Consider the following 57,797-nt stretch of genomic DNA (forward strand, 5'->3'; position numbering starts at 1 on the left):
CGGAGGTGTGGCTGTGACACCCCTCTCGTTTTCTTCCATATCTCTCCCGGAGTTGCGCTTTCGCCGCTCGTTTTCACAGTTGCGCTTGCTTGACGCTTTAAACCCATCAATTACGCAAGCAAAATTTTGCCCATTCCATTTTTCTTTGAAAAACATACACTATACTTAGAAAAGTAGGAAAGAATTCTAACTACAGTTGTTGAAATCTTGTATTGTACTGCCGCTATTTTTACCCACTCCCTCCCCTTAGTGGTTTCCCGCAGGTTATCCCGTATCCCGAACGTTGGGCCATATCTGGCAAAAGTCTGGGTCAGAGTCACAATTTGTTAGCGGAGAAATAGTTGAATATGGAGGAGGACGCCAATCAACCTAAAAAAGGCATTTTGAGGAACAAGTCTGAAGATAAACACCAGTATGTATCGCTTTCAATAACAATTAACCTGTTGATATTTTTGTTACCGAAGGTATTTTTGTCTCCAAGTGATCTATGGCGCGTCAGTAGAATTCCTGACTTACAGCACGCGCGTCCTAAACCTTTACATTTAATTTAATACTAATGCTGTAGTTAACTTTACTACTTTTTCTTTTTCGGTGTTGTAAGGTAACAGTCATCTCCTTGAATGGAGTTTTGATAGGTTTAGATTTACTTGTACTGTTCACACTTTGCTCGAGACTGAAATGAACACAAAATTTGGAATGAACACAGCTGTGCAATGAAGAATATTCCTGTCAACCTGTAATTTAGGCGTGCGATCACAATATTGAACTCAAAACATCTTTTCTTCTGCTCTTCTGTAAGTCTTCTGAGAAATATTTTTTCCCTCACAATATTGCATATACCTTGTCGAATTCGATGCAAACTGCTGATTATCCTTGAACGAAATAGCATAGTTCGTGGTTCGCTTCTTTCGCTCGACTTACATGGGAATTCTGGTGTACTCATTTTGCGACGTTGGTTGATAATCGTGAACTAAGGTTTTACTCATTGCTTTGATTATGAAAAAAAAAACTTAGATCTCGACAGTAATTTTCGCTCGCATCCACCTGAAAGTGGAAAAAAAATGAGGTACAAATTTTTATTATTTGTAACAGGAGTCCCTGCATGCATTTAGGGAGCAGATGTGCAGAAATAAGCTCAAAAGGGTTTTTGAAATTTTAATTTATCACCCTGTTTGTGGTATAGGTGTTCCATCGACTCTAATTTTTTATTGCTTGGTGATTTGTTAAATCTACCTTGAAAAGGTGTAGATTAATGAATCTCAGCTGAAATTTTCGGTATTTCTAATGAAGCACTTTTGATATCTTAGTGTAAATTTTGAATTTTATTTTTTCGGTTTGGATCAGAAATCAAACAGAGATACAGCTGAGGGTGAAATACCTACTTTACACGGGCGCAGTGTTAAGATACAACAGAGCTTATAAAATTAGTTTGTATTGTTTGACTTAAGCCTGCCTCTTCTTAATTCTTTCTTATTTGCATGGAAATCTTGAATATGTAAATTGTAAATATACTCTCAAGTGGTGTCTGCAATGCATACTAAATTCGTAAGAGATAATTTTTTTCCTCTATCTTAGTCAGGGAATAAATTTTTAATTTCTCTGATAATGGTGAAGCTAATATGTGGCTTCAAGGCATGTAAACATATCAATTGTTTTGTTTTAGGTGTGACTTTATATACAACTTTTTTCCAATGAAGTGTTTTGATGGAAGTGAATTTATGTTAGAGATTTTCATTTTCTGATTAACATTTGATTACAATCTTTCACTATTTTTCAAATATTTTTGTATATGAAATTACCATAAACAGTTCTGGGAAATTTTTCTCTACTGAGTTCTTACTAAAAAAAAATTTACTACCCACATAAGGATAATAATTTAAATTTTAATCTTGGAATATGGAATTTTGAAATATTGTTTTCATGATAATTTCATCACAACTTGACTGGTGTGCTGAAGATCCTTTCCAATTTTCTTAGAAGTTCCATAACATTCTGTTCCCGTGAAATAGTGCCGCTTCCTGTAATTAATGCTAATAGTTAAAACAATGTTTTCCTGTGAGCAACACCTGTTATGTTCACAACTACATCCTGGGTGGCAAAATTTTTAGATTTGGAATTTTAAAAGAGGGTTATGGATTCCTCTGTGCAAAATTAAATTTATGAAAATGAGTAGTAAATACAGAGCGGATGTTATCCAAAGTTAATCCCTATTCATGCAAGAATTTAGTGATCATAATCTTGGATCACATTATGGAAAAGTGTACAATATGTTCTGTGTAGTTCAAATATTGTCAATCATGTTTCATGTGATATCTTTGAATAGTAGATCTGTTTGAAAAAGTGTGAGTAAGGGAAAATTGAATCATAGTTTGTATGTTTTTAAAGGTCAGCAGGTTCAAATTCAAGTTAAGTTCTGCTTATGAAAATTGTGGTGTCTAGACTGGGCCAACTTCAATATATTTTGGTTGGAAAATATGGTTTTTTTTGAAGATTGATCTTTACCTTCGGTTTTAGTGATTAGATTAGATGGGAATGTTGGAAACAGAAACTAAGATAAATCTTGGATTTCAACTATTTAATCAATGAGAGGAAGTAAAGATTCTTAAATAAAGAATTATTTCTCACTCTTCCATTTATTTCTTTCTAACCCTAAACTTTTTACCATTTATGTGAATAAGGACACTGATGTAATCTGTAGTAAACAAACTGAAAGTATATATTTGGATAATATGCAATTAATGACTGAACAGGAGTACAAGGTCTGAGGGTCATGACAAGAACTAAATAATATTTTTCCTTCTCCTTGACCAAACTCAGTCAGTAAGTATTTTTACCGTATGACTACTAAGTGTTGAAAATTTTGTTGTAACCTCAATAGGACACAGTTGACAGGTGCATGTGGTACAACCACAAAATAGATTTTACATAAAAATCTTTTACTTTTTCTTTTTTGGTCAGAACAAGAAACTCAAATTTCATTTTCTAATTTTGGTTTTCTTTTAGTGTTGGCAACAAAGCAGGGCCAAATGGCTTTTTCTGGATTGGCTTTTGTCAACCTGTTCATCCTTACATGTGTCTACCCTCACCAAAGTTTTTTCTATGGGATTGTGTATGGGGCGGGGGGAAGAAGGGGGAAGGGGGAGGGGAGGAGAAGAGGGAAGAAGGGGGAGAAGAGGGAAGGAGGGGGGAGAAGAGGGAAGGAGGGGGTGGGTTGTGTTTTTGTGATAAAACCTCTCAAACAGGTTTCATAGCATAGAGGGCACATGGCACATAGCACATAGCCAGTCTGTCTCAGTAGAATTACAGCAGTTAAAATATAGAGAATTAATTTTGAACAATTTCAAATGCTCTTAATTTCAGCTCAGGTATTCATTGGGATGAAATGAATATTTTGATGACACATCATCCCCCAGATAAAGACTATGGCCATATGAAGATCAATGAACCTCCGACGCCATACAGTAAATGGAAAGATCCAGGTGATGATGAAGGTGAAGGGACAGCAGATCCCTTTTCTGACGATGAAGCTGATCCACAAAAGTTAGATCCAGAAAACTTACATGACAGGTAAGTGATGCAGTTAAGGGTTTTAACCCCCAGAAGTGATGAACTTGTAACTTCCCCTTGCAATTCCAATATGTTATCTTGCCAACAAGTAGGGAGAGTAAAAAAACTTATTGTATCAGTAAGAGGGCATTATGCTGTTATAACTCTTAAGTCCCCTGTCTGATTTACAAGGAACTGTTTGGCAGTCAGTAGGGAGAAATTCAAATTGGATCTTGCAACTCAAAGACAGGGTTCTCAAAAGATTTTTAAGTAGGAGGTGATCACTGATAAAGTAGGAGGCCTCTTTACCATGTTTCACCGTGAATGCCTGGACTCAAGTAAAATGGTGTTCATCGATCGAATCCAGAAACATAGGCAAGTTTCCCGGTTTTGTTTAGATCACAGTCATGCAAGAAACGGAAGAGAAATTTGGAAACAACTCAAGCAAACTTGCAGAACAAAACAAAGAAAAGAAAAGTGACTTAAACACAAAGTAAGCAGCTATAAATCCCAAAGTAAGCGGCTATAAATCCCAAAGTAAGCAGCGATCAATCACCAGGTGCCACCTTCCATTGAGAACCCTGAAAGGGTTAAGAGTTTTGACCCATGGTTAACAGATGGTGCTGTAGTGTGATTATCCTCTCATGTGTGTGTGATTGCATAGTCCTGAAAAGGACTCTTAGGGAGAAAATTAACTGAATTTTCTGCAATGTGACTAGCACTCCAAAATGTTACAGTCTTGATTGCCATTGCTGATAGACAAAAAATCTTGATGACAAAATGTGTTGTGGTGATAATCTTGCACCCTATAATCAGCAGTCATATAGCAAGCTGCAATTTTTTTTTCTTTAATTTGTTGTTTATGGTCTTAAGATAAATTGGGATAAACATTTGCATGAGAAATTGAGCTTGGAATGAACTGCCTGAGCTAACCACAGATTGGGTAGCTCAGGTTGTAGAGTGTTGGACTGTGTGTGGGAGGTTGACAGTTCAAACCCTTGACCGCAACATTCAGGGTCTTGAAATAACTGAGAAGAACCGGTTGTCTTTGCTATGACATCCGCAAATGCTCGGAAATCGTAGTCTTCTTAGATAAGGATGATAAACCACAGGCCCTGTCTCCTGCATCTTCTCTGTGCTGGTTAGCAAGGGACATAAAGAACCAACACACTTCTTGCAAAGAGTAGAGAAGGTAGCTCCCATTGTTGTGGTCTGGCCTTCTTTCCAAAATGGGGGCACCTACAAAATCTCCTTCTAAAAATTGTAAAATGCTTATTATCAGTCAGGCCAAGTGTTGTAAATTTCAGTAGGGCATGATTATGGATAATACCTCATATCAGTGCTACATTATCATCCGCCCTGGTGAGTAGTAAAAATTAGGCTGTTGTTCCAAGAAAGTCTGTTTTTAGTTGAGACTGTAAATGTGGAAGAGTGTTTAGTGTTTGACAGTGTTGTAACATATACTTCATTGACCAGGATCAAAGATGCTCCAAAGAGAGGCTCCTGGGATGAAAATGCAGACGATGATGATGATGATGATGATGATGATATTGACGAGGATTTATCAGAAAGTCAGAAAGGTGAGAAACATACTCAGTTTGATTGTCATATCTCTCAGTTACTATAAATATGCCCTGTGAGCAGTTAATTTAGCATGTTGTGTTCTACTGCACTGACAGCATGCTAAAATCTGACTCCGGTTTTGTTGGCTAAGTTTCCTGTTTCATCCTCAGTAAGTGAATGGAATTTTAAATCTTTCATTTTCTTTACAATTTGTGTGTGAGTTTGCTGAAGACTGATTTATGATTTCAAACTACCCCACTTTGTTTTGAGCATGTATCAGGTATTTAAGGCTGCTGCATGGGACTATAAATCATTTCTTAAGTCTTTCAGTCATTTAGTAGACTTGTCCTACGTATTTGCTAACCTCATATTTTTGCTTGGAATTGTGACTTATGGCCTCTTGTTTTTTCCCATATGATTTATCACCTGGGCTCTGAGGCCTTAAGTTGAATACAGTCTCAGGCTTCTGTGTGCAGGCTATAAATTGTAAGGGCAAATATTTGGGCTGTAACTTTAAGTGTAGACCTCAAACTTGGTTTGTAAGAGGTACATGATAAGTAATAATTTGTTTGTTTCCCTTATCTCTAGAACATAAAAAAGCATTTAAAGACAAGAGAAGGGTACACTACAACGAATATTCTAAAGTTAAACTTGCAAGGAAACTTATAGAGCAAGAGTTAAAAGATCTAGAAGATGACAATGATGGTTCATTAGACTCAGCAAAGGAAGGATCAAGTTCAACAGATGCTTGTGCAGCTGATACTCAGGTGGTCTATTGAGCTTTTAACCATTTAGTCCTTAATCAAACTTTTACACCCCATGATCAGTATCCACATTCTCCATACCCTTCTCAATACATTTTCTTTGGTACTGAGAAGTAGAATTTGTTGAACAATCAAAGTTTTTTAGCTTGGTGATCATTTCCTTCACTATCATGTTTTTAATGAATGGTTCAGCAGTATTACTGTAAGGAGAAATTAGATACTGGTCACTCTTAGGGTTTAAACGGTTAACAGTGAGCAGCCACTAAATTCTCCTTGCATCATCACCACTGAATCAAACATTAACCCTTTCACTCACAAGATCTCTTTTATTAGTAATTATTTTTACTGTCTGTCATACAATTCCTATTTTGTTTGCTTATTTTCCTGCTTGCCTTTGGAGTAAGCAGTAAAGTTGACATAGGTTTTTGGAGATTCATGAGATATTAAGTCACCAGAATTTATGCAGTCTCCATGGCAGCTCATTTGACATCTTGAAAAGGGTAACATTCTGGAATGTAAACCTTGATCAGGGCATGAACTTCAATGGATGTGGTTCTAATTATTTACTTTTTTATTAGTCTAATTGTAAGTCAATAAAACAATGATATGTACCTTAGCTTATTCTACCTGCAGTTTTGGAATGTTACTATTTTTCTCTTTTTCTTGTTTTTCAATCTCCTTGACCTGTTTTTACTTTTCCTTTTTTCCAGATGGATGAGACATAGGACCATATTGATTGTTGCTCAAGTCTAAATGACGTAGTCTTGTAATATTGTACAACTAGCAAGAAAATGTTGACAGATTGTAACTGTAAACTGTACAGATAGGAAACAGCAGCAAGAATAAGATTATATGAAAAAAAATATTTGATTGTAGGTATATCTAGCTTAATTTACAGAACAACAGAAGATTCCATGTTTACGAGTGTCTTGGCAGAAATAAAGAAAAATAAGGAAAAACTTGAGACAAGAATAATTTGTAAGTGTTTGATGCACATTCTACCTTTGATACAAAGTTATAAATTATTGTCCATATAGTAAAAATCTTTTTAGTGGCCTGCACAGGAGGTGCGCTTTTTAACTGGTGTTAGAGGTAAACTTATCCTTGCTTGAGCCAGAAGTCATGTCACTGATACAGAAGTCATAGATATGGCTGTTTTTCTCTGTTTAACCTTTTAACTCTCAAGATCTGATTTAGAATTCTCCCATTTAGCTGCAACACATTTCCTTGTGACTTAGTTACAAGAATTAGGTGTTAGATCAAGATAACTGCTTCTATCCCGTAACTTAGTATTTTCATCACATAGCTGTGTACTGGATAATGTATAGATATTGTATAGGGAGAAGTTACATGTTAATCACTACTTCTGGGCATTTAAGGGTTAACATTTTACATGCATTCTCACCAGGCAACAGCTTTGTTAGCTGATTATTCTTAAGATTTACAAAGGGAAATATTTTAATCCTAATTTATTGTGATTCCCTCAAATACAAAACTAAGTTAAATTTTCAGATTAACAGTGCAAAGTTCTGTTAATCCTTATGTTCCCAAGATCTCAAAGTTTCTTTTTGTGACAAACATCACGCACTCCTTTAAAAGTCAATCTTTAGAATTTAATGTACTAACAGGAAATTTTATTGTGCACAAAAATTAGAGTTTTTTTCAGAATTATAGATTATAAATGAACTTTTTTTACTTTAGATTTAGAGTGGTTGATTTAACACTTCAACTCTAGCTTTGATTATCATTTTCTTATCTTTTTGTGGAAAATGTATTTCTCAAGATGCTTCTTTGCACCTATGGGAGTGTGAATAACTGAAATGATAAACACAAGCTAACAAAGTTACTTAAAACAATGGAATAGTCCCAAGTTTTTTTTTATTATTGTGACCACCTCCATTTTCTTCGATAAATTCCACAAATTTTTTCAATGCACTTTGTGCTGTGAGGCAGAACGACAGTGATGGTATTAAATAGGCAGTATATTTACTCCATAAACACCTAGCTCCAGTTGTTGGATAACGCTATCCAATGGATAAATTCCCTTCTTCCTCAAAAAAAAATAACAGGTGAACAAAAGAAAATTAAGTTACTACGTAATGCAAGATCTTTGTGCAAGTTGCAGTATAAAGCTCTGAGACTTCCAGATTGACTACAAAAATAGCACTTAAACCTTCTTTGCACTGAACATCAAATTCAATGTCCACATAGATTAGATGTTAAACAAGATAATTCATAATGGCTCAGTTTTCCGAGATGCATGTGTAAATTGGGTCTTCCTCAAATCAATCAGTTTACATGACCTTTATCCTCAAGTTGACAAAAGTAAACTTTGAGATAACAAATCTCTCCAAAATTTCACTGCCCTCCCTCATAGTGTGATAATTTGTTATTATAAAAGTACAATGCCACAAAATAAACATCTAATCCTCCAGTAGCTATAGAATTTGTAAGATATGACCATGAAACAGCTCAATATTGCCACTATGGACTAAAACCACCTAGTGGAATTATCCATCATAATTTCTTTGCTTACAAGAATTGATTCACTTCCCTCCCTCCTGGTATAATAATTTGTTATTACAAAAGTATAATGCCACAAAATAAATATGAAGTCCTCCAGTAGCTAGAGAATTTGTAAGATATGACCGTGAAATAGCCCAATATTGCCACTACCAACTAAAACCTCTTAGTGGAATTATTCATCATAATTTCTTTGCTTACAAGAATTGATTCTAAATTGTTATATGATAATCTTAATCAGACACATGATTCTCACTTATGATGGAGGACAGATACATAGATGATGTCACCATCAACAACATTTTACTGTTTTATCGTGTTGCTGTACGTCTGTATAGTAATAGATTGCAGAAAACATCAAAATACACTAAGAACATTATATTCTCTATACTGTTCTCTATACATTTCCTAAGGTGCTGACAAGGATAGTTAGCTTAATGATTAAAGTTCTCCCCTAACTTGTGCGCTATGCATATAATGTAAAAGTTCAGGTTGTCATTTATTCAGTTTTGCTGCAAATTGATATTAAATATTTTATTGTTGGTAATGGGAGAAAATTAAGACTCAATACCTGCCAAATCTCAAAAGAAAGTGTTCCAATTGATAACTTTTAAAAGTTAACCTCACACATTAAATTTGATTCATTGTTTGTCAGTCTAATGACATGCAAATTGATGAGAATCTTGTCACACATTGCATACTGCTCAATTAAATTACACCTTTCTTTTTTCCAACTTCAATAAAAGCTTCAACACAACGATCAATCTCCTCTGTGCTGTGTGCAGCAGAGATCTGAACCCGAATCCTTGCTTGACCTAGGTATAATATAAATTTAGAACAAAAATGTTATTAATAAACAATAAAAGTTGAAACCAGCCTGACCTTAGTCATTTTTTGGGTTGTTTTAAATACATGAAGTGAGCCCACGAGGACAAGCAAGGAAGGTGACAGTTCCTGTGGAGTTTTGACCCAAAAAAATCCTTCTTCTGCCTGACTTGTTTTAACTTTTTATTTTGCCCCCATCCTGGACCATGATTCAGAACAGGCTAAGATCAAATTGTTTTGGTCCTTCAGGCCAAGGGAAGTCACGGAAAGGAAATAATTATTAGACACCATCCACACCCCACTCAGTTCTCAGTCCACTGAATAAGTAGGGGTCCACTCCAGCTTCCATATACTGTGCAGGCTAACTCAAATGATAAAAATTAATAATTTGGTTCAAACTTTGCACTTAATAGTAGCTTAAAGCAAACTATTTAATAAATTAAAAATAAAAAACATTTGATAGATGATTATTAATTCAGGTGAGATTACAACACTAATTTTGTCAGGAACGGCAGTCCTATTGGACAGTGAGGTAGAAAATTTTGCAACATTCAACTTCAGGCTGCCTTACCTTTGGGAACAACAGGAAATGTAAAACCTATCACATAGATACCACGATCTATAAAAATAAAAAAACAAACAGTAAGTTTAATCCAGGTTATTCATTTTATCAATATTTTAATTTACCAATAATTAATACCTGCTACAGATGGAACATTAGGTTAGGCAATCTGTGGAGACAAAAAATACACACCTAACATTTCATCAGCAAACTCTACAGCCAGCCGTGCATCTCCCAACATGACAGGAGTTATTGGATGACCATCCCCCTGTGACAGGTAGATAAAACATCATGGTCACTACATTTTGTCTATATTTACTGGTAATGACCGTCTGTCTGCTTAACAGCATATGATTCTGTGGAGAATTTTGACAATGATCATTCCTGAAAATAAAGGGGCTTATAACCACGAATTACACTCTGGAAACTTATTAACCCAAAAAAATTATCCTTGTCATCACCTTGGGAAGTGTACAGAGAACAGTATGGAGAATATGCAAACTGATGTTAGGGTGTAAACAGCTGGCCTGGAAATGTGTAAATTTGTAAACAAAGAGAGTCCATTTTTACTCTGAACTACCCAGATTAGAAGTCAAAATCTCTCCAGCCAAATATGTATCTAAATGAAATCAAAGTTAATGTACTAGAATCAAGCACATACCAACTGATGAAGAGCATACTTACAATTATGTGAAACCCCGCTGCTGTCATTTTCTTTCGGAATAACTTAGTGTTTTCAGCCACTTTTTTGATCAAGTCAGATCCATTCATTAACAGATCAAACACCTGGAAATAGTATTTATTTACTACTCAGTGATATATCATAATTTACTTTAAAATGTCAATAGGAATTGTGTTGGTCTGTCATACAGTAGCCCTTGGTGTTTCAACAATATAAAACTTCCACTTAATTTACACCACAACTTTTAATACTATAATTATACACAATTTCAAAAATTTACAAACACAAAAATATTATGAGACCTACGGCCATAAAACATGGCATCACTGATAACTACTATACCACTAAAAGACAGGAAGGGACTGCACCACATGCTAATGAGTTCTTAAGGAAAACAAATTCAATCACAGAAAAAGAAAAAAAAGGGGGGGGTGAAAGCTCACCTTACTGGCCCCACCCACAACTGGAGGGGGCAGAGTGTTGGAGAACAGATAAGGACGGGACTTCTGACGAAGCAAATCAATAAGTTGTTTTGGTCCTGTTGTATAGCCACCTTAAAATTAAATAGAATGTTAATAATAATTTTTGATTTAAATACCCTTCATCTGGACATGTAAAAGTAAGCAAATCTTGTGCACTGAGTCCTGATGATGCACTCGCCCTGTAAAGGGTGGATTGTGCTATTCAACAGATAAACCATTATCCAACATACAAGTATGCACTGCATGGATAGAGATTTATCCAATGGATATACGGTTATTCACTCTATCAACATCTGGGGCCTGGAGCAGGGTAAAATGCAACTGACTATGGTGTGAATGATTTTTCATCTGATTAATTGGTGGGAATTTCCTTGACAAATCAGAGAAGATGAGTAAAGAACTCAATGCAATCTTGGATAAATCTCAACAGGCAATCAAAAACAGCTCTAAACATCTTGCATGGTTGTGTGATCCCTCTCACTCAATTCCATGACTGATATCACTGGCCTGTTTGCCTTAATATGGAAGTCATATATAGCAACAGGATTCCCAATGTGCTTTGAAGAAACCATCTCCAAAGCTTAAAAGGCACAAGCAACAAATGAAGAAGAAATGCAAAATAGGGCATTTGGGGGAAAACAAATTAAGCAGTCTTTAATCCCAAAGTAGGCAGCCAGGTACTACATTCAACTGAGAATGAAAACTCAAAATACACACCTGCTCCTCCACCCAAAGCTTTCCCAAGAGTTGAGTTAATGATATCCACACGTCCCATACAGTTTAGATATTCCTCTGTTCCCCTAGAAAATTAAGATCCAGCAACATAAAAATTACAATGAGAAGTGAACTAGAACTTATTATCTATGGATGAATCAGGACAAATATTCAGAAAAGGCAAAAGCAAAGAGTAGTAAATCAATCTGAAGACAACATAAGCAGTTCTCAAGAGAAGAAATGATCCCTACAGGTGAGCTACAATTTAACCCTTTACACCCTAACATCAGTATGCAAATTCTCTATACTGTTCTCTATACATTTCCTGAGCTGCTCACAAGGAGAATTAGCTTAACAATCCAGAGCTTCTGTAGTTGTTGATCATTTCCATCATTCTCATGACCCTAATGTGTGATTCAGGGGAGATATTGTAAGGAGAAATTAGATACTAGTCACTCTTAGGAGTTAAAGGGTTAAAAAATTGCTGAAAAACCCAATTTTTTTCCAAATTAATAATAACATTGAAAGTAACACTTTTACCTCCCTGTGTCTCCAAGGAATCCTGTAGCATGACACTCATCAATGAATGTAAGTGCACCATACTTTTCTGCTAAGTCACACAGTTCACTATTAAAAGAAAACCCATGTAATTTTTGTACGTGAACATTGAATGATGCCTGTGGATTAAATTTTGAAGATGGCCCAGTGTAAATTGAATTTTCAATTTTTGTGGAACTTGGAGTATGAATGTTTTGTTTCAACAAGAAAAATTACTGCAAGAGGTCCAAAAATAATATATAAGTATATAAAAAACAGATTGAAGAGATTTCATGTAACTAGTTCTAACAATATTTGGTCATGAAGAATAGCTCACATTTGGTTGCAGTTATTTCAAATTTAGCTTCAAAGACATCTCTGTAGAGGAGTCAAAATTAATCATCCAATCAAAGTAAATTTATATTCATTGACCATACATACTTAAGAGGTGCAACTTTTCCATCCATACTGAAAACACCATCAGTAACTATTAACTTCATACGTGCTCCCTCTGCCTCATTCAGCTTTTCTTCAAGGTCTGACAAGGAATTTACAAATCATTAGTACTATATGAGTAATAGTGTTACAGGAATTAATTAATAAATACAAATACCTGATAGACATGAAATTTAAGTACCTGCTAGGATAAGAAATTATAAAATATAGAAATATAAGAAGAAGAACAACAAAAGTAAATGTATGGAATTGTATTTTCTTGCAGTTAATAAAATTTACGAAAACTTTTACAAGCAAAATTTATAAATAATCTAAATAATAACTGAATTAATACAACTAGGAATACCTTATAAAAAACAAAACCACAAATAAACACATATTTTCCCACCAATTCCACAATCAGACAAATAACACCAAATCCCACCTTTCATGTCTTTATTTTTGTATCTGAATTTCTTGGCCTTGGATAGTCGTATTCCATCAATGATAGATGCATGATTCAACTCATCACTTAATATTGCATCATCTGGAGTCATAAGAGCCTCAAACAAGCCAGCATTTGCATCAAAACAACAAGCATATAGAATTGTATCTTCCCGTTCATGGAATCTTGATATCTTTTCCTCCAGTTCTTTGTGAAGATCCTGTGTCCCCAAAACCAAAGTTGGTCTTTACATAAGAATTATTAAATTTAATAATGCAATGAGGGTCAAATCCATCATAACAGTTTTAAAAAAAGCTCACAACCAATTGAAAACACTAATGGGGATTTATAAGCAGTCAAAACCTTGAGTGAGAGGGGTACAGATATGGTGAAAGTCTCAGACTTCCTGCACCCTCATATTCCATTTCCTACACCTTTGACTCCTGTCTTAAGTCTTTAATTTCCAGTGATACACTGAAGATCAATAAATTTTTGCTTTCATGCATTTTCCTTCTCCTTCCACTTTCATACTCTTTCTTGTACCATTCCCTCTCACCTCTTGTGACCCTCTCATCCCTGACCCTTCCACACCCTCTCACCCCCTTGACCCCGTCTCCCTTGGGTTGAAATCAAATTATAGGTTTCTCTCTATATTTTAACAACAGACCTCACCATATTAACACCCTGTGAAATAACCTGAAGAGTTTGAGATTTTTTCTATGGAGCCTCAATGTTACAGCAGACCCAGCCATTCTGTTCTTGTTGAATTTCAAAACATCCACTGTAGATTAATATGCTGAGGGATTTTTGTGATCACAACATTTCAATCTTTCAGTGTGGCTTTTGACTCTGTCACTTACAATTCAGTCAATTTGAAGTTCAATTGTTTCCATATTTAAAACATATCACTATTAAGACTTCTCGCTTCAAGTTACTTTATCAAACTGACATAACAATTAAATTACTTATCAAAAATATAACAAAATTCTTGAATGTGATTGGTTATCACCAGCCTGATTTGAGCACTAACAGGACAGTGTACATGTCTCTCTTGTAATTGAACAGTGTAACAGGACAGTTAAAGAGACAGTTAACACATCATGCCTATGTAAGTGGACAGAACATGTCATGTGCACAAGCTGTTTTCTCTCATTTCCTCCCGTTAACTGTTTTTTTTTTTAATTTTATGAAAAAGTTTAACCAACGTCTAGTTTTTTTCTCAAAATTTGTCATAGTTTGATTAATTAGTAACAGGACTTTGTGTCATCCAATTCTGTCTGTAATTATATTTATCCAAAAAAAATTGGACTCCTGCAATGCAGTCATCTGATCTTGTAAATCACTTGTATGATTACAGACCAAACTGGACTCCACTTGGTCTTATTACCATTATAAATACTGCATCCATATGTTAACCATTTGTTCACCTGTGTACCACATATAAACCTGACTGAACTGAGTCCATTGCCATACTTGTCTAAGGCATCTTTAGCTGCTTGTATAACTTCTGGATGAGACTAGAAAAAGGAGATATAAATGAAGAATTAAATTGTGCAAGATTCTGTAGCCACAAGAAATTTACGCATAGACAGTACAAAACAATGTTCCTCTCTATAAAATCTAGTCAATTTTTCTCTTACCAGGGTTCATCCCTTTATTTCACTAACACAAAAAAAATAAGTTTATCCTGGATATTTGTGAACTGATAGGAGTACTGAAAAAGTCCCTCCTACTTTTTCCATCAAAATCAATGTTTGGACTTAAGGGGAGCATTGCATTATATCCAACAGATTGGAGACTACCTATTTTGGTGACAGTAACATTGGATCATCCTGAACACTAAAAGTAAGAGGGGAAGGCATCCCAGGGTATAAAAAGTTTTGTTACTGTAACAGAATCAAGTTGGACTTGCAAAAACAAAGCTTTTTAACCCCAGAACTTTATACGTCACCAAGTTCATATGGACAGTTCAACAATTAATTCCCAGAGACACCCAGAACCCTGTTTTTTTCATCAACAATCTGTGCAAATCTTAGGTATAACTCACTGACAGTCCCAGATAGTTATTTGCACAAAAGTTGAGCAGCTTTTCAGTTTGTCCATGTACTGCAATTTCTGGGGCTTGTTTGGTTGTTATGACCCTTTCGTCTTTCCATGTGCCTGCTTGGTGGATGTCACTGAGCTGCGAGTCTAAGATTCCACGAAGAGCAAGCTGTGCTGCACTTGAATATTGGACAGAAATTTGTAGTCTTGGGCAGCCTGAGCTGTGAAATGTTTTGATACCTAGAAATTGGGTGGCAAAAACACACTCATTTTATTATACACTTCTTTATCACAATGGTGTCAAAAGACAAGAAGGTACATAGAAGTCCTGTGGTGACCCATAAGGCAATTTTTCATTAGACAAGGTATGATTTTTGTGTTTTCCTCAGTCCTTTAATCAAGCTACAGGGCGCTTATCTGATGTTCATGATAAGACAAGGGACACTCCAAACCATAGCCAGATATAATAGTTTCTTGCAATACAGTATTGATATATAAACAACAACATAAACCATGTATTAATGTACTTGGTGAAGCCTAGGGTTTTAACAAGAGCACAGACAAATTGAAACAATCATGATATGAATATGTTTGGCTGCACAAGAGTAATAAACCACCAACAATACTTCATATGCACCTTAGGGGGGGGGGGGAGGGAGAATGCGTATTCAAAATGTTTGGTTAAGATTTCATACTTTGTTGTACACACAGTTCTTGGATAAAGAAAACAATGATGAAAAACAAGAGATTGCCTTAAGGAATCCAGGGCTCGCACAGTAAAAATCCTAAGCTTCAGCTAACAAGGCAAGGGGATAAGGGAATGCTTAGCATTTTTAAAAAAATTATGGGGCTTAAGTCTCCCCCCAGCCCCTCTGCGTGGTCACTAGGGTCAGATTACAATAGTACGGGGGTTACATGTATATGGAAATATTTCCAAATTTGGGCAATAGGAGGGGCACATGATTGAAGAGCAAGGCTATTTATGGGATCTATGGTATAACTTTCACGTTCCACTTGCAGAGTTGTTTGAAAAGTGTAGTAAACTAAGTTGTGCACCAATAGGAACACAGCTAATTAGAGCTTAGATCACAACTTATTTTTGTTTTATTTAAGGCCTATAAGGGGAGTACCCATAAAGAATGCTTATGGCATGCAACCACTCGGGGCAAGTGACATTTGTTTACGTGCCTCCGCTAACACCCCCCTCACACCCCCAAGAGCTTGGTTTCTCAAAAATAAGATTTTGTGAAAAGAAAACAACACAGTAATAAATTACGTATATCCTACAGAAGGGTCACACGACCAGATGCCCTCATCATCAACAGTGAAGGTACCAGAGTAAAAACTACCAGGTTCTAAATTCGAATTTCTCAATCGATAATTTGGAGAGATGCTGATTACTCACCTGGTGGGAAGATCGATCGAAGCGATATCCTTATTGCTGCCATTATTTACAAGTATATTCGAAACTTAACTTTAAGTAATTAATCAAATAATGATCACAATACCCGCGAAAATTATCGTGAGTGAATCGCAACACTGAAAGCCTCGTTTTGGTGCCTAAGTAAGCCAGCGGTTCATCACATAAAACTATGATTTTCCGTAAATAAGCGACACGTCTGTTAATCAGTGTAAAGAGAAATTTCGTCTTTTACAATCTCTAATCTGCCGTTTTTACCGCTATGAGACGAGCCCATGGTAAAATAATTATTTCTTTATAACAATATGTCTCAATTATATGTTGATGTTCACTTTCTGGCTAACTGAAAAGTTATTTTTCATTTTTTGATCTGTTTTTTGGTTTCATGTAGTTCCTTCAGATTATCACGGAAATATGGCGCAGAGAACTGATCATGAAATGCTGGAAGAAGAGAACGATAAAATGGTCGATCATCTCTCAAGCAAAGTTCAAGCACTGAAATCGGTACTGTGTGATTATCTCTTTATATCAATGCGATTGGTACATTGGAGAAGTAATGACTGTATTGTAAGGTCTAGCTTAATAACTATTTATATTTCTTGTTAAAAAGATTAAATTTGGAACCCCGATGAAAAGAGTTTTTAATTCTTTTGGTTGCAATATTGAGAAAAGTAATATTCATTCATTTATTTAATTATTCATGTATCCAGTTATTTATCCTTAACTTTTTACTTCCATGCTATTAGTTTAACCCTTCAACCCATCTAATTTCTCCTTACAACTTCACCCCTACATCAAATATGAAGGCCATGAGAATAAAGGAAATGATCATCAATTTAAGAAGCTTTTGATTATTTAACAAATTCTCCCTGTTAGCACCTTAGGATATGTATAGGGAATGGTTTTAAGATTATGCATACTGATGTTAGGGTTTTGAGGAGTTAATTTAACTTCTGCATCATGGTAATCTTGAGTTTTGTAAGGGAGGTAGTACAACTGGTCCCCATCTTATCTTTGATGTTATTTTTTTTTTCTTGTAGCTTACAATAGACATTGGAAATGAAGTGAAATATCAGAATAAAATGCTGAAAGAAATGGTTAGTTTTGTAGTCCTTTTGCCTTTTTTGATTACCGTAAACACTGAGGTATAAGCTGCACTTGCAGATAGGCCACAATCCTTTTTTTTTGCAAATATTATGAGAATAATGGTGCAACTTATAAGCTGGTGTTAACAGTATTTGTGTTTAATTATGACTACAGCTTTCACATGCAGCTTTTTACTGGTAATCTGTGTTTGGCAGAAAAGCTTGTTAATCAGTATACAAAGGTCCTTGGTTTACAAACTTTTCCTGTGATCCTTAAACATCCTTCATAGGTTACTATACTTAAGTGTTCTCCCTTATTTTTAGCATGACAGGTAAAAGAAATTTTCAAACTGGCTGGGCAATCTATTTACCCCTTGGATTTTAGGTGGTCATGAGAGAGACTATGGGCTTTGCTGACCATATTCTCTCTTATGACTGGTTAACTACCACTTACCACCTGATAAGGAGAACTCTGTGCTTATAAATTATAGAAAGGGCAGTCTAATTCTTAGATAAAATACAGCTATGAGTAGTCCTGATGTTTTAGAAATGTTAAAAAAAGATTTTAAAAGATTTCCCATTTCTTGGTTTTGCTTTTAAGGATACAGATTTTGACTCTGGAGGCTCACTCTTATCATCAACCATGAACAGGTTAACAGCACTGACAAAAAAAGGTCACCACAGAGTCATGCTCTATCTGATTTTATTTTGCCTTCTTGTTTTCTTTGTAACCTGGTATATTATCAAAAGAAGATGAATGCTAATGAATATGTATATTAGAGTTCAAATTGTAAATAAAATGTCTATTCTTTTACATGGAGTGTGGGTACTTTTTTCAGAGTACTTTGAACTGGTGTTTCTGTTGAACTGTTTTGTTTAAGCCTTTCACTCCCAAGATCTCATTAGTAATTCTCCTTACTATCTGCAATACAATTCTTCTAAGGTTAGTTCGCAGAATTTTGCATTGGAGGAACTAACTATCCCCAAATTGCTATTTTTCTTTATTCTCATCACTTGTCTGCTTGATATTGTGTAGATATTTTAAGGAAAAATGATGCCATGGTCAGTCATGGTTGTTAAAGGGTTAAGGTCTTGTCTAAAACATTCACCCCCAAGAGCCCTTCAATTCTTCCTTGGGCATTGCTTGCTTAGGGACAAGAATTTAATGAGCAGTATGACAGTGGAACTTTTTTTCACCAGTTTATGATATCTGTGTTGAAAAGCATGGCATCAACCACCCAGGTAAACAATTTTTCATAATCACAATCTGATCAAAAAAAGGAATTGTTATGGAAATCGCTGTATCTATTCATTCATTTATTTGTTTGTTTATTTGCATTATGTATACCATTGAGGTACATAAAACATTACAGTACTAATTACTAAATTATCACTTAAAGAAAACAAAAAGGGATGAAGATGAAATAAAGAAAACTAGGTAAATGAATTGAAGCAAAAGGTAACTAAGAAAAAAGAGGAAAAAAACATAGGGATACAAAATAAAGATGACAACAAAGAGAAAGTCGTTAGTGAAAGTTTTGTGAGATCATTGTATTTATTTGCTAGAGCTATTTCTGAAATGAAGGTAATTGATGAGATTTATGATTTTTCCTTACCTTTTCTCTCTACATGGCAGCTCTCAGAAAATTTCTTGTTCATATAATTTATTCACATGAGAGACTTATTAGTGAAATTTCCAATGTTTTGATGATTGTATTAATTGCCTCTGTAAGAAAAAACTTATAAAATGAATTGGGTATAGTTATTTGCACGTCCTAATCGTGTTCCCAACAATCATCAGTCCTGTTCCATTCCAGCATTTCCCATTGCTCATTTGGCGGGAAGAGCGTGAGCGAAAAAGCGCGCGAACGAGCAAGATGGCCGCGTAATGTCAACTTTTGTTACTACGTAAATTTTTTGCAATTCAGTTCCCTCTTTTCTCCAGAAATCTCCTAAGAGTGGAAAGAAAACTGAACTTATACATTGGATTTTCTTCCCTCTGATGTAGTTTGATAAGCATGATGGCGTTCTTTTCACGTAGAAGACCAGATACCAGCCAGAAATTAGGTCAACATGCGAATGAAACATCGACATGGTGAGGTGTCGATTGGTTTTTATTTCTTTTCAGCTCAAGCTTTCTAATCTTTATTCTACTCTTGATTTTACATACAACATTTAAAACTAGCCCTAACTATTTCTCATCCCCAAGTTGATATGACAGTAAGCTATAGAAGTTTTCAAAATCTTTTTCTTGTGTATAAAATAATATGACAGTGAGCTATAGCAGTTTTCAAAATCTTGATGTGTTGTATAGTACGTTATTATACAAACCCAATTCTTACCAGGCTTATAGTTCCCGCTGTTTAATCTGTCTTTTCTTAATTGATTTTATATTCTTAAAAAATATCTCGGAAAAGAAAAGGGAGATACATTTCGGAAGTCATTTTGCCGCGTTTTGTGCTCTGATAGTGTAGACAGTGATGGAGTAGATAGTAAGACTGATAGTCCAAAAAAGGCAAGAAAAGTAGATAAGTGAGAAGAAAAGAATAATAAAGAGGCTGAAAAAGAAAGAAGAAAAAAACAATCACATGAAAAGGTTCTTATAAAGCACTTTGCTCTTATAGTTACTGAGCTTTGGTGTCAAGTCTCATATCAAAAACAGTTCACTGTAGCGTCAATGTTATTCAACTCCTCATTTGCTGAATTACTGTTATTTCTGATTTTTCCATCCATTATAGTTGCTTTTCACTCTGTTCCATATGGTTACACACAATCAATCTGTACAAATTTATGAAGAGTTAAATTGGATTTTACAAACATGAGTTATTTTTTAACCTATTAACCCTTTACATCCTAACATCAGTATGCTTATTCTCCGTACTGTTCTTAATACAATTCCTAAGGGTCTGAAAAGGAGAATTTGTTTAACAGTCAAGAGTTCTTTGGTTGTTGATCATTTCCCTTATTCTCATGACCTTAATGTTTGATTGAAGGCTGATATTGCGAGGAGAAATTAGTTGCCAGTCACCCTTAGGGGTTAAAGGTTAAGTAATGTTTTATAAAAGTGTGATTGGCTTTTGAATTTTTTTTGATAGATGACAAGTGCACATCATATGAAAAAGCATTCCTCTTCTAAAGTTAGCCCAAGTTCAAGTGAGCACAAGCACTCAAGATCCAAACATGTCTGTGGTTCTAAAACAGAGGTTAGCACAAAAACTCAGTCAGCATCACATGCGCTATTTAATCAATGGCTGTTACATGTATATGATGTTCTGATGACTATATTTCTCCACTTGCTATTTTTTGTCTTAAAACGTATGTGTTTTTCTGAAAACCCTAGCATTCCAAGAGAAGGAAAGAGCAGTTAAATGACCCTAACATTGCCATTATTTCAAAGAACAGAATTACAGTAAGTAAATGCTTTGGAATGGTAGTAAAAAGAAACTGTTCCCTTGTCACAAACACATATATTTCTGGGATTATCAATCTTCACCAATAAATAGAATAGACAAAAAGTTTATCAGTTGTTTAATACCATTTGACATTTGGAGAAAGCCATGTAGTTTAGTATCAAGCATTTTAGTTTTGTAAAACCAGCAGAGGACTAATCACTAATATGGTACTTGTACAAAAATATGATTGCTGTCAAATGCATATGACAATTTTGAGCTGATAACTTAATATATGTTGTACAATCAAGATCTATGTACAATAAGATTTTTTTCCAAAGTCAAGCTAAACAGGGTCTTGTAATATGGGGGAGTTATAAACACTTCAGGCTAATAATATGTTTAAAATACTTGATTTTCTTTCCTTGCATCAAAAGTCTGCCATAAGGATGTATATAGCCAATTTATTGCAATAACAGTGTTCCAAATTATGCTAAACAAGATACCTTGCTTGTAAAATTGTTGCTGATCCTGCATGATTTTTAATTACTTTGACCATTATAATTCAATTGATCATGATAATTATTTCATTCAAGACCTTGTTTCTCTTTTCCTGGAAAAGGAAGCTTATAATTTTTTTAGTATCTAAATGTAAAATAAGAGAAAACAATATCTGAATCCATCAGGTTCATGTATATGAAAGTTTGCTTTATAAGTAATTTCATTTATAAATGACTATGTTTCATGTAAATTGTAGAGACAACTGGGTATATACAACAAGGCCAAAAGATCCAACACAATTTTGAGAGGTGAGAAAATAACAATTATAATATTGGTTTACAGCCTGTTAATGCAACTGCTTTGCATCACCCCTGGACCAATGGGAGTATTTCTATCAAGCATAAATCTCTCCTAATTTGTTTGTACCTTATTTGGTTTGGCAGAGAATCTCAAGCAAAAAATATGTAAAAAGGTAAGTGGTAAAGTAAACATTTATATAATAATAATAGTTACCAATGAGTTGAAAAGAAACTATTTATTTTTTCCAATGCTGACAGCTTGCTAAGGTGACTTATGTCCAAGAAAGCTCTCTGGAAAGTGTCTGTAGTTGCAAGCTTCATGTAAACAGTTGAAAAGTTTAGAGTGTAACTTACAGCCCTACTAGTGATGATATTGTCCAAATCAGCATATTTGACAGATGTTCTTTCACATTTCTTAGAAATTTGAAAATGTCAAGGCAAAAACTGCAGAAGATATGGCTAAAGTACTTGATTGTTCCTCCTTCAAAATATACTTATCTTGCAGTGGCAGTCTGCAAGAAGGCCAAGGTAAGTTTCCAGCTATTACACTCTATTTCCAAATGAAATTATTACATATGAGTTATGATCATGGGTACCGATAAATCACAACAATTTTTTTTCCAAAATAGATTCTCCAGTCCAGCACATTTCTGGAGAAAGAGACTCTCTGTAAGTTAATATTTCATTCTAAGTTGTGTTTTATTAATAATCTATGATAAATAATGATAACAAATGATAACAATGATAATACATAGTAATGATTATTTAAAAAAAGATCAAGGTGGACAATAAAATAGGCATCCTATTCCTTGCAGTGTGAATTCTTGCCAAACATTGACATATATTCACATTATTATAATAGTATTTTCTTTTTCATTTTTAGAATACAGAGCTCTGCTGGTAGCAGTAAAACTCAGAGGTATTAAATTTACCTTTTTATTACATAAGAATAAGTAATAAAGTGTCTTAAGAAATTTCCCTATCTGCCAGAGTGCTTGGCCTTTGGTTCAATCATGGTTTTTGGCAGAACATGTAACTGTTCATAGTTATTTCCACTTGGAGAGTTTTAAGACAAAGTTAGAGAACCCAGATGACTAGGATTCCTATTAAGAGGATCAGTGGCACTCTCTGTCCACTCTCTGTGGACATTTTTTTCCATCCTTGTATTTGATATGTGAATACCTTACTGATAGCTCTTGCAGTTCCACTGGTAGATACAGCAACCCTGACAAAAGTAGAATTACCCCAGTGCGAAGGATTACTCCTCGACAGATTACACCTCAAAGTGAATCTATGCTAGCATTTAAGGTGTGTCTGTTGTATGTTTTTTTCCTTTAATCAATATTGCACCATAGAAGGTTTGCTTATATACATGGTCTTGCTTCAAAAGTGGTAATTTGTAGGCCTAAATTACTAATAACTAATTATCAGTGCAAATGATATGAAATATATATCATTAATAATCAAGACAGTGAAATTATTTCTATCATGAGACAAAAACTGTTCTCACACCTCCTTTAGACACCACTACAAGAAATATCAGAACATTTAACTGAATCCTTGAGACCCTTGGAGACATTTCATGGAAGAAGTAAGAAAACATATTTTCTGAAGAATATAACTCTTGATATGAGAAGGTCACTAACGTGTCTATGTCTTACTGATCCATGCATGTATTTACAAGTCTAGTTGATCATATATTCTGATTGTGCAGGTGGGAGTAGTCAACTGCTACAGGGTTCTAATCATTTGTTGGTATACTTTTAAGCTATTACTGGAATGTTGGTCCCACCTTCTAAGAATTTACATGCCACAGTTTAAACAAAAGTCCTTACTATTTTAACCTTTGTAAAACAAAAACCTTAGTTTGTAAAACAAAAGCCTTTGTATGAATTGACAATTTTTTTTGTTTAGAATATAGTTTCCTATTTCCACTTTTTTTCCCCGTAGACTACTTGGTTGAAGTCCGGGAACAACTGAGAAAAATGATTAAACAAAGGTAAATAGATGCAGATTTTATTTTAAAGAAATAATCAACATGTTTGACCCAAAAAGTGTATTTGATCCAGCTTGCTATTTCCACTTACTGATGAAGATGAGAGAATTGTTATAATAATGATAACTAAGGATATTTTAGTCAAGATACCAGGACCAACCTTGAAAACATTACCACAGGAAATTTTCTAAGGAATACATTTTTCAAGTTCTGTTAATAGCCAAACACAAAGTACTGCAAACAATGTTGGAGTAACCTCTCAAGTCCAAAAGCGATGTCTTAAAAGAAAATCAAAAGGTATGTACAAATAACAACTTAGATTGTGTGATATTCAGCACCACAAAATAGCTATCTGCCCGGCATCACATTTCCTTTGTATTGGGAAACAGAGTCTATTGTATTTACCTTGTCTTATCTTAACCTCAGATGAAATTGCAGCTTCAACTGGGTACATAGGAAATGAAAGTACAGCTCAGGGTAATGAGAAACATCACTGTCATGACTGCCTGCTTCAAAATGAACAGCACAAGAATTTGGCTGCCATGGAGAGTCATTCACTGAAGACAAAAGCACAGCAAGTCAAAGTGACTCAAGTAGTTTCTGCCAATGCTCCAAGAGTTTATTCCTGTGCAGAAACAGTTCAACCAAAAGAATACCAGGTATTGAAAAGTTAGCAGTAAGGATTTGACATGATAATCTCCTTACATATATGTAAGAGCTCTGGAAGGATGGAAAGTTGAGAAATCATAAGAGTGAGGTAATTAATGGTGTATGAACTTTTTTGCCAACTATCATTTTGTTTGAAAAGTTATCACAAGGATCGACCAGTAGAGAACTTGTTTTTGGTAACTCTGGTGTAAACTTCCTATGCAGGATCCATGCCCTAGTGCTGTGGAGAAAGAGGCAAGACATAAGGAGGAAAAGGACCATAACTATTTGTATGTCAGTGATGTTCGCCGATGTTTGTTTGAACAAAGAAACTGTCAGTTTCCAACTACTGATACAAAAGTGTACGCTTCTTCAAACAACAGTTCCTCATTGGACATTCTAGACTTTCTTGATGGAGTTGAACAGGAATCAAATGTTGTGAACAGTCAACAACACAAAGGTTATGAGACCCCTAACCCACAACTTGTTTCTCCTCCAAAAAAGCCAAATCTAAAATCACCAACTCCTGAGAAGAGATTCTATCCCCACAAGCTGTACTAATTGGATAAATTTATTAAAATAATCATTGCAAGCACAGAGACAAGTGAGGAAGTACTTTAGGTTTTGTCCAGTTTCATCTGAAGGAAGATTGGATTTCATGATTTTACTGGATATCAAAAAGTTTCAGATTGGTCAGTATAATTGACACTCTAACAGTTTAATAGATTCTCTCCTCTTGGGAGAAGTATGGATGACCATAAAAGTGTGTTGTATCAGCAACCACAAGCAAAAAGAGATGCGAGGGATCATAATATTTTGTGGTTTCTTATAAATAAATGTAACTCCTGAAGTCATCAAATTGATGGAAAATGACATTATTTCAAAACTGACCTCTTAAGCTGTATTGTGTATATTGTGTCATTTAAAAGTTGTTTTAAAGACTATTTTTGTACATATTTACATGGTATTACTGGAAATTAAATACAATTTTAGTGACTCTTCAATGAGGCAATTGACAATCAAAACTTATTTGTTAGACCCCTAAATCACTGAGTACACAGAATACATTTAAATACATTTACGCCTAGAATTTTAATAGTGTTACAAAGATTTGGCAAATCAGAATGCGGCCAAATGCGGTATGGATGACCATGGAAGTGTGTTGTATCAGCAACCACAAGCAAAAGGAGATGTGAGGGACCATAATATTTTGTGGTTTCTTATAAATAAATGTAACTCCTGAAGTCATCAAATTGATGGAAAATGACATTATTTCAAAACTGACTTCTTAAGCTGTATTGTGTATATTGTGTCATTTAAAAGTTGTTTTAAAGACTTTTTTTGTACATATTTACATGGTATTACTGGAAATTAAATACAGTTTTAGTGACTCTTCATTGAGGCAATTAACAATCGAAACTTATTTGTTGGACCCCTAAATCACTGAGTACACAGAATACATTTAAATACATTTATGCCTAGAATTTTAATTGTGTTACAAAGATTTGGCAAATCAGGATGTGGCCCCTCCCAAAGAGATCTACTTTTTCCTAAAGCTAATGCCTTGGTTCTTTCATTATTTATTTTTAAACCAGAACATTCACCAAAAGTCTTCAGCATAACGAATAGGTTTGCTATCTTTGATAAAGCAGGTCATATCATTAGTGAAAAGGGAAAGTTTAACAGGTTCATCTCGTATTGTAATACCCTTAATGCCATCATCTTCTCTTATCTTTATAGCTGAGGTCTCCAAAGCTATCATAAACAGGTAGGGAGAGAGGGCCTCCCTCTCTTACTCCCCTACTTATCACAAAAGGTTGTTGTAAAATCATTGTTCATTACACAGCTAGAGGCGTTGTTATATGAGACCCGTATATCCACTGAATAAAAGAAGGATCAAAGTTAAATGCATGTTGTACTCTTAAAAGAAAATTTAAATTGAGGGAGTCAAAAGCTTTTTCAAAGTCTAGAGCTATGAGAATCCCAGGTAAATCTTTGTACCTAGCATATTCAATTGCAACATTAATCGTTCTGATGGCATCAAAAATTGTTCTCCCCTTTACAAACGCATTTTGATTAAAATGAATTACTTCAGGAAGTACCTTTTCCAAACGCTTTGCCAAAGTTTTAGACGCCAATTTAGCATCAACATTAACAAGAGATATTGGACACCAATTCTTCACCAACCTTTTGTTTTTTCCTTTCTTTTCAATTAAGGTGATAACAGCCTGTTTCTGTTTATTTATTAATGAGTGATAATTTTAACTCAAGCAGTAGTGACAAACTAAGGTATCAGTCAGATCTCAAAACATTAGATATTCTTAACATATTTAATAAAAGTTAACAATTATATGACTAAATTGTTACAATAATTGTATTTTTTGTAATAAAATCTGTACATATTGTTTAGAAACCATAGAGGAATAGAAATGGAAGATATCAAGCTCCCTCAACCACTTCCTTTTATTATTAATTAATTAATTAATTGTAATTAATTTATCACTAATTATATATCCATGATACATAACTTGAAAAAAGTTACTGTTTTGGATAATAATGTGACCTTTCTGTCAAACTGTCATTAAATTATGCTTTCACACACCTCTAGCATCACAAAGTTCCTCTTTTCTCTTAATAAGATAAAAAAAAAAAACTGGAAAACTTAAAGCCTCTTTAAATTAAACACCAACTTGCTTTAAGGTGCAATAATTCCATGATATATATACCCTAGAAAAGTTACTGTTAAGGGAAATTATGCAACATATCTGTCAAACTATTACGCTCTCACTCATGTCTAGCTTAGAAAAATCTTTCTTTTCTCTCAATAAGATAAAAAGAGTTGAGTGTCTTAATAAATATTTGGTATTTTCATGTTAATCAGTTTAAGTGGTACATTGTCTGTCAACAGTGATTTGTTGACTGTGGATATTTAGACTTAAGTTCCTTTTTAAATGTCCTAAAAAGATCTCTGTTACGGTTGTTTTCCTCATCCTTGGCAGAGTGAAATCCGTCTCTGGTTTTGAAACCATGATGAATAAGAAAAGCATTGTTGAGGACCACAAAGTCATAGCCAGCAGTGTGAGTCTCACAGACTTGACTGATCCTATTAAACCCATACTGAAAATAAATAATCCAAAAAAGTTAACGATAATTATTAAATAAAGAATAATACATGGGCATACATTCTCTTCAAATGTTTAACTTGATATCTCACAATTGAGTGCAAGTATCTTTCTTGTTTGCAGTTGTGTTGCTTTAGAAATTTGAAGATCAATTTTCCCTTTGACATCTTCAGGTGAAATATGATATACCTAAAAAGGTTAGGTTATTTTTCTCTGTTCTGAGGAAGTAGGAAGTAGGAAACTCTAATTGACAAATACCTCACTCAAGGTGGAAATACCACATTCTTTGGTTGGCTGGTTAGGTTTTATCCTAACTATAAAAATTGCAGATTCCCTGTTAGAAAGTTCATACCTGCTTGAATCTCTCATCATATAGAGGAACATGATTGGGTGCAATGTAAAAAGGTTCCCATGGATCCTTCCAATCAACAGAATAAGCTATCTGCAAATTGTCTGAAGAGATATAGCTAAAAATAGAGATGAGATGTTACTAATTATGACACTGAACACTCTATAATAACCATGAACAATTATTGTATGTCAAGAGTAAACATCATGTTTTGCATTTTTGTATCCATTCTGTTACCATGGTATGATAAATAGGCTATTACCAATGATTCCAAGAGTGCATGTTGGATATGAGATGATAGCCAACAAGGCTCATAGGACTGAGTTGGCTATCATCTCATTGTTATCCAACAAGTGCAAGAGGAATAATTGTTTATTAAAAATGTCCAGAAATATATACAAATCTTCCCAACTTTACTTTGTAAGTACAGATGGAATGTTACAATGGTTGACTTCGTCATCATGCTTGTGCATTGTACAGTCATGTATAATGGCTCATAACCCATGTTGCTAAGCCAATGAAAATTTTTGATTTGCATTATCCAATGATCCAGTATTTAATAATAAGGATATCATAGCATGTCACAGAAGATAAGTCACATTCTTTTCCTTTGCCACTATGATACATGAACTCTTGAAATATTTCAAGCTTTAATGTCTTGTAAAAAACATTTCAATTAAGTGTGATGAAAGTTACACATCACAAAAGATATATGTTTTGGTTTTGTTGCTTTCTTGGGAATTGTGTGGTCCAGGGTTCAGTTAAGTGTCCAAGGAATGGTGTAGAATTCTTGGGAGGAATGCATGTTATGCACCTTTCCTGCCATAAATTGTCAGACTAGCCTCCAATTCAAGGAGAGCAACAGTCTATTGATGCTATGGAGAATGGTATGAACTATATGGTGCTGTGAGCTGCTTGGACAGAGTGGTTGTTCACAACACAGTGAAACATCACCAAAATACTATAACCCTCTACACCCTAACACCAGTGTACATGTTCCCCACACTGCTCTTTATACATTTTCTTAAGAACTGACAATCCAAGCATCTTAGGTGGGCGATCATTTCCTTTATTCTCGTGATCTTAATGAATGATTCAGTAGTATTACTGTGGGGAGAAATAAGATGCTGATCACAAATTGGGATTTAACCCTTTCACTCCCAAGATCTCATCAGAGACTTTCCTTACTGTTTGTCACACAATTCTTATCAAGTTAGGTTGGGGAATTTGAAATTGAACCAACTAGTAATCCCTTAATTGATATTTCTCTCTACTATTATCACTGGTGTGCTTGGAGAAATTCTGGCTTGGTACACTCATGGGGGTGAAAGGGTTAAGACTTCATGTTTTCTGGGTCTGACGAAAAGATTCTTTAATGTGTTCCCCTGACTTACCTCTTCCATGCATCATAATCTAAATGCTTCTGGCACTTCCAACATGTTTGATAATAAAACGGCTGCACACTACCAGAATCCCACAAGCCTAATAACTCTTTCTTTGTCAGTGATGGTGAAAGCTTTTTAACACTTTCAAAAGCAGCTACCACAAACACCCTTTTAGCTGAAGAAGAGAAAACAAAATCATTACTGGGCAAAAAATGTTTTCTCCAATATAAATGCTCCACTTAGGAGCACCAGTTAAATGAAACAGGACTGATTTGTTTGCAAGGGGAAGAGTTTGTCTATGTAGTGTTATAGACTACAAAGGCATACCAAAAAGGCTTCAAACAAGAGCTATGATTTAAAACACACAAACTACAATTAATGCTGCTTTCCAGCTCTCTTCCACTAGTAAATTTCCTAATTATGTGCATTTGATCATATGCACATGTAAAATGTGCATTACAAATAATAAATATTACTATTATTATTTTATTAAATACTTGCTCTCAATGAGATACTGCTGACCAACTATACTACACTATTCTGACTCACTTCATGCTTAGAAAGCCGAGATAAATTCAAGCCTTTATGAGGCAATAAGTTTGTTTGCATTGGCTGGCTGTAAGGAGTTTTAAAATAATATTAATAATAACTTAGGAAAATATTCTTAATTCCCTACAATTTGTGGAATACTTCATAATTTATCATCTTTGTTGATGTGTTTTCACACTTTTCCTCTAATCTAAGCAGAATGCAAAGCATTCATTACAACTGAACCTAGTAAATGGCCAAGCTCACAAATGCACTCACTGAAGATCTGTGATAGAGCATTGGACAGTGTCAATGGCCTGAAGCGCAAGTCCTAGGATTTTTCTTTTTTACATTCTCATGACAAATAAATAACACCTTTTTTCAATACCTTTGTTCACCATAAGGTTTATATGTTGGGCGTATTCAAGGAAACTGGAATAAAGATCACCATTACACATCATGTCCACATCAACCACCAGTATATAGGCCTCTGGAGGTAAGATTGAGCGTCCAACATTTCTCAACAGATTGTTTGGATAGGGCACCTGTAAAAGATAATTAAAACAAAGCATTAAAGCACTAAGACCTGTTGTGGTTAAGACTAACTGATACACATATAAAAACACCCATGGACAGCATTTCAGCAGGAAAAACAAGTGTGGCTGAAAGGAAGTAATCTATAGCACAAAACAAAAATAATCCCTTGGACACAAAGATTCCATAGCAGGGGTGTATATGGCCCCATAGGCATAGGCCTTCAATTTTTTTTTTTTGTTCCTGCTTGACTTTTATAAGATGACTCTTGCAAAGGTTGAAACAAAACAACTGAACATTCTTTAGGACATACTTTCAAGTTCTTAAATAACAAAGAAGCAGCAAGAATAAATCTCCTCATGTTAAAAGCACTGGGTTAGCACACCTCTAGATCTATGGAAATGGCTACAGCAAGTCAAAAAGCTGGCTTAACACCCCTGCATAGTTTTTGTTGTTGGCAGTTTGTAGTTAAGGAAGTTTTGCATAAGTTTCTCACGCCTACAGCTGTATGCAGATAAAAAAGGGGGGCACTTATTAGAGAGGGGGCTTTAATGGAAGGAGGGCAGTAAATCCGATAAGATTTCTAAATAATTTGAAAAACTGTTAGCCCTCCCTAAAAAGTTAATCAACAAATCAAGGAACATTAAATATGTTATACTTTGACATTGGCATAATTCCTGCCATGTTCTCCTCCAATCACATTGCTCTTGAGTTTTGCTAAAAACTTGTTGCAGTTTCCTTGCTGACTCAGTGCTTGTTTCCAATGAGGGTGAAGTATATTTTCTGCAGGAGGATGTGACAATGGGTACACCAAATGTACTGTCACACGATCTCTGAATGCTTCATGACACTGATAGAGGCCAAGTAGAGAGGTAAATGATGTTACTGCATCATAGCCTGGTATAAATACAGCTGTTGAACAATAGAAAAAAATTGAGGTAAACGGTTGTTAAGTTTTTAGATCTCAACTACCGGGTGTGGTGTAATTGGTCAATTTCTCTGGCCCTGATGCATGACACACTAAATTTAAAGCTGATTTTGCTGCCACAATCTTGTTTACTACTCATTGTTTTTAACCTTTCATGGGCAAATGAAAGCTAAAATAACAAATTGTCTCATAGGGCTTGACTCTTTGAATGGGTGGTATGTTCCTGCTGACATATTTTTCATCTCACCAAGAGCATATTTTTCTCCCTCACAAACAGCTTTAGGTTGTTTTTACAAAGTTTAAAGTTGTAGTAGGAGTTGTAAAACTTTCAACATTTTTTTTAAAGTGAATGTAAAACTATCAACATGTATCAACCCAAAAACTTAACATTATAACACTGGCTGGGCAATCTAAATTGTGAACAATAACAAGCCCTTATTATTAACACCTCCCTGTTAGTATGAGGGCTATGCTTGCTCAATTTGACAGATCATCTTTCATTGTATGACCTGTTAAATCAAAAGTTTAGGAGAATTGAAATCTTCTCCCCTCTATTTGATCCCAGACTACAGGGACATAAATTAGTTATAAACCTTGTTTTCTTGGTACATACTGTATGTTAAAGAACTTCTGTTTTTTCCACCCCAATTTATGACCAGTATGCTTCACACTTGGGCCATAAATGCAAGCTAAAATAACCTGGTGTATAACTTACAGTATAGACCTTAAACTTGGTTAACATACAGTTACACACCTAATGATATTGGGCCTTTCCAGTGCTCAGTGAGTTCGAGTAGATAATGAAGGTGATTGGAAGTACAATGAGTTACTAATGTTACATCCAGTTCCTCTTTCAATACACGAGTCTTTGCCAAAAGAAAGTTAACATCTACTTTGTACTGGCCAGAGGAATCTGTTGGAAGTTGTTTGAAATCCAGCTGTTTTTCGAGAAGATTCTTTGATAAAAAATTGAGAAAGGAGGGGAGTCAACTGGGAAGCAACTGTTTACTTAAATCTGTACCTAAGAAGAATCTATACAGGGTGAGTTTCTTGTGCTGTGCTCTCTGGTGCATGATCATGTAACAGTAGCTGGCAATGATATTGTGTGAACAAAGTAGTTTATTGAATCTGTAATGAGCCACAGCACACTGAAACATTTCCCTGTTACCTCATACTATTCTAAACCAAAGTTGGGTAATTTAAAGAACAACTGCCTGAAAAAACTTGATGCTGACTGTCAGCCAACAGACAACCAACAGGTCACCTACAGGCCACTGGAATGGGGTTTAGGTAACCTTTCCAGAATGGCAGTCCAATTGCAAGACTGGAATTTCAGCAACTCTTGTCTTCTCTCTTAATTTGGCCAAAACCTTCAGCAAGTACATCTTTCCATACAATGTAGCATTTATGTGCACTGACATTTGAACGATAAAAGCAGTATTTTACAGGGCGTGAAATTAATTTTTTTTTCTGATAACCACTTGGCTCCTAAATTATTCAAAGTGGTAGCCAATTCAAAAAAGTTGGTCGCCATTTACAGACAAAACCTTTTTTTAATGCTGTCAACGTTCTGGATAGACCCTTCAAAATTAAATCAGGAAAAAGATCTTCAACATGCTACAGCGTAGACACTAAAATGGATGATATACTACGTTCAAGCTCACCTAAATCCAAGATGGCGTCTAGTTATCGATCAAGATGCATGTGCTGCGTTTTGGAAACAAACTTAATGAGGAAGTTTGCCGCGGATTTATCTCTGCTGATCTTTTAAATTCTCCATATCTCTAAGTAAGGATGTGATAAAGCATTCTAGTCGCCAATTTGGCGCCTAATTTTCAGGATTTGGTCGCCAAAGTGAAAATTTAGTCGCATTGGCGCCTGTAGTAGGCGTAATTTCACGCCCAGCAGTAATGTGATAATATTGTTACCATCAACTTAGTGACATATCACCAACCGTCAGCTGTCTTTTGGCCAACTGTCAGCCAACAGGTGAGCTTAAAACTGTCGGTCGACAGACAACTAACAGGATTTTTTAAGGAAGTTGTCGTAGTCGTAGTAGTTCGTAGTAGGTAATCTTTTATTATGCCATTTGTGTATCTTTCATCCACGTGCTGTGCGCACAACACGTATGTAGCTGTACGGTAATCTTCCCCTGAGTAACTTCAGTAATACTGCTTCAAAAAATTGCTCCCACTGTTTAAAAGTTGGGTTCAGAAGGGAACTAAAAGAAATGTTCTAACATACATGTCACCAAGAGATCCGAACTTCTCATCATCTGACCGCGATTTCCTTTCTAAAAAAAATACCATCAGTGATCAGCCCAACTGGCTTACCTTGAATCTAATGAGATATCCCTCCCCACTGACGTTGTTTAGCTTACTCAACAGGAAAACGTTAAAAGATACTAACAATATGACAAGAAAACCTAAAAACGAAATTAACCTAATTTTGTTGCACCGCATTAGCAATCATGAGCTCTCTGTACAGATGCAGCAAGGACTTGGCCACGATAGTTAACGGTATTGACAATGTGTCGCGTCGGCAAATTGATTTTGTGATTCAAAATGTTTTAAATGTTATTGTACCTCTAGGAGACAAAAATTGCCGCCATTTTGAAAATTTTACCACAATACACCGGGCACTTGCCGAGATACACCGCTGACAAGATATGTTACTTTGTAACGTGAGTAATAGATTGGCTGAATAGAATAAGTTAATTATCCTTTCACAGTTTTACCGCAAATTTCGACGAGAGAAATTGAAATTGTGATCTTGAATCTTCCCTTTACGAAAACAAATTATGTAGTATTTTTGAAGCATATTTCGCCTGAAGAAATTGTATAGTGGTACTCAGTCTACACGCGCCATACCGGAAATTCATTCATCGTTGAGTAGTTGACGGTCGTCCACGGTCTTTTGGAGTGGAACTCTCTAGAGAAGAAATATCTGCGGTGCTTATGAATTAGGGGCGGTCTAACGAACGACTTATCGACAAAGATATTCTGAATAGCTTTCGTGGGAGCTCTTTAATCCAGGTAAGAGAACAAGTCATTCTTATGTGAAAACTTCGATGTTGTCAACTCTGTGAAAGGAACGAAGCAAGGTGGTCTTGAGTTTCGCTCGTTATTTGTTGTCATAGCGCTGGAAAGTTCTTTAGACGTATTCAGAGTAAATTTGTATATCTGTCGAAAAGGCTGGCTTGTTCAAAATATGTCTTACGGGCCCTTTTTCAAAACCTCATCCTTCGAGAGGAAACGGTTTCCGCTGACTGCAATGTTACCGTAAATTTTAGAATTCTACTGGTACATTTGTCATTTTGACTGGGTTTTGCTTGTCTTTTGGTGATTGGAATGAACGTTTTATGATGTTAGATACCTTTTTTAACGAACAAAAATTACGCCAACTCTAAGGTTGAGTTGGCGTATTATTCTTGTTTCTCCATTTCTTCCTCGTGTACACCTGGCCAGCCAGCTAGTTAGCCACGGCGGATATTTATAGACATCGACCTGTTTATATCAGAAGAGATTAGTTTATTTCATTCTACAGTTGATATTGATCCACGAAAGAAACCACAGCAACAGTTCTGAGTACTTGGTGAGCGCAATTAGTACATAGAACCAATACGTAAATTTTATTCTGGGCTGATAATTTATCGCCGCGGAATGTAACCAAACATGTCAAATGATTGCGGCGTGATTTGTTTCGAATCTTCCTTTTTGTCCACGAACTAATGACGTTTTGTAAGCTAAAGAATTTCATCGTCACAATTGTTTCGGGTGATAATCCGATAATGTTATTTTTTTTCACGCAGATAAGTACTAGAGCAATTCGGAGTTAATTTTTCATGAAGTGAGCTATGTTTTGTGTACGATTACAAACCACCGTTCTTGATTACTGAGGTTTTAGTTTTCTTTGTAATCAAATCTTTTTGTGTGTATTTTTTTAACATGAACACACTTGGGGATCGTGTCTGATTACTTGCGATCGACATTAATTTGTCTTCCCGAATCACACTTTTCGCACGACAACTTTCTGTCCTTGTTTGAAGTTTGTTTTAATAAGAACAAGGTCGACCTCTCCGTCTGTGCGAATAGTTTTGTTTCAGGTTGTTTGCATTCTTTTCATTCGTGTAATAACCTATTTATAGTTTCTGCGTGTTGCAGGGACCACAAAGCCGTGTTGTTCAGTTACAAAAACACTACTAACGTCAATCGCATATTTGTGATCCATAAACAACCTTGTATCGTAAGTAAGAGGTTGTTTCGAAAATGGCAGCATTTCCATGGCAATTTTCCTTTGAAAAGATTAGGTTATGAACTGTATGCAAAGTCTTTTTGATTGTGCACTCAAACATTAATACTTTCGTACTACTCTTCAACCTCGCAGTAAAATTTAACCTCTACTTGTTAATTCTGATTGGATTGTACATTAGCAATGTGCATGATAAACAAATATTTAACATTTCAAATGTCTAGAAATTCTTTTATTTTGACTGGATCTAGCATTGCAATCAGTTGATGTTGATAATTGTTTTTTTTTTTTTAACAAATCTGTTCTCATTTGTCTTTGTCCTTTAACATCTCTAAATATGTAATGCAATTAAATACAATGACAGTAGAAAGAAGAGAAAATCACTGTTTTTTCTGCGTCTGTATTTTAAGGGCTGGTTATATGACTTTGTTGCTACTGTATACATTTGTAACTAGGCTCTCTAATTCACAACACAAACATGTAGAAGAAATATGTTAGGAATCAAAAATATTGATCTTTGGATCAAGGGCGCTTAACTGATAAAAGATATTGCACTCAAAGTTTATCCATGGTAACATTGCATACCATTAACAACAGTTTTTTAAATAAAGTTGCAGAGGAAAATGGCTAAATAGCAAAATAATCGCAACATCTTGGATAAACTTTTCACAAAGACTGTTGTGCACTAGTTAACATTATTAGCTTCAAGCCATATGATCGTTAACTCTACTGACTGATCATTCATGGTGGCCATGCAATTTGCTACTTGATATGTTTAATTTCTTAATGGCACTGTTGGTGGTGTGGAGCACTTTGCTCCAGAGCAGAATCTCTTTAGCTCTTTGACCTCTTAAGAGTGACCAGCATCTGATTTCTCCTCACAGTATCACCCCTTAATCTGACATACTTAAGTTACAAGAATAAAGGAAATGATTGCATACTAAAGAATTTCGTGATTTTCTTTAAGAAATTCTCCTCTTCTTTACCATAGGAAATGTATAGAGAACAGTATGGAGAATATACTTAATGATCTGGATATAATATAGAGGTTGCTGATTTATAAAATAGCTATGGCAATACCATTTAGGTACCTGAGAGTGTAAATAACATATTTTAGACTTTTTACCCTTCTGATATCAATGATTTGTTAAATATCGTCTCTTAGGTACAATAAGTGATCAATGAATGGTGATATTGGACGAAGAGGTGACTCCAGTCCCACTGACAGTGGAGTAGACACGCGTGAGTGGGAGGAAACACACAGAGGTGTGTATTATATTGAAAATTACAACTACTGAAGATTATTGTCTTTATTCTTGTCATAATACCATCATAATCAACGTCATCATGATAGTCAACAATCGTTTTATTCAAGAGCAACAACACTATTATCATCATTATTGTTATAAACAAAAACAACAACAGCAACATTATCATTATCTTCATCATTATTAATCATCATTGCACAAATTTTACCTTTACAAAAATAATTGATTTTAACCCTTAGCCACTTATGTCAAGATATAACAATTCTCCTCTCTAGCTGCAATGTAGCTATCCTTGTAACTTTTTATAAGATGAGATGATGCCTTATCAAGGTAACAATTCCTCTATACCTTTCTATGCCTTTACCTTTGCTGGTAGAGATCTTGCAACTTAAAAAAGGTGTTGTGGGATTTAGTGTGTTGAACGTGTTGCTAAACTTCAATAAGAATCATTGTTGAAATTTTTGAATAAGGTTAAGATTTTTCTACAAAGTTGTCTCATATCAATTTGTACATTGGAAACTTAAAGGTGTAGTTTAATTTCTTACAACTACTTAGGGTTGATACCTAGCAGTAAGAACTTGTGTTGAGAAGAATTTGACCAATTGAAAAGGCTTCCCTGCATAATAATCAGTTATATGTTTTTTTTTTTTAATCTAGAATAATTATTGAAAATAAGTAGCATGCTTGGCTTAGGATATTTGTCATGAGTGTTTCTTTTTGGGAATTAGAATTTCAAAGGAATGGGAAAATGTAAGAGCATAATTTCCTTGGAATGAAACAAAGTAGAGTAGAAAGGTCATAAAAAATGCTAGTCAAGGTTATTTCATGTATCATATGAACAGTTTACTGAGGAACATTGAAAAATGAACTTTGCAAATTATTAGGCATTAACAAATATGATGGAAAATTTTAGTAAATATTTGTGGACACCTGCTGTTGCCAAATGTATTGAGCAACTTTATAGTTATGGGAAAAAACCTTCCTTGCTCCAAAGGTAATTAATTTTTGCTTGTCACTTAAGTTTAAGTGGATAAGCACTGTTCTGAACTTTGGTTTTCTGGTATGTTCTGTCCATTTTAAGATATAATCTATGCATTGATTGCACTTTCCTTGCTGGATTCTTTGCAATTTTTCTTTTCATGCTTTGGAGAAAAGTGACAAAAAGCCTTTGTTTCTTATGACAATTAAACTACTGAAGCGATGAGTATTCTTTTAAGGAAAGTCAATTAAATCATGGTAGTCTATGTGGATGGAACTCACATGCAAAAGTTCTTTGGCTTTTGACCATAAGTATGGGGACATTTTTGTCCCAAACTTTTCTGCTAATCACTGCCAATTAGGTATATTTTGAAGTATTGAAATTACACCTTCTCTGTAGCTGTTTATAGGGTGTATTGTAGCTTTGAATTATATGGTTAAAGCTATCAGCATAATTGTGGTTGAGTTAAGTAAATTGTGGTCAGGTTTTTTCAAAGTTATTTTAATTTACTTATTGAAATTCTTTTTTTTTTTCCTTTTTCTCTCGAACAGGACCAAGGATGGTATGTTCACTTGTTTTTCTTGAAGTTGTAGTTACACCTAATTGCAATAACATTATCAGAGAAAAAATCAAATTTAAAATAAAGAAAGATTCATGTTAAGTAGGAATTTATTATGCTGAACTATTGGCTTGAAGTGACTCCCCTGCAGTGACACTTTCTTTTAAATTTCCATAACCTTAAATTCAATTTTTGCAAGTATGGCTGTTCACAACTGTATTCAACACCATTCTGCTCAGTGTGTTTTGCAAGATCTTTCTGTTTTTTTTTTCTGCTAGATTGGCATGCCCTATCTTGCAGAGATCCATATCAGTTTAAAAATTTAATTACATCCTTGATCAGACACCACAGATCAAAGCAAAATTACAAATGAATGCCGCCATAAAATAAATGTTGGACCCAGTGAGAAGGAAAGTGCTGCAATCAGTTAGAAGTATGCAGAATTTATTTTGGGACTTTTAGGAAAAATAGCAAGATGGTGCAGTGCTACTTAAAAATCAACAAAATTTCCAAATATTGTACACCTTCCAAACCAGACAAATACAACACTATCTCAGCCAAACATGGAATACATAATGAACTGAAATATGTTTTGTCTTAGTTGATATTCCTTAATGTCTATTCTACCATAATTGTCATCAGTGATTTGAAATGAATACTTTCCTTGTGTTGAAAGACCATTAAGTTAAGCATTCTATATTTTTTTTTAGTCATTAGAACCCTACAATTTTGGAAGTGACTCTTCCTGGTCAAATCTAAATGGGGTTGATGCAAAGAAAAAGTAAGTTATGGGCTTCCATTGATATTTGTAATCATTAATGTCTTAGATCTTCTTTCTAAAATCAATTACACAATTTGTAAAGGCTTTAACATGAACACAGCATCACTCAAGTGTAGTGATGAATTGACAGAAATTATGATTTCACTTCACAATCCTCCATAATTTTACAATAGCATATTCTCCCAGTTTCCTAATTCAAACCATTTTGAAGTCATTTAGCGGCTTTAGAGCTTCATTCCCAAGCTCTCTCCTTTCATTAAGCCCTCCAAAATTGGTGAGCATTAAGAAGCGGAACAAAAAGAGTTGAATGAGCCCAAACTCAGAGATGTCAAGCACAGATTCTTTCATCATTTGGACTTAAACCACCTAGCAATTGTGCAAGGCAGTGATAAGTTCTATGACTTTTTAGACTCAAGAAAGAAAACTCTCACAAAGCAAGAAAATCTGTCACATTTGATTTATCACCAATTCATCTGTAAGCCAAACTATTTGAGATTTAGTTACTTATTGTCAATTTGGAGAAATCATGATTTCTTGTTGTTAGGTAATCTGTCAGACAAAAAAACCTAAAAAACCTAAAATAAGTTCTGGCAAGTTTGATGGCTACTGATTTTCACCATGAACATGAACAGTGTTTATCTGGTTGCTAATATGTTCATGCAGCTCTAAATTTCCTGGAAGAAAACAGGGAAGTCTGAGTTGTAAAATCAAAACCAACAGAATCCCAAATGGCCTATCAGAACTTAAAAGATAATACATAAGCCTAGGGTTCTAAGAAGAATTTGTGTTATAATCAAGAGCTTCTAGTTGGTGATCATTTCCTGTATTCTCCTGACCTTAACGTGTGATTCAGGGGGGATAATGAGAGGAGAAATTAGATGCTAATTACTGGTAGGAGACAACGGTTTTTTGGTAAAACCAAATAAACCTCCTGATGAACATGATTGAACATGTGGCAAGTTTAAACTATTGGGAAATTAAGAAGAGTCCTATATGGGACACTCATGAAAATCTGAAAATGATTGTATATTATTTATAAATTTTACAAAAAAATCAACCATTTAATTGATATGGGGAGAATTATTTGACTCCAAAGCTGTTTATCTGTGCATTGCAATGAGGTGAATTTAAAAATTGTACTTGCCTGATTTCATTTATAGTGGTTCATACAAGGGAAAGCCTCAAACTTTAGTAAGTACTGAATTAATTCTGATGAAAGTGAGCTGGCTCTTGTAACACTTCAATGTCAACAGTCTTAAACACTTTTTCTAGAAAATTCAGTGATCCTTCATGTAGGGCAGAACTTAGCCCTGAAACAGGCTCAAACGATTTTGTTGTGGTTGTTTTCTTTTAGAACAATAATGTTGATCCAGGAAGATCTCCCAAGAACTCCCCTAAACTGGGATCACATGATGGTAAGTATTTACACATTTGTACAACTGGTGTCCTGAGAGTTGGACAGAACAGATCACTTACCTGCTACTTGTGAGAGGATATCATCTCAAATAGTAACTCACTACTTTCCAACGTGGAACTTCTGAAAAATCATTTGTATTGAAATATAATCATCTGCTTTCACCATCAGATCAAAAGAAGCCTGTTCAAGCTGCAAGTCAGTTTCTTGCAAGAACAAATTTCCTTCTGGAAGTATGTGCTTTTAGATCTCTCTTCTTTCTTCTTGTTTCTTCATTTCTCTCCCTTGTTCCTCATGTAGTATTAATATTTTTAAGGCAAAATCTGCATGGAGAGGTATTAAAAAAAATGAACTTGATAAGTGGGGACATTAAGTGTTGTAGACAATTGTAATTAGTTTTGAGTCAAGAGTGTTGATCTGTTGGTACATATGCTTCATTTAGAATTAGCTTAAGAGGGCCCAATGGGCTCCGAGCTTTATTTTTTTTTTCCTTTGGAGGAGGAGGGGGGGGGGGAGCTTTTTAAGGAAGGGAGTACAAGAAAAGGTAAGGTAAGAACTTTTTTAAAAGTCCAATCAGCAAGAAAATGATGAGAAGGCAATTTAGAAGGTCGGAGGCTATGAAGTTGGAAGTGTGTTTCATGTAGCAACTGCTAAATCAATCAACAGGCAGCTGTAAGTTATGTTTTCAAATACCTTACATCAAAGGAATAGAACTAAAAAATAGTACTTATCCTAAGGCACAATTTTTGGCACCCCATTCGATAAGTTTTAAGCATCATTTTTCTCAGAATGAGGGGAATTTTGCAAAGCTACCCTCTGGAATAAACTTAGAGTATAAGCTCTTACTAAATCTTTGTAAAGAATGGGGTGAGGTTGAAATGATCTTGGTTTTGTACTGCTGTTTGATAAATAAAACAATTCTGCATATTTTTCTGCAGCATCTTTCATCCTTCACCCTAAAGACAGCACAAGAAGCACAAGTTCCAGCAAAGGAGAGACTTAGGCAAACTAAGGTTTAGTTTACATCAAATTTTTGCCTTTAATATATGTACTGATTTTTACCTAGTTTCCAAGGAAGTTAAGAATCAAAGGAAATTTTCCTAAGAAAGAAAATATTAATGTCAGCTCTTAGCACTATTGGGAAAATTTAGAAATAAGAGTGACAAAATTCACAATTGACACATGTAAGTTGAATGATGACCAAGTTGTATTGGGAGTGAAAATTAAATTTTGTTAAGATTTTATGATTACTTAACGTTAACCCTTTACACACTTTAAACATCAGTATGGACATTTTGCATACTGTTCTCTATAGATTTCTTGAGGTATCCACAGGAAGAATTTGTTTTAAGTAGTCAGTAGCTTCTTTAGTTTGTGATCATTTCCTTTGTTTCTGTGACCTGAATTTTTCATTCAGGAATGGTACTTTAAGGAGAATTTAGATGGATCAGGAGTTGAAGGGTTCATTTTCTATCAGTACATGAGAAGGGCTCTATCAGGATGTTCAGGATCCTTTTTCTTGCAGGAATTGTTAGCAAAAGGGAACCAGTGGACAAAAGAGATGGAGATGAGATTGACAGACACTGATGTGGTGCTTTTAGATGGGGAGACACAGGTCAAGATGCAAATTACCATAACTTGTTTTGATATGTAATATATTAGAGATCGTTAAGATTTCTGTATTCAGCATTACTTCATTTCATTCGAGTGAACTTGAATAGAAGACAGATATTCTTTCAGTATTTGCTCATTTTTTTTTCCCCCTGAAGATTTAAACTGTACACATGCATTTCTCTGAGATGCATTGCATCCAGGATGCATTTAAAATAAAGAAATGTTCTGGAATGACTCAGGTGAAAATTCCATGAATTTGAGTTCCACATGTATTCCCCCTTGAAAAGTTTTTCCTTGTTGGCCATGAAGATACTGCAAGGTAGCACTTTGTTGTGGTACTGTGCCTAAGCATTTTCTTAATATGCCTTTCTAATTTTGACCATGTTAAACACATGGACAAAATAGATCATGTTGGATTTCATAAAACAAATAAAAGTTGCTGTCATTTCTTCTTGTGATACAGGAAGGGTTGTATAAGGAGGTGGAAGTGTACAACTTAGTTGGATATTGAACCTTGCTTGAGAGAATCTCTTTTGAAATGTTGTTTTTCTTCTTCTTTCACGCAGGATGTAGTAGAAGTGTTTTCATTGAACACTGTAGGCCATGTACATCATTTTAGCGATGACCCTGACCTAAACAGTGTGTTAGTATTTAACACTCTGCAAACAGAGAATAAGTTTGCTGCTATGCATCTGTTTCAGTCAGACAGGGTTCCGGTATGTAATTTGTAACTCACAATTCTGTACTAAAATTAATGGTAAAGTCTGTAATTGAATTATTGGACATCATCGGTCTAGATTGCACTTAAGTTCTCTGTAGCTCATTTTTTTTTTTTGCTTTTGAATAGGCTGCTGTTGTTGCAACTGAAATTATGAAAGCATCGAGCAGCAAAGCCGTAAGTAGTCTTTTTGCATTTATTTTTCAAATCGTTAAAAAGAGAGAGCGTATTTAACGTGTCTATTGAGGATAATTATAAGGAAAATCGACTTGACGATTTCTCTCCCTCGTAAATCTAGGCTACAGTTGGGAATCGTTTTTGGGTTTTTCTTGAGAGCCCTATAATTGCAGACAATGTTATTCTTAAAAAAAAAGGGTATTTCAAGTGAGTGAATAATAACTATCACGAGATGGCGAATGAATCAGATTTTTTAAATCTCTAAGATCACAAGTCACCATTCTTTTTTTGTTAAACTATTACATGTAATTAATTTAATTTCTTAGAAATAACAAGAATCATTTTTTTTTCGTAGGCAATGCCAAACAAATTTGCAGCAAAAGGAGGCGCCATACTACCCCCACCCCCTACACACCCAGCGCCCCCTCCCCCCACGGTAAAGATTTCTTCATTGTTCTATCAGTCAGAATCTTGTAAAAAATTATTTCGTGTTTTTGTCCGAAAAGATTATTTATAAATGAAGCAAAGCTAAGGCCTTTCCTTATTATTCACGGTTTTAGGGGGTTGACCAGGAGAGATTAGATTTGTATGGAAAGTCACTTGTGGCACAAACGATTGCAGCCTTCTCAGCCGTGTCTGATACCAGTCCGAAGAAAACTGGAAAACCACAAGTGTCATCAAGATACCAAGCGGGAGAAACATCCTCCGATGTTCCAGACGAAACACTGTCTGCGGAACTGTTGGAGGCGAGAACAAACAGAGATGTGGTAAGAGACAATGATTCATGTCAGTAGCTAAGAAACTGCTCACCTACCCCTCCCCTAACCCAACATTACCTAACTTTTTATCAGTTGGCTGTTGTTGGGTTAGGGGAGGGGTAGGTGCGTAGTTACTGAGATGGTGACATTGATCCCATTTCATCAAGGATAAAATGTTTGAAGGAGAATTATTTCAAAACTCGAGAAAGCATCTCAGAGTTAGTAATATTTAAAATTTGAAGCTTATCGTGTCTAAATCTCACTGAAACATTCGCTATTGCAAAACGGCCAACTTCCTGAGTGGCGAAATTGCTAATGTACCCGTACTTTCTTTTCAAAATTTCTAACTTTTAACATCGTGTGGCCGAGAGAATTTAAAATGTATTGGAATGAAAAGTTCAGAGACGGGTAGATATGTTCTATATTTCGATTATGTAATACCATTTGTAGCTTGATAGGAAAATGAAGAGCAAGAGCTAATGAGCAAAAAACGTAAACAAAGACTTCCTTACAGCCACAGGTTTGATGCCTTAGGAGATTTAAAACCCTCCCTCCTTTTTCCCCCTCTCCCCCTCTCCCCCTCTCCTCCCCCCCATCTCCCCCTCTCCCCCGCTCCCCCCTCTTCCCCCTCTTCCCCCTCTTCCCCCTCTTCCCCCTCTCCCCCTCTCCCCCTCTCCCCCTCTCCCCCTCTCCCCCCCTCTCCCCCCTCCCCCTCTCCCCTCTCCCCCTCTCCCCCCTCTCCCCCCTCCCCCTCTCCCCCTCTCCCCCTCTCCCCCCGTCCCCTCCTCTCCCTCCCTCCCCCGCTTACTGAGGTTGCAGATCAGTAAATAGATGTAACCTGGATGATATTGTGCTCTGTAAAAGAGCATGGGAAAAAAAATGTATTTTATAACGCTCGATCAGTAACTACGCAAAGTGGCAAGAGGCAAATCTCTCCAGTTTAGTTGCTAATTTCAGAAAAGAAAAGAGCCTAATATTAAATTTGCTTATTTTAATTCTAGCAAATCTTGAACCACTGTATAGATGATATCGAGAACTTAGTTATGAGAACAAAGAGATCGGCTGAGGCCTGGAAAAAGCTGCAGAAAAAGAAGGGAAAAGTTAAACGTAAGTTAGAATCTTAGATCAGTGCACCTCGATCTCAAATGTTATTCTTATGTCAGTGACATCTTTTTTACGAATACTTTTTGTCATTGTAATGCCAACAGAAAGTTCTTTGTCACTTGAAGCGCGCCCGCCGCCTGAGGCTGAATTCTTTGATGCATTTCAGAAATTAAAACATGCCTTGATCTTGTTGGTAAGTCGTCTTCAACATTATCTTAACTTGTTAGTTGTTTGTGTTCCTTTTAGTATAACGTGGACACCATGTCACGTTGCCTTGTTTGCGTGGCGTGACAAAGTTAGTTCTTGTGACTAAGCGGACCATGGATCGTCAGATCTTCGTTCTGACGAAGGTTTATTGCTCAAAACGTCAGCTTTAGAAACTCTCTACGGTGACTAATTTTCATTATCAACTCAGTTGATAAAATAAAATTATCTCGTAGTACCCCCACCAACGCAGCAACACACTTTCTTTAGAAACTTACCCCTCCCCCCTCCTTCATCATGAATGTTGTAGGCAATTGTAAATAAGTAATGAAAATACTCTTATATTAGATTGGTTTCCTACACTTCGCTTTGTGTCTGCTTTACGAAACTCGCATTACCATTTCAACCAATTAGATGTAAAGCTGAAACACAGTTGTGAATTTCATTGGCTCTCTTTTTACGGTTTCCTTTTTGCTGATTGGCCCTCGTGATTAGTCTGGCTTAGGTCATTCAATTCTCAATCAGAATGCGCCATAAAAATACTTTAATTTTCTCTTACACAGGGCAAGCTGAGGCAACACATTCACAATCCTAACGCAGCTGAATTGGTTCACTATTTATTTGTTCCCCTTTCGTTGTTGATTCGCTGTACAGGAGGGTAAGTAGTATCTTTCATTTTATTCGCTTAATTATCGCGCAGGCACTTGTGCTAGATAAACGGTCAACAAACACAGTAGGTTTTATTTTGATTTCGAAGATATCTACTCCGATGATCAATTTTTCCTTTGACATGATTTCTGTTGTAAGGCCCACTTTATCTTCCTAAATTCTCTCGTGGACAATTCCTCTCGTGCGGAGGTCGCCAGCTACTTATTTCAATTGGTATTCACCGTCTGACTCTCTTCTCTTCTGCCAGATAACGTGAATTGATCACGATATCTTGGTTTTCGGGATACAAATTGGTGTGATAGTTTATGATTATGAATTGTTTTTTTTTCCAGCCCCGAGAAGGCCAGAGCAGTTATTGTGCCTCTGCTTACAACTCAAACAATAGACTTGCTACAGAACTGTCTCTCCTCAAAGGAAACCGAATTATGGATGTCTCTAGGACCCAACTGGACGATGCCAAAGTATGTGAAGCTGTATTCCTAAGTAACGTCTTAAAATAAATAGAAATTAAGGAGGAACGTTGTGATGAAAACATTTTCGGTGATATCCTGTAGAGGAATTCCTATATAGAGCTGTTACTACCGTACTGTTGTAAGTGATTGCAAGTTGACCCAGATATCACTCGAGCAATGATTGGTCAAAAACCAGGAAAACTTGAAAATATTCGATTAATTGATTGAATGATTGGTTGGTTGACAGATTGGTTACGAGGAAGTAGCTTAGGGAACTACGGGGCACGTGACCCCTCCTCTCTGTTCGTTATGAACTAATAATGAATAGCAATTTTCGAGATGCGCACAGCCTTGAAAATGATTTAGCTTTCTTTATTTACAAGAAAGGTTTTGCATGTGGCCTCGTTTTGAAAGTGAGGGTATTTAGAACTTAGCAGTGGCCTTTTGCAGCACCAAAGGATCTTGCAATGCTCCTTTTCCCCCCTTTCCCCCCCCCCCCCCCCCACCATCCACAAAATAAACCCTATCCCTTCCCCTGTTGAAAAATCTTGCCTACGCCCCTGGGTAAGTGGATAGATTGATTTGTTTTTCCCATTTCCCTAATTTGTCAGGTCAAGCAAACAGTTCAAGGATCAGTTTATCGCCCCATACAATCCTGTGTTCAAGGACGGTTGGGTTCCACCTGAAGTGATCGCTGGTAAAGATGTGTCCAACCTTAGTGCCGCTATTGCTGCTAATGCTGCCGCTGTGGCCCAACTCAATGATGGATCCAGAAAGGTACGTCAAGTGATTGAAGAAACGTCTCAACGCAGAAACTTTTTATCATGATTTGTTACCATTTTGGTACCATTTTGTTGTTGAAACAAACTGTGCCTTTTACTGAGAGAGTCAAGATTCTGTCTTGTTATAAGGGATCTCTTAAAATTTCAGAGAGCTTATGGTGAATGCTTTGTTGCTTAATCATAGGGAAGTTAGTTCCCTTGATGGCTCCTCTGGAAAAGTGATTGCTTCGATTTCCCTTAGTCGGGTACTACTTTCTATGCCTATTGCACAGAAGATGGATGAAAATCATTTTTGCGGGGTGATTTGTTTTGTCTGTTTTTTTCTAGGGAGATGATTCTGCTGCAAACCTGGCCAATCCAGCGGTGCTATCAGCAGCAGCCAAGTTCAGAAGACTAGCAAGTATGAAAGAATCTTCAGAATCACCGCCATCAAGGTAAACAACTGTGACTGTTCCATTGATGTAACAGCGAACTCTGCTGAAACTGATAACGTGCGTTGATAGGAAAGTTTCTCTATTTTTTTACTTTAGTTCCCTATCGGCTCTTTAAAATTACTTTTGGCTGCTCTAACAACTTTGGTTTTCAAGTCACTCTTAAAGTGCTCCAAAAAAAATTGTCTTACTTTGTAAAGGCGAAACCTAAACACGATAGTCTGCTTGTTGGCTGATAATCAGCTTTTAATGAAACTCTTGTTATCTTTGTTGTAGTCCGCCCAAGAAAGGCCTGAGAAGAGTGCGCGTCCTTTACGATTTTCAAGCAAGAAACAGCAAAGAACTGACGGTTCGCCAGGGAGAAGAAGTTTCGGTAAGAATTGATTTTTTCCTCTTTGCATACATTTAATGGCGCCTAGGAGATTCTATGAAACACCTTGGAAAACTAGTGTACTCATTGAACAGACTGCTCCTAAGTTATGTCAACAATACCTACGCCCTACAAACGACTTGCTCACTTAAAAAACATAACCAACAAACGTAACACACCCAACAGAACGATCTAATTATAACAAAGGATAACTTGTGCAAGTCATTCTTTCCGTTAACGGGACGGGACACTTGTGCTGAGGTGACCCGTCCCGAGCCTTGTTAACTTCCTGCAGACTCGGAAACTTTGAAAAGCTGATCATCAGATCTAAAGTAACGTATCACAGCTTCACTTGCGTCGTATAGCCAATAATGTCGGCGCAAAACTGATCAATCGGTTTTCACAAACTAGACCTGAAACGTTTGAGTGACAGATAAACAACTCCTCCTTTATCTCTGATGATGACTTCCGCTCAGGTCGCCGAGGGAAAATAAGCCGTTCTCAAGGACGACAGTCCTTTTAAGAACTACCCTCCCTTGGATGATCACTAATCACGATCAAATGTCCAACGAGTTTTGATTGTCAAGTAAAATTGGAAAGTTTAACTGCTTTTAAGTAAAAAGAGTAGTAAGCCATGAATTGAAGCGGGATTTTAATGTTTGGGTTTGGTATAAATACAGGTTCTTCTTGATAGCCGCCAGTGGTGGTGCGTCAGAAACTCTGAGGGCTCCATAGGCTTTGTACCGAGTACAATTGTGGAAGAAACAGGTGAAGTATTTTATGTTGTGACCCCTCAGTGTCGAAGTGGTAGTGACCGAACGGGTAATAAATATGCGTTATTGACCAAGCGTGAGGTCAAGATGGTTGGATATTGGCCGAGTTCTTATTTGTCTATCTGACTATTTGAGAATTTTTTTTTTCTTTTTCGGTTTTTTTGAATACTGAAAAATTGCCTACGTTAAGTTCAGCTCAAGACCAGATACGTCACAAAGTATTGCATTATCAGTTACTTTACCTACAGTTTTCAAGGTCGAACGGGTACAATCCATCCTACGGGTTCTTCTTTCCTTTTCCTTTTCCTTCGTAAAATCCCCGTTTGATTTCACCATTCTCTCCCTTTCGCTTTCCCCGTGTGACCAATTCCAGCAATAGTTTGAACACTGGAATACTTGGCTGTAGTTCGCTTTTCTCTGTAATTAGCCTAGAAAACTCGCGCCTCCCTCTTAATACTAAATCAGTGAATACTTGCGCTTTAGTTTTGCTTCCCAGTCCTCCAACAACGGCTCCTCCACCCATACCAACAGCGCTGGTTACGTCATCGCAGACACTGGTAAGTAGCCTTTAAGTTACTTGGACCTGAGATACTTGGAAACACACACAAAATCATTCAATAAATGAAACCTTTTTTTTTTATCAGATCGGTAGACGCTAGGAAAAACCTGTTCTTCGTTCGCGTACTGACGATAAGAATTTTGTCTTTTTTTTTTGGACTTTTTAAGGTACAAAAACCTGAGACAGCAACTGGCACAGTGTCAGAGAGTCCAAAGATTCCTCATGTGGAGCTACGACCTGTGGGAATATCCAAGCAGAACAGGCCCGTATCTGCACCTCCCTCGCATCTGGTGATAAACCCACCCGTGCCCACAAGCCAACCCCCTTCCACCTCTCCCTCACCTTCCTCACCCCCTCCAACAGTAATCTTGAAGACGGTGAAAGAGAAAGAGAAAGAGAAAGGTTTGGGAAAAGTTTCTTGATGCCTTCCGTCTGATGGGAGAAATGTAATGGTGTGCGCGCCCTGGGAAATATAATAAACCCTGAAATTTTCCAATGTTTGCTTCGCAGTCCGTTTTAATGTTCTCTATTTCCGACCATCCTTGTTTCCTCTTAGTTCGCAGCCGACTCTTCGGCGTATATCTCTGTTCCCATTCTAATTTGTACCTTTCCTTAATTGAAGACATTTTTTGCTCAAAAATGATTTAAAATACGTAGCTTGCGACCAGGCTCTCGCTACACAGCGGTGCAAGCGTCGAAGCAACGAGGGATGAGCTGGCCCATTTCTCGCGGCTTTACCGCTTGTTCTGCCGCGCGGTGCCAATGAAAGCTCGCTCGTTATCTACTCGTTGCTTCCTATTGTATCATCTTACCTTTCAAACTGAAATTTTTACTTGGGTGGAGAATTGTGTCAAACACATGCATGTTTTGGTTTTCAGAAGCCACGCCTGTGGCTACAGACTTTACCAAGGCCATCCAAGCAAGAAATCTGAAAAAAGTTGACCCAGAAGAGGAAAAGAAAAGACGCGAACAGGCTCAACAGAACAGAAGTGAGTGTAAAGTTTTGTTTTCCTTTTAACCCTTGAACTCCTGCAGTGACCGAAAAAGTGAGTCTTGCATAACCCTTCACACTTTAACATCTGTATACATATCCTTCACACTACTCTCGGCATATCCTAAGTTACCGACCAGGAAAATTTGGTGACCAATCATGAGCTCCTTTAGTAGCAGTGATGATCAATTCCTTTATTCTCGTCAATTTGATGTTTGATACGGGGGAAATTAGATATTAGTCACTCTCAGGGGTTAAAAGCATAATGATGACATGATATTTCAAGATATATGTGACATGAAATGTATATCAGACAGTGAAAAGTGATACGTAGTTCTTGGGAGTGAAAGGGCTCTGAGCAAGTGTAGCAACACGAACACAAGAATCTTCCATAAGGAGGACACGCAGCTCGCACGTGCACGAGGTGTGACTTCTGCGTGGAGGTACGAATTGCGTGTGAGGCTCTATTGACTAGCCGCTGTACGCGGCCGGATGAGAGAAAAAGTCGGAAATCGAGCCTTATGTTGGGAACGAGGATCATAGGTTTGGTTCCTTTGTGTCCCGTGAGGCGATCTGGTTACTGATGAAATGTGAAAATGATATATTTTGACTCGTGGAATGTTAGTCGTTAAAGAAATTGAGCGTTAAAATAAATTAGGGGATGAAATTATTGTCCTGTTGTTTTCTACACAGTATTTTATGCAATGAAATTCTTTCTCAAGTGAGCAAAAACCGTTTTCTTCCTTCGACAGTGAGCTCAGCAGACATGTTAAACGATGAACTCAAGCGAAGAATGACTCACAGTCAGGGGGGACTCACACCAACAGCCCAACGGAAAGGTGAGGGGTTTTCTTTTTGCCATTGTTCATCTTATTTTTCGTTGTTCCTGTTCTGTCTTAGGGTAAAGTGTCGCGACATTACATTAGTTGTCCCTTCCCAGTCCTTCAGCCGTCCTACATTACACCGACCTGCTTTCTTTCGAGTGTTCTACTGGAAGTCTTTGTTTAGTTCACGTCTTAACCACCAACCCCTCCCCCTTGCCTCTCTCCTCCCCTAGAGGGAGAGGGTGGCGTGCATTTCGTAGTCCACCGCTTTAGTAGCTTAGAGGTAAACTACGTCGTTCAGAGATAATGATTCACTTGCAATATGTTTGGTAACATACTATTCAAACTGGATAGAGGATTGGTGATAAATTTCCTGGAGAAAGGCATTCATATAACGGAAACAAAGTTTTCGGGTGTCACTTGTGTTGTTCGGTTTTCCTTTTCTTCTATGAGTTCCTGCTCGGAATATTTTGTAGTTGGAGAGTCTTTTTAGATTGCTCTTCTTGAGCAGAACGCAGTGAAGCATCTCATTTTTATTGGCCCGCGTCTAAAAACATTAAATCAGCTTTCTCTTTTCCCCTTTTTCTTTCTTCCTCTTTCCCTTCCTTTTCCTTTCTTTTTTCCCCTTTCCTCTTTCCTCTCCCTTAAATAATTTATTTTTCCCATTCTACTGTGACAGACACACCGACCGTTAATCTGACGGCTGATTCAAACGCAAAGCAGGTCAAAGAATGGTTGAAAAGTAAAGGTTTTAGTGACAGGTTTGTTGCTGAAAATTAAAAGAATAGATATTTTAGAGGCATGCTCGTATCAAGCCACTTATAGAATGAAACTGCTGGGTACGGACATAGGTTCCTTTTTAATTTTTATTTTAGCGTTTATTCCCAGTATGATCCATGAAAGACCTGGGTGTGCTGTGGCATTGAAGAAATTTCTCCCGTCTACGAGATTACGTCACCCTTTCTTCACGACAATTTTGGACGATAGAAATCCTACATTACTAACATCTGAAAATAGTTCTCGACATTCAAAACGGAATCATTTTTTCAGAATCAGCGACATTTATGCATAATAATGAACAACCATGGCGGGCCATTCAAGCAATGATTGCTATGAATGGCGCTGCAATTAGAAAGAGAAGAGAAAATTTGAGGAAGTGTAGGCAACGTCTTGTTCAAGATGTATTACGAAACAAGAGGAGATAGATAGAAATGTTGCCCAATCTGCTGGTCTGATCATCACCACTGTGGGATGGCTTTAGTTCTAATCCAAGACTTCACGGTTTACAATAAGCCTGTTTAATTTGTGTTTTTGTGTGTGTGTTGTTGTTGTTGTCAGCTGTGTGGCGGCATTGTCTGGCAAGTCCGCTAAAGACATTGAATCTATGACAAAGGATCAGCTGAGACAAGCTTGTGGTGACGCAGATGGATCAAGGGTGTTTAGTCAGTTTTCAGTGCAGAAAGCCAATTGGAAGGTATTTTAAAGATTTTAATGGTAAAAGACGTTTTGCGGTTGGTTCAGACTTGTTTTTCAATTAAGTAAGCAAGTCAATTGCTGAATTGCTTTCCCTTTTTCCAACCTTGCAGGTAACAACTAAAGGTTCTGAATTGGCGGTAAGTGTCAGGGGAGCCTTTTGTAGTTATTTTTTTTTTCAACCAATATAAATGCCCCAAATACAACTTGAAGGTCCACAGAGTAAAACAAAAGAGAGACCTTCCTCTGGAGGTTCAACTGCCTTACAAAGCTGTAACAGAAAAATTCTTCCGTACGTGCGTGATAACATTTGAAAGTGAGATTGTTTTATCTGGAATTCTGCTTAGAAGAAACGGTGCAAACTGAAATTAGGATTCGTCTGCGTTGGTTCGCACTACGATAATTGATTCAACTCACTTTTCATTTTCAGTGTCTCCTTCCTGACGTCTCTTGTGTTCGTGTTTCCTCTTGCTACTTGTATCTTTCATTCCTTTCAGCTTTGAGCTGCTCTTGTTCAAAACGCGATCTTTTCCCTAACCAAGCCTTTTTTTGCTTTTGGGCAGTTTATTATGCAAAAACGAAAGGAACGATCAGAAGAAAAAGAGGTACCAGAGAATGATGGCGAGCTCCGCGTTATCGTTGCCGGTGCCAAGGCAGCGGCAGCCAAAGAGGAGACCGAGATCAGGCAAAGAACGTCCAGCACTGGACAGAAATCAAAGAAACCAGGTGCCCCTCCACCGAAACCTCGACCTAAGAGCTTTGCAGAGCCTGAAGTTAAGCCGCGTAAAAATAGCCAGACGGACCAGAGTTCACCGCAAGAGATGTCCTTTGACACTGAGTTTATCCCACCCCCACCAGTGCTAGATGCCGAAGATCAGCCGACAAATGACGAAGAAGGTCCGAGGGTAAGTGACCGTTGTTTTGGATTCAGTGCGGGTGACTTTTTTCCTTTCTTGGTTTGTTTTGAATTTGTTCTGTTTTTATTTGTGTGCTATATTTTATTCTTCTTCGGGTAATGAATATCTGAGTAAGTTTCAATTATAGCGACCTTTGCTTTAACTCTTTGTCTTTTGTAACGACTTTTTTTTTACAGGAGAGAAAGATTTCCGTCGAAGATGTCAAAAGTATTATGCAAGAACAGAAGAAACAGCAGGAACTTTTGTTGGTAGGTTACTGAGATTGCTAGCTTTTTAAAACCAAATATTGTGCATTTGGAAGAAGCAGTGGCTGTGATGTGTCTGTGGCCGTTAATCAAAAACAGCCATCGCGTAACCTGGATGCTTAAGGCACAGCCGTTACAGCCAAACCAACATTGTTTGTAAATGTATTGTTTTAAAAGATCTTTCCTCATGCATGAAATATTTCAGCGCCTTTCAATAGAATGTGAACTGTTCAGCTCTGAATATATCGTGGCAAAACGTGCCTTACGCAATAGTTGTTCATAACGTGGACCTCTCATTAAACTAGACTAATATTTCGGACTTCAAAAGAACATGATTAGCCCCTGTTTGTCAAAGGCGTAGGAATGAAAGTGTCTTGCCTTTAAATTAACCACTTTGGCCAAAATGGAGAGAGGGAGAGTGGGGAGAGATATTTGAGGGTTTTGAAGTGAGGTTGAGTAGAAATCGCCCTTCTAGACATGGCGTTGATGATTTTATTTTGTTCGGAGCAAGAAGTTTGCAAAATTTTCTTTTTATTAAAGGAGTTAACCGTTGTGTCTCTCTCCTCACCAGGAACACGACAAAACGCTTTTCCTGCTGGAGCAGCTTCAGAGACAAAAATTCGAGCTGGAACAACAGAAAAGGGAGTTTGAAGAACAACAGCAGAAGTTGAAGCAAGCCGAGTTACAGGTGTGTTGCGGGACTCCCGTGTCACGCAAGGGTTTCATTAAAGAACGGAATTCTTGTCACACAACGGTGCACGCATTTCTATTCTGTAAAGTTATTTAACAGATGTCACGCAGTGGACAAAAATATCCATTCGATTGAGGGATGATTTTATGCAATAGCAAGAAATTCGCACAAGAGATTACACCCCCAAGATATTCTTACTTGCATTTCCTATCAAGTGCGTGCTCTCCAAAATTCGAAAGTGTTTTTCGTTTTTCTTTTTGAAGGCAGTGTAAGGTATTTATGCTTCGATGCGTGTATCCAGTGTTGGTTTCCTTCGAAGTTTCTGAAACCAGCCAGCAATACATCTCTGGATAAAATGTTGTAGTAAATATCCAGTCGTTCATAGAAAAGTTTTAAGTGAATGCCAAAAACCCTTTTGATTGCCTTAGAAACAACACTTCCTTGCGATTTCATTTTAGGAACAGCAGAAAGAGCTGCATCGTCAAATACAAGCGCAGCAAGATCAACTGAAGGTGAACGAGGACAAATTAGTGCAGCAACAACGCCTGCTTTCCAACTACGAAAACGTGCCCCCGCAATACACTTACGCCCAGATTCCCCCTGTTATGCCCCAGATGCCTGTAATGCCCCTTGCGGGGGTTACAACGGGGGCTTCGGCGTACCTCCCCATGGGGGGCCTTCAACCCGTGTACTCAGCGTACCCTGGTGCGATGGCTCAACCGGGCGTCACACATATGATGCCTTCCATGGGTCTTCCCTCAGTAGCTCCTACACAGCCGCCTACTCAGGGGTGATGTGGCCGTGAGATGATTTTGTAGGAATGTATTATATAATCTAGAGAACCGAAATGTTTTCTATTATTTGCTAGACAAAGTGTGAGATTTGTAAAGAGTTTTCTCTCACACTACCGTAGAGAAAGCCGCAGTTCTGATGATCAACGCCATAGGAATAAACAGGCTTTTTCGGTCTAGTAATAATTTCGAGATTTTGTTTGTTATACCAGCCAATTAGACATGTCGAATAATCTGTTACGGCGCTGGCCCTGATACGCAGGATTGTGCCTTGAAATTAGTAGAAAAGGTGCTACCTGTGTATGAAAATCTTCCCAGGTAGCACTTATGAGGGAAGGGGGTTGGGAAGACAGCGTGGGGTGATGGGATGAGATATTTCTCCTCTGGGTTTTAGTTAGTAGACGCGGGCATATTTCCATTCGTTACATACATTCATGCAGTTTTCATTCGTCTTCTCCAGATTTCATTCCGTAATTAAAGTACAAATTAGCCCTCCTAATGTGACAACTGCATTGTGTCTTGCTTAAAGAGCTGTTGTGTGTATGACACTTTGCAATCGTTAGCAATGTCACGTAAGGACTACATTCTATGCTGAGGGCTTTGGTCACGCAACTGTTCCGTGACGCATGTTCATCTTCAAGAATTGTGTACAGCTCACCTTTGTACATTCATTCACATTGCCTTGTGGTTTAACATCTTTCGCCTCTTTAAGAGTCATAGCAACTCGTTAAGATTTGGCATTATCTAGTTTTTTATGTCCGTTGTCCACCTTAGCGCAATGGCAGTTTACTTCTGATTACTTCTTCAAAGTGTCTTTTTTAGAAGGAATCAAAAGTTTCATTCACTGTATACATCGTTCCCCTCTTTCAGCTCAAAACTGAAGATAAATAGCGCGTTATATTTTTGTATCGCCCTTAATGGAGTAGATATCTCTGCCTTTTGTACAATGCGATAGTCTGAAGTCGTTTTGTCTAGCTTTGGATAGATGGTCGAATGCAAATTAAGTCAAAGTATGGTTTTTGTAGCTGTATAGGCGTTTTCGGATCAATTGCATTGAAAAAAATATATTTCTGAAAAACCTGCTCACCAGAGTTTTTTAATTTTTTCGTTGTCCTCGTAAAATAGAAGTCGTTTTAAAATAATTGGTACAAGAATGATTTTTCCGAGGAGAGCCAAGTTTGTTGATTTTGCTGTGTGCCCCATGTTCAGCTTATTTGCTGTAGCGAGATTCGTTTGTGAAAAAGTAGCAAATAAGTTAAGAAAAAATGGCAGGAAAAAAAGAGACTGCCGGATTTGGAAAGAAAGAGACATTTAGTCACTGTTACAAAAGTATCTTATTTACCACTTTTTTGATCCGTAAGCCCTGGCCTTTAGAACGAGACCAAACACAAAACCTACTGTAGGAAGATGAGTGTTATTTGTTTAAGTTTGAAAATCATTAGGTGTGTTGGCCTCGTTCGTCCGTGGTAAAAGATGTCCTGACAATCAGCGACTGCCCAGCAGAAGTACAAATGTTGCTCGTATTTAAGTAAACATGCAGATGCATGGATATTTGTGATTATTTACAAAATTAGTGTGATGTACAGAATGAAGAGCTTTTTGCTTTGTATGCCAATTCTCGCTGTATTTACCACTGATCACCATGTAAACTCTCTCGGCTATATTGGGTTTTCTTTATCATTGTAGTTAATTCAAATGAAGAAATGTAGGTTAAACGCAATTTTTGATGTATTAAATGAATATACTTCTTTCTTGTAGCTACACGTGTGATGTTGTGTTCACTTTTACGCAATTTTTGATGTATTAAATGAATATACTTCTTTCTTGTAGCTACACGTGTGATGTTGTGTTCACTTTACTGGGTCCAAGTGAACGTCAGACCCTTGCGTCACCCTGACTAGGATCAGTCTCTTTGTCAGGTAGAGGTTATAACTTTTGAATGATAAATCATTCGGTTTTGCGACCAAATGCCCGACAGACGCACGTGTAGCCAAATCTTCCTCCCCTCTTTACTTGAGATCCTTCCTTAACTCTTGTTCTATGTCTCCCCCTTGCCCCCCCTCCCCTCCCCCTATCATTGTGTTTGCTCATCTTCCGGCGTGGGTTATTATCAAACTTAAAAGTTGGCAGAATTTAATTTTAAAGATCCCATCTCAGGGGTAAAGCGTTCCGTCAGAGAAACGATTCAAAGTTCGATCGCTTTAAGGGTTATATCGACATCTTAATTATCCTGCACCCAAATAAATTGATTTCACTTTTTTAAGCATTTAGAACTCGACAGCCCCTTTAGGTCCCTCCAAAGTATCGAGTGGTTTATTAAGTCATAGTAGTTGAGGACAAACGTTCAAAGGCTTTGAATAACTAAATAAATTACTACTAAAATAAAGATTTCTTATAGACGTGTTACCTGCTTGTTTGTTGTCAAGTCATGAGATATGAGTCGCCGCAATTGGCGATTATCTAATGCCACCAGTCAACTCATTAGCATTTCCTGTAAGAAGCGGCATACAAAATTGTCGAGTCATTTGCGCATTGCGAGAATGACACGAACGAATTCGTGTTCTTTTTTCAATCAGTGAGAATTTCTTTGCAAACACACCATACCTGGCATTTATAGTGCTCCCGTGAAGACAATGATCCAAGATCCTAATCCCATTTTGTGGTACGTTACGATAAATGGGAAACTGTTTAAGGAAA

General features: G+C 36.5%; 7 protein-coding genes across 8 annotated transcripts in view; 5 read left to right on the top strand and 2 right to left on the bottom strand.

The window, feature by feature from the left end:
- The first annotated feature begins 277 nt into the window (after positions 1 to 277).
- Positions 278 to 9,272, top strand: LOC131797930 (protein phosphatase inhibitor 2-like). Its single transcript, XM_059115594.2, has 5 exons — positions 278 to 412; positions 3,361 to 3,567; positions 5,023 to 5,126; positions 5,698 to 5,876; positions 6,584 to 9,272. Exons 1-5 carry the CDS (start codon positions 348 to 350, stop codon positions 6,596 to 6,598), a joined length of 570 nt encoding a protein of 189 aa, XP_058971577.2. The 5' UTR covers positions 278 to 347; the 3' UTR covers positions 6,599 to 9,272.
- On the bottom strand, positions 9,071 to 16,682 carry LOC131797929 (2-amino-3-ketobutyrate coenzyme A ligase, mitochondrial-like). Its single transcript, XM_059115593.2, has 12 exons — positions 16,527 to 16,682; positions 15,126 to 15,361; positions 14,506 to 14,595; positions 13,079 to 13,298; positions 12,640 to 12,736; positions 12,202 to 12,288; positions 11,665 to 11,747; positions 10,909 to 11,018; positions 10,468 to 10,569; positions 9,976 to 10,051; positions 9,793 to 9,840; positions 9,071 to 9,211 (listed from the first exon to the last, which is right to left on the bottom strand). Exons 1-12 carry the CDS (start codon positions 16,567 to 16,569, stop codon positions 9,105 to 9,107), a joined length of 1,299 nt encoding a protein of 432 aa, XP_058971576.2. The 5' UTR covers positions 16,570 to 16,682; the 3' UTR covers positions 9,071 to 9,104.
- Positions 16,683 to 16,717: 35 nt separating this feature from the next.
- Positions 16,718 to 18,440, top strand: LOC131797975 (BET1 homolog). Its single transcript, XM_059115639.2, has 4 exons — positions 16,718 to 16,819; positions 16,933 to 17,045; positions 17,582 to 17,638; positions 18,228 to 18,440. The coding sequence occupies exons 1-4, from the start codon at positions 16,804 to 16,806 to the stop codon at positions 18,381 to 18,383; spliced, it is 342 nt and encodes a 113-aa protein (XP_058971622.1). The 5' UTR covers positions 16,718 to 16,803; the 3' UTR covers positions 18,384 to 18,440.
- Positions 18,441 to 19,545: 1,105 nt separating this feature from the next.
- LOC131797936 (uncharacterized) lies at positions 19,546 to 26,672 on the top strand. Of its 2 annotated transcripts, none has more exons than XM_059115602.2 (14): positions 19,546 to 19,721; positions 20,722 to 20,829; positions 20,967 to 21,035; positions 21,773 to 21,824; positions 21,960 to 21,988; positions 22,235 to 22,343; positions 22,445 to 22,484; positions 22,699 to 22,734; positions 23,018 to 23,123; positions 23,337 to 23,406; positions 23,766 to 23,814; positions 24,020 to 24,108; positions 24,238 to 24,470; positions 24,685 to 26,672. In XM_059115602.2, exons 1-14 carry the CDS (start codon positions 19,719 to 19,721, stop codon positions 25,018 to 25,020), a joined length of 1,329 nt encoding a protein of 442 aa, XP_058971585.2. In that variant the 5' UTR covers positions 19,546 to 19,718; the 3' UTR covers positions 25,021 to 26,672. The 2 variants fall into 2 exon arrangements, with proteins under 2 accessions (XP_058971585.2, XP_058971584.2); XM_059115601.2 differs by having other exon boundaries at positions 19,547 to 19,721; positions 23,009 to 23,123.
- Positions 26,673 to 26,902: 230 nt separating this feature from the next.
- On the bottom strand, positions 26,903 to 33,909 carry LOC131797941 (beta-1,4-glucuronyltransferase 1). The gene is made up of 7 exons (XM_059115606.2): positions 33,639 to 33,909; positions 32,060 to 32,261; positions 31,036 to 31,289; positions 30,232 to 30,388; positions 29,325 to 29,490; positions 27,934 to 28,048; positions 26,903 to 27,576 (listed from the first exon to the last, which is right to left on the bottom strand). The coding sequence occupies exons 1-7, from the start codon at positions 33,765 to 33,767 to the stop codon at positions 27,361 to 27,363; spliced, it is 1,239 nt and encodes a 412-aa protein (XP_058971589.2). The 5' UTR covers positions 33,768 to 33,909; the 3' UTR covers positions 26,903 to 27,360.
- A 4,450-nt stretch (positions 33,910 to 38,359) lies between these two features.
- On the top strand, positions 38,360 to 56,857 carry LOC131797960 (epidermal growth factor receptor kinase substrate 8). The gene is made up of 30 exons (XM_059115625.2): positions 38,360 to 38,365; positions 39,073 to 39,143; positions 40,304 to 40,334; positions 40,498 to 40,558; positions 40,729 to 40,790; positions 41,496 to 41,570; positions 42,083 to 42,172; positions 42,738 to 42,887; positions 43,019 to 43,066; positions 43,422 to 43,502; positions 43,627 to 43,833; positions 44,826 to 44,931; positions 45,033 to 45,121; positions 45,696 to 45,790; positions 46,134 to 46,262; positions 46,865 to 47,030; positions 47,363 to 47,469; positions 47,743 to 47,839; positions 48,517 to 48,604; positions 49,093 to 49,166; positions 49,336 to 49,570; positions 50,047 to 50,157; positions 50,912 to 50,998; positions 51,663 to 51,744; positions 52,322 to 52,457; positions 52,570 to 52,596; positions 53,020 to 53,361; positions 53,550 to 53,621; positions 54,190 to 54,306; positions 54,768 to 56,857. The coding sequence occupies exons 1-30, from the start codon at positions 38,363 to 38,365 to the stop codon at positions 55,101 to 55,103; spliced, it is 3,375 nt and encodes a 1,124-aa protein (XP_058971608.2). The 5' UTR covers positions 38,360 to 38,362; the 3' UTR covers positions 55,104 to 56,857.
- A 793-nt stretch (positions 56,858 to 57,650) lies between these two features.
- LOC131797921 (leucine-rich repeat protein SHOC-2-like) overlaps positions 57,651 to 57,797 on the top strand; it is a 2,876-nt gene continuing 2,729 nt past the window's right edge. Inside the window, exon 1 of the mRNA XM_059115582.2 lies at positions 57,651 to 57,797. This exon is cut by the window's right edge and continues 2,729 nt beyond it. Coding sequence (XP_058971565.2) covers positions 57,777 to 57,797 — 21 coding nt within the window. The 5' untranslated portion in view covers positions 57,651 to 57,776.

This window comes from Pocillopora verrucosa, chromosome 3, assembly GCF_036669915.1.
Source record: "Pocillopora verrucosa isolate sample1 chromosome 3, ASM3666991v2, whole genome shotgun sequence".
Lineage (NCBI taxonomy): Eukaryota > Metazoa > Cnidaria > Anthozoa > Scleractinia > Pocilloporidae > Pocillopora > Pocillopora verrucosa.

What these genes read in the sequence shown, in the direction of transcription:
- LOC131797930 (XM_059115594.2), top strand. Translation starts at nt 348, where the DNA reads ATGGAGGAGGACGCCAATCAACCTAAAAAAGGCATTTTGAGGAACAAG. An exon ending in AAGTCTGAAGATAAACACCA is followed by an intron (nt 413 to 3,360) that starts GTATGTATCGCT and finishes TCTTAATTTCAG; the next exon opens with CTCAGGTATTCATTGGGATG. An exon ending in CCAGAAAACTTACATGACAG is followed by an intron (nt 3,568 to 5,022) that starts GTAAGTGATGCA and finishes TTCATTGACCAG; the next exon opens with GATCAAAGATGCTCCAAAGA.
- LOC131797936 (XM_059115601.2), top strand. An exon ending in AATCTATGCTAGCATTTAAG is followed by an intron (nt 23,124 to 23,336) that starts GTGTGTCTGTTG and finishes CACCTCCTTTAG; the next exon opens with ACACCACTACAAGAAATATC. An exon ending in GGAGACATTTCATGGAAGAA is followed by an intron (nt 23,407 to 23,765) that starts GTAAGAAAACAT and finishes TTTTCCCCGTAG; the next exon opens with ACTACTTGGTTGAAGTCCGG.
- LOC131797929 (XM_059115593.2), bottom strand. Translation starts at nt 16,569, where the DNA reads ATGGCAGCAATAAGGATATCGCTTCGATCGATCTTCCCACCAG. An exon ending in TTGTGGGTGGGGCCAGTAAG is followed by an intron (nt 10,570 to 10,908) that starts GTGAGCTTTCAC and finishes TACTATTTCCAG; the next exon opens with GTGTTTGATCTGTTAATGAA. An exon ending in ATTTCCTGTTGTTCCCAAAG is followed by an intron (nt 9,212 to 9,792) that starts GTAAGGCAGCCT and finishes TATTATACCTAG; the next exon opens with GTCAAGCAAGGATTCGGGTT.
- LOC131797960 (XM_059115625.2), top strand. An exon ending in CGAGAACAAACAGAGATGTG is followed by an intron (nt 43,834 to 44,825) that starts GTAAGAGACAAT and finishes TTTTAATTCTAG; the next exon opens with CAAATCTTGAACCACTGTAT. An exon ending in ACCAACAGCCCAACGGAAAG is followed by an intron (nt 50,999 to 51,662) that starts GTGAGGGGTTTT and finishes CTACTGTGACAG; the next exon opens with ACACACCGACCGTTAATCTG.
- LOC131797941 (XM_059115606.2), bottom strand. Translation starts at nt 33,767, where the DNA reads ATGCGGTGCAACAAAATTAGGTTAATTTCGTTTTTAGGTTTTCTTGTC. An exon ending in GATTATGATGCATGGAAGAG is followed by an intron (nt 28,049 to 29,324) that starts GTAAGTCAGGGG and finishes CTCTATTTTTAG; the next exon opens with CTATATCTCTTCAGACAATT. An exon ending in ATGATGAGAGATTCAAGCAG is followed by an intron (nt 27,577 to 27,933) that starts GTATGAACTTTC and finishes ATTTATTTTCAG; the next exon opens with TATGGGTTTAATAGGATCAG.
- LOC131797975 (XM_059115639.2), top strand. An exon ending in AAGTTCAAGCACTGAAATCG is followed by an intron (nt 17,046 to 17,581) that starts GTACTGTGTGAT and finishes TTTTTCTTGTAG; the next exon opens with CTTACAATAGACATTGGAAA. An exon ending in ATAAAATGCTGAAAGAAATG is followed by an intron (nt 17,639 to 18,227) that starts GTTAGTTTTGTA and finishes TTTGCTTTTAAG; the next exon opens with GATACAGATTTTGACTCTGG.